Raw genomic sequence first — 72089 nt, 5'->3', positions numbered from 1 at the left:
GGGTGCGCTGCCCCCCCTCCGTACCTCACTTTGCCCCTAGTAGGCCTCCCTGCACTTACTTGGGAGCCAAAATGAGGCACATGGCAGGGGTGAAATCCAGCAGGTTCTGACAGGTTCTGGAGAACCGGCCGTGGAAAATTTGAGTAGTTTGGAGAACCGGTAGCAGAAATTTTGAGTAGTTCGGAGAACCGGCAAATACTACCTCTGGCTGGCCCCAGAGTGGGATGGGAATGGAGATTTTGCAGTATCCTTCCCCTGGAGCAGGTTGGAAATGGAGATTTTGTAGTATCCTTCCCCTGCCACGCCCACCAAGCCACACCATGCTCACCAAGCCACGCCCACATTTTTTATTGTAGTAAAAAAAATTGAATTTCACCACTGGCATGTGGGGACTCCTGGAAGGGGCAGGGCCAGCCAGCAATTTAACAACCAGTTCGCCCAAACTGGTCCGAACCGGCTGAGTCCCACTTCTTTCTGCTTATGGTTGATCCTGAGTTTGTTTCCTATATCTCCTATTACATGCCTGAGTGCTCCTTCCTTTTCACCACCACCATTAGTAAACTGAAGCTTAAACCACATATTTTTTTTCCTGAGTAGGTACTTACCAACCACTATTTTAATTCATTCATTCACTCTTGGGTCTTTAAATGGCCCAATTGCCTTTTCTATACTCTCATTTTGTTCCCACACATCTATTCATGTTTCCTATCAGAGTAAGATTTTTCTTTGATTGCATTCATTCAGAATCATGCACATTTCCCCCCCCCAAAAAAAAACTCATCTCTGATTCTTCCATTACCATCCTTCACCCTAACTACTGATTCCTACTTTCATATGCACTCACAACAACCTCCTAGACAGTATTCATACCTCTTGACACATATTTTAGGCCCTTTCATTCGTAATTATACCATCACCTTAATTTCTCTTCATGTATTATTCTACTCAATTGCACAAGATCAAATCGCCTTCTTTCGAACGTGTTACAGTGGAAACCACAGTCTTCCATGAAACACAGCTGTGCCCATATGAATGCATAAAGTGACCAATCTGCTCATCATAGCTTTGATCACTATGGAGCAGATCAGTAAAATAGAGAAGTTGTAGACTAGGTTACCAGTCCTCATCACAGGCCTGCCATTAGGCAACATTCACTGCTAAGGGACAGAACCAGCCCAAATGCCATAAACACAATCCAACCCAGTTTTATCTTGCTTCACGTTACATACACCAGCTAGGATCTCTAATGTAGAAATTACCTTGCAATCTGACGTACCACAATCCAATGCACTGTTGCCTTTCCCCCACCAATTCCAAAACATACATAGTGTACTGAACACATACTTGGGTTGTAAAAGAAGGTACCCCAGTTATAACATGAATTGATTCCCTTCTGTATACATCAATCATTCTTTTTCTCATACCCCAACTATTCTTACAAACAAAAAACACAGAAATATGCACATGTTTTCCTTCCTCTGTATTGAAACCCACTCAGGATCAGAGGCATTGCTGGCAAGAAGGGTTTGGGGAAAAAATCAAGATGGCAGCCACAGGTATGTATGTATGTATGTATGTATGTATGTATGTATATAGTTATTTATATCCCACCTTTATTATTTTTTATAAATACCTTTTTTCCTCATCCAGCTACCGAGCAACTCTGTACTTCTGTGGCCTATGAAAGAACACTTTAATATGAGCATCTTGAGCAAGAGCATCTGAGGAGGTCAAAACAGTCAAGATGGCGGCACGGACTGGGCAGTTGCCTTCCTTCTCCTATTTTCCTCAGAAGAACAAAAAAACCATGGTTTTCATTGTAAAGCAAGACTTGAACTCACAGTCTTTTAGTTTCTAGCCTGGTGCTGTACCACTAGATCAGACAGGCAATAGGAACCGGGACCATTTTTATGTGCCCAGTCCGTGCCGCCATCTTGACTGTTTTGACCTCCTCAGATGCTCTTGCTCAAGATGCTCATATTAAAGTGTTCTTTCATAGGCCACAGAAGTACAGAGTTGCTCGGTAGCTGGATGAGGAAAAAAGAATAACCCTTCATTGGGAGAGGGCAATGTTCTTTAATTCATCAAATATCTGTAGGTTGTTTTTTTTATTTGAATTTATATCCCGCCCTTCTCCGAAGACTCAGGGCGGCTTACACTGTGTTAAGCAATAGTCTTCATCCATTTGTATATTATATACAAAGTCAACTTTATTGCCCCCAACAATCTGGGTCCTCATTTTACCTACCTTATAAAGGATGGAAGGCTGAGTCAACCTTGGGCCTGATGGGACTTGAACTTGCAGTAATTGCAAGCAGCTGTGTTATCCTGATCTAAGCAACACGAAGGAACAAATATGGATTTTTCTCACGAGAACCTGTTGATTCCAGAACCTGGATGTGAGACTTCTGACTCTTAACAGTGTGATTCACACACGAGCAAAAGGTTGTGCTGAATATGCATGTGGGAATTCACTGAAACCTTTCCCATAGCGTTTTACCAGTTTTCACATACAGTAAGTGTTCCTTGGCTGATACTCGTTCATTATTGAAATCCATCAGAAAAAACATTAGGATAGTTGGCTTATTTCTTCCTTCCTCCCAGGGACATTCACTTCCCTTACTCTTTGTCTCCTTAGCTTTTGATCACTTCTAGTCCCTTTCTCCACACTTCTCTCTCCTCCCCCTCCCTTTTTTTTGATAAATGACATAATATACAAATTACATTTAGCCATGCAAATTTTCCCAGCAGTAACAGATGTTGCTGTGCATATGGAAAACAGCTATTTGTATCCATTTACTCTTAACAAAAGATTTGTAGATTGACAGAACGTGTGTCTGAAAGGAGGCCTGTTAAACTATTATACGAGCAAGGAACAGAGGCCCCGTTTGGCTTTAAATGTAATTCTAATTAGTTTTTTTTCCCTACATAGCAGCAGATAATATCTCCTAATGGGTATTTACTACAAAAGGATGAGAGAGGGGGCAGGAAGGGAGCCCAGGCAACATAGTGGTTAGCAAGAGCATATACTCTGCCAGGTACCATCACTGGGATGTATTAGGTATCTTCTGTTATATTCATATTATAGATGGATGTACCAACTGAAGCTAGGAATCGGCACCGTGCCAGGTAAAGTCACTTTATCTGATGCCTAAGTTTGGTGTCATCTCCAGTGTCGGAGACTTCCTTGTTAGGCTATACACATTGGCTTGGCATTAAATTGCAGTTGTCCAGATACTTAAAAACTCTTATTTAGAACTTGGGTTACTACATTGTAGACTTTCAGACAGAGTCTTCCCGGTAAGTTTCTTTAATGCTGACAAACAATGAAGCTGTATTCCACAGATATGTCTGACCACTGCCTTTCCCCCCTGCCTTTCCAAATCAATGGATACTTGATCAAGGGTGGGCAACTATGGCTCCTTTATGACCTGTGGACTTCAACTCCCAGAATTCTTGAGCCACCTGGCTCAGGAATTCTGGGAGTTAAAGTCCACTGGTCGTAAAGGGGCCATTAAGTTGCCTCTTCCTGCTCTTGATGGCCTTGATTGCCTTTGCTGCTGCCGATTTTTGCATCACCAGCTTCATCCCTTATGCACTTCTAGATCCTTCTTATGTCACTTTGCGGTAAGGTTTCCTCCCTTTTCTGATGTGACTCTAGGAGAGGGATAAAGGCAGTGGTGGGATTCAGCCAGTTCGCACCACTTTGGGAGAACCAGTTGTTAACTTCTGAGCAGTTTGGCAAACTGGTTGTTGGAAGAAATCATTAGGGCAGAGAACCGGTTGTTAAATTGCTTGAATCCCACCACTGGATAAAGGGTAAAGGAAACAAGTGTTACAGGAATACAATGACAGGAAGAGTTTACTCATTACAACTTGTTGCAGAGAAGGAGAAACACTTAGTTACATAGGTATCTTCGAGGAGGGGGCAAGGGGGTGTGACCAAACCTGTGTTGTGACTTCATCACACTCCCTGTAGTTTCACCTTTTTCGTTTAGGCACAGATTAGACATATATAACGGTGTTTAGTCATGTAGTCTCACATAATGTATAAAATGACACAGCTGTTGTGTCTTGCCCGCTCTCACCGCAGCCGGGGTCTTCTTATCTGCTTCCGAACGCTGAAGTATGTCCTAGTATGCCTCCCGGCCTCAGCCCTGGTTCCATGCCCAGACAGGCTGAAGAGGAAGAAATACCTCCAGCCCCCAGCTCTGGCTCCATGCCCAGGCAAACGGAGCAACTAGACCCCTCCCCCTCCTCCACAGCATGTGAGCCTGAGGAAGGTCTATTACCAACAGCTGCCGACTGGAGTGACCCTCGCGTCAGAAGACTTGATAGGCGGAGGCAACAGAAGGAAGGGAGGGGCAGGCCTGGATAAGTGCTGAGTCATGGAGCCACACCCCATGGCCTATATAAAGGATCTGCTTTCTGGCATTCTCTGAGTCAGGCAAAGTCTAAACATATCTTGCTGAAGTCACTTTCTGGTCTCCTGCCTGCCCTGAGGACTTTGCTAGGACTTTGGCAGAGCTGCAGAGGCACGCCTGATTCGGATTTCCCTGACCCGGCCGTCAGCGGAGGAGTGGGATACGACAACAGCCAAGGTTCAAATTTATTATCTTACAGCAGGGGTGTGAAACCCGATTTCATTAAGGGCCACATCAGGGTTGTGGTTGATCTCAGGCCAGGGTGGGCGTGGCCAGTTTGATGTCACTTTTCTTGGGAGTGCCTGTGGTGGCCTGAGCGCTTTGCCAGTCAAAATGGGGTCCTGAGCTCCATTTTAGGCTGCGACAGCCTCCTGCAACCCTCTGCCAGTGAAAATGGAGCTCAGAAGGGCTGCACACGGTCCTCCCAAGCTCCAGTTTCGCTGGCAGAGGCACCGCGAGCTGGTCCTTCACTGTTTCCAAGGTGGTCCCAAGAGCAACATCTAAGCACCCTGTGGACCAGATCTGGGCCCCAGACCTTGAGTTTGACACCTGTGTCTTAGAGGAAGCAGACAGAATAGTGCCATTCCTAAAAAGAGACTATAGGTAAGTTTCCAGTTACAACAAACCTCCTTGATGCTACTTAAGATATGAATTTAAAAGTTCCATCAACTATCCCACCTCCCTGCAGTCATGTGTTTGTAGTTTTGGCACTCAGCAACCAGCTTGCATTTATATTTTTTGCCAAAAAGTGCTGTTTACTTCAGTTTTCTGGCAAAAAAAATATCTCATTGTATAAAATGGACTTGCTTAACAATGGTAGTGATTCACTTAACAGCTATCGCAAAAAAGGTAGTAAAACCAGGCACAGTAATATGGTGATCTACTTAACAACCAGCACAACTTATGACCATAATTCTGGCCTTAATTATGGATGTAAATTGACAATTACTTGTACACACAAAACAGCACATGCAAATACACCATATAGAAGGACATGTTGAAAGACTAATGGTACTATAATATAAGCAGAAATACAATGTACTCTAAGTGGGTAAGATTGACTTGCTATTATAAGTTGACCTAGGTTTCTGTAGTGATCAACTCTCCTGCATTTTTCAGAAGGCCCCCAAACCTATTTCAATTAAATCCTATAAGAAGACAACATGAAGCTTCTCCATTGATTTTTTTTTTTAAATTAGGTAGCCAGAAAGAATTCAAAGGAAAGGAACAACATGCAAAGGAAAACAATAATCCCATCTTCAACCAAAAGTAAACATAGAAATATCACCAAGATATATTTCAAAGAAATTCTCAGACAACCTGAGCATGATTTTGTAGCATTCTGCTGTGGAAACAAGCATGACATGAGTATAATTCTTTTTTTTTTTTACTCACTAAGGGAAGAAAACTTTTGAAAAATTGCAAAATAGTTTTAACATAGTAGTACTTGATTTGACCTGGACAGTCTTCAGAGGACATGTTCAAAGAGAAATCTATCTTCTCTTTAGAGTGGGGAACATAGTCTGTTTGTTTGTTTACATTTATTGTTTGTTTATTTGTTTACATTTATACCCCGCCCTTCTCCGAAGACTCAGGGCGACTTACAGTGTATAAGGCAATAGTCTCATTCTATTTGTATATTTTTACAAAGTCAACTTATTGCCCCCCCAACAATCTGGGTCCTCATTTTACCTACCTTATAAAGGATGGAAGGCTGAGTCAACCTTGGGCCGGGCTCGAACCTGCAATAATTGCAGGCTTCGGTGTTCTTAATAACAGGCTATTACCAGCCTGAGCTATCCGGCCCTGTTAATCGTCCTTAAAAAGATGGTGAGGAACAATGGTGAGAGAGTGCAGGGGTGGGCTTCAAAAATTTTAGCAAGGGTTTCTCTGCCCGTTTGCTGGGTGGGTGTGGCCATGGTGGGCGTGGCATAGTTGGCCTCCTGCACCATGGCGGGAGGGGGGCATTTTTGCTCTCCCCGGGCTCCGGAGGCTTTCCTCGAGTCTCAAGAGGGCAAAACCCCAAGCTTCAGAGGCCCTCTGGAAGGCCCATTTCCGGCTTTCCCGAACATCCGGTAGGCCTGTTTTTCACCCTCCTTGAGCCTCTGTGCACACGCTGCGCTTACCTGCATCCAAAATGGGCTGCGTGGGTACTCCTGGGGTGGGGAGGGGTGGGGTGGGCAGGGCCAGCCAGGAGTGGGATTTGCGGGTTTTCCGAACTGCACAGAATCTTAGCTAGAGGTTCTCCTGAACCCTTGCGAACCCCAAGCAGCCCACCCCTGGGAGAATACAAATTTGATCAGAAAAACAAGGGAGAAAAGGATGCTTTCGAGTCACTTACCCTGATCACCTTTTTCATCTCATTGAGCAAGGCAGTTTTATATTTATATATATATATATATATATAAATATATATATTTATTTTATTTTTTTATTTGCATTTATATCCCGCCCTTCTCCGAAGACTCAGGGCGGCTTACACTATGTCAAGCAATAGTCTTCATCCTATTTGTATATTTATATACAAAGTCAACTTATTGCCCCCAACAATCTGGGTCCTCATTTTACCTACCTTATAAACGATGGAAGGCTGAGTCAACCTTGGGCCTGGTGGGACTTGAACCTGCAGTAATTGCAAGCAGCTGCTGTTAATAACAGACTGCATTAGTCTGTTGAGCCACCAGAGGCCCAACAATGGGAGCAGAGGAAGAGATTTTGAGAGACATAAAAATGTATATGAGGGGCGGGCAGAGGGGTGGGACGGACTAAGCAGTTCCCATCCCCTACAGGAAGTGTAAGTTTCATGCAACAGCACTGCTCATAATGATCATGGTATTATTATATAAACTGCATGAATCTGGTGCAATGTTGCGTAACTTTTTCGTGTGTTTTGACTGACCCATTTATATCGCTTGCTCTTCCCCTAGTTAGTATTTTGCTTTGTTTTTCTCATTGTTTTAAAATGGTCTCTGGAATTCCGCCCCACTTCCACCTCCACCTGAGAATTGAAGGAGGTCCAAGAGAGGTGGTGCCAGCAAAAAGGGTTGGATCTGCTGGATCCAATGCTCCGCTAGTCTCTGAACCCCCTTTTCTAACTGAGAAACGTCTATGCTTGGCCTGGGGCTTGCATGCATTTTTAAATTTCTTGCAGAAGGAAAGAGAGGGAGAAGACTGCCCGGTTAGGTTAAAGTTGATGAGGCTGTGTATTGCCCAAATGCACTAGCGTTCAGGCTCTTGAAAAATGTAAGCCGAGTGACCCCACTGTAATACTTCTGTTGCTGATTGTTATGTTAAGATGTTTTGTATGGAATAACAAAGCAAAAACAAAAACAAGAAAATTTTACCATGGAAAACCTATTGATAAATGCTACATAAATGGTTTTGAAAATAAATAGGTCTAGACAGGCCCCTGGGGAATTTTATAAATTTCAGAAAGCATTACTCACAAGCTCAGCCTCATGTCTCTAAAAGATAATAACTCGCTTTTTTTCTCTCCTCCCGATGAAAAACAAAGTTCTATAAAATTGAATTCTCTGCTTTCTGTCTAATTCCGAACCTACAGAGATGACCTTGCCAAAGGTTAACACTCTAAGCTTTGTGGCTTTGGGAATCTACTTGATCCGTTTGGGGTTTTTTGTAGGGGGGGAGAGAATATGACTGATTGGCCAATGTAGGTTTCAACCTCTCCCAGAAATAATTTAGTTTTAATATCCTCCCTCCCACCCTTCCTTGTCTTCTGTCTACTCTTTCCCCTGGCCTCCCTCTCCAGCTGCAATTCCTATCTCCTCCAAAAGCCAGCCCAACTGGACTGCATGACGTGTTATATAACACTTAAAGCAATGGCAACCCCAGCCAGCATTAGATAAAGCTGATCTAAGATATTAACAGAATAACAGAATCAGAAGGGACCTTGGAGGTCTTCTAGTCCAACCCCCTGCTCAAGCAGGAAACTACACCATTTCAGAAAAATGGTTGTCCAACCTTTTATAGTGTTGAAGCATCCACAACTTTTGGAGGCAAGTCGTTCCACTGATTAATTCTTCTAACTGTCAGGAAATTTCTCCTTAGTACGAGGTTGCTTCTCTCCTTGATTAGTTTCCATCCATTGCTTCTTGTCCTGCCTTCAGATGCTTTGGAGAATAGATTGACTCCCTCTTCTTTGTGGCAACCTCTTAGATATTGGAACACTGCTACCATGTCACCCCTAGTCCTTCTTTTCTCTAGACTAGCCATACCTGATTCCTGCAACTGTTCTTTGTATGTTTTAGCCTCCAGTCCCCTAATCATCTTTGTTGCTCTCTTGTGATGGGCTGTTCACACATGAAAGTAGCTAGATTACAAGCAAGCTTGTGCAAACCTTATTCTACTTTAGTCCATCCTCTTCCTCCCCGCCCCGTCTGCCCCAAATTTCAATCTTGCCTGTTATTATTCCAGCTTTTATCCCAACTATATTTACAGCTCCCAGCAATCCCACCACTTCTCCCTGCTTCCCCCGCATGAGCCATTATGCTGATGCGCCTCCAACCTGACCTCATTTCTTCCAGCAAGTCTAAAAAGGACAACAACGGGGAGAACTTCTTGGATGTGCCTGGAAATAAATAAACAAAAAACAAAACAAAACAAAAAAAACCCCTCGAATCTCAGCCAGCAGCAGCATGTAGAGTTTTTTGTTGATATAATTAGAGTTTTGAAATAGAATTGATCAAGTGCCACTCCCCAAGACAAATTGCATCCTTTCTTCCCCGCTGCAGCTCGCCCGCTGCAGAAACTCCGAGTTCAGCAATCATTGGAGTGCGGAGCAATCTTTCCCTTTACTTGAAAAAAACATGACGAGCAATATGTGGAAAAGAGGGAAGGAGGGGTGAAGTGCATATATCTTAAGTCTGGCACTCCTGGCTATCACGGACACTCGTATAACTTCTCAAGGTGCTACAAAGCTCTTCCTAATTGATTGGGCGAAAATATATACATCTTTGGGGAATCAGAGGCAGGGCAGGGGAGAGGAGAGAACATTAGCATCTCCCCTCGTTTGCTTCTCGCTTGTGTATCTGTGTGTAAGGAGCAAAACTGGTGCCAAACATGATACAGTGCTTTCTCGCCAGCCACTGTCCTCCCCTCCCAGTTTAATTTCTTATCCTGGGTATATAATATTGGGACTTTGCCCTTTAGTCTGGATCGCCCTCAGAATTAATTTTCAGTTTAATAAATTATGTGGGAAATATATCCTTGTAAATCTATTTTGATATATCTTCGGTGTCTTGGAAATTTTCCCCAAGCCAGAGAGGGACTGAATTCTGATTTACCCCTTAAGCCGGGATTAAGGCAATATATATTGGAATTCTCACAGATCAAATTCCTTAAGCAGCCTTATTTAGAAGATGCTGGATTTTTTCTGATCTGTGCGTGTGACTCCTTTGTCCGGACACAATTGAGATGTGAGTAAAAATGTAAAATTCTCCATCAGGGTGTCATTAACTGTAATGCGTGAACTGTAAATTTGGGATGACATCCTTAAGGAAGACTTCTCAGCAGCACCCTCTAGGGGCCATTTTAGGAGACACTGCTTGTTATAGAGCTAGTAGCTTCTAGTTTAGCTCCGATGGTAATTAAATGCATCGGCTTTTCTTCGTTGGAAGAAACTTTGCCCGCCTGGTGCTATCATACTCTTATGCAACTTTCTTTTGTTTCAACAGAACACGTGGGGAAAACCATACCACTGCTGGTAGGGTCCTGTGCCAGCGGTTTCAAGTGCAGAAGGTCAGATAGAGATCACAGGTCTTAATGAGAGTTATAAATCTCCTCAGAGCATAAGAATGCGAGAGACAATGAGGAAGGGGGTGGGGAACCCCAAACAAGCTTATTTCAGAAGCTGAGACTTTGTGCAGAAAAAGCCAAGCTCTCAAATCATAGCTGAAGGCAGTTGTACAGATCCAAAGGCTAATCAGAGAAAGCAGCATACATTCAAAGAATCAGGTCCAAAATTAAAAAGTTGTTTGTCAATAGAAATCTGACTCTCCAGCCTTCCTTGATAGCACTGATTCGAGCATGGCTATCTTCCCGAGTCATGCGTCTTCCTTTCAGGAACTTCATTGAATGACTCACTCACTCACTCACTCACTCTGTGTTTGTGTGTGTGTGTGTGTGTGTGTGTGTGTGTGTGTGTGTGTGTGAGAGAGAGAGAGAGAGAGAGAGAGGCATGGCATGGCATGGCATTAAATGAAGCAGGAGGGAAGCATGCTCAGACTTGTAAGATTCTGAAGCTATAGAGCCGGTAGCTCTCCAGAAAATTTTTTTGAGTAGTTCGGAGAACCAGTAGTAAAACTTCTGACTGGCCTCACCCCCATCTATTCTCTGCCTCCCAAGTCCCAGCTGATTGGGAGGAAATGGGGATTTTGCAGTAACCTTCCCCTGGATTGGGGTGGGAATGGAGATTTTGCAGTATCCTTCCCATGCCATGCCCACCAAGCCACACCTACAGAACTGGAGTAAAAAATTTTGAAACCCACCACTGATGTGGGTATGATGTTGGGAGAGAGGAGGAAGAGACACAGACTAAACCACGGTCAGATAAGAGGCTGCTGAACCCACAAAAGGAATGGGGGCATGGCGAACATCTCAGAAGGGACCCTCCCTAGTTTCTTGGTTTGAAAAATGAGAGGCGAGAAAGTACCGTCAGACTTCCAAAACTGATATCAACCTTGAAGGTAGTCCAGACAAGTACTCCCAGGAGTACTAGCTCAGATTTTATTGTAAGGTTACATTAAGGGAATCTTGCAAGTCTGAAAATATGTCTCTTCCCCCTCACCTTTATAATCTGAGAAACTAGGGAGGGTCCCTTCTGAGATATTTCTCATGTCCTCATTCCTGTTCAGCTGCCTGTTATCTGACCATTTTCTAGTCTGTGGTTATTCCTCCTTTTTCCAAAAGTTATTTCCCTCATACCATTACAACTGGTTTCTTAGTCTGGTCTACCTTATAGGGCTGACAATGTGTTAGAGTTGAGGATCTTTTCCTCTAGAGCAGGGGTGTCAAACTCGATTTCATTAAGGGCTGCATCAGGGTTGTGTTTGACCTCAGGGGGAGCAGGGTGGGTGTGGCCAGAGTGGGAATGGCCAGCTCCATGTCACTTGTATCGGGGGTGCCTATGGTGACCTGAGTGCTCTGCCAGCAAAAACGGGCTCCCGAGCTCTGTTTTCAGCTACGATGGCCTCCTGCAACCCTCTGCCAGTGAAAATGGAGTTTGGGAGAGCCTGCAGCCCTCCCAAGCTCCATTTTCCTTAGCAGAGGCATCGCGGGCCAGTCTTTTGCTGTTTCTAGGGTGGCCCTATGGGCCAGATCTAAGCAGCCTGAAGACCAGATCCGGCTTCCGGGCCTTGAGTTTGACATCCCTGCTCTAGAGTGTAGTGGCTCTGAAGGAGAACCAACCTGCAGTTAAGCTTCTGCAATAAATGGCCAATTACCTGGCTGTTCCTGACCTGCAGGCTCCTCCTCCAGCAACTCCAGTCCTTACTAAGCTTGATCTTCAGATTCAAAGAGCCTCATTGGCTCAGTAGCAAAATCAGCCTACGTCCACTCCTGCTCTTCCAGTTCAGAGTTTAACCCTTATTTAAATAAGTTCATTTAAATAAGTTTAAATAATTTAAATTTATTTAAACTTATTTAAATAAATTTAACTCTTATTTAAACCTTGGTTTCAGGAAGGTACCCAAAAGTGTCACAAGACCTGGCTATTTGAACGGGGTATGGGTGTGTGTGGTGGGGGTTAAAGTGGGGGAGATGTAGCAAAGTGAGGGCAAGCAACTTTGGGTATAAAATCTTTTTTGAAAGTATTTCTTTTTTCAGCCTCTGAAAGTCATAGGCATAGCAGTGACTCAGCAATAGTGTTGGAGAGAGCAGGGTATGTTCGTTCCTCTTTTTCTATTTTTGGGAATCTGATTTTTTTAAAATAAAAAGTGCAATGTTATTCCAGCAAAAAAAAAAAAAATGATGCCGGAATTTGGTGGAATGATGGTAAGAGGCAGGATTTCACGTAAGAGAGAAGGAGAATGAATGAATATGGGAACTTTGCATGCACATGCCCTTTGGCCCACACCAGGCTCTGTACGGTAATTTGTCTCTCAGATCCATTTTCAGAATGCTCTTTTAGTGTATAAAATGCACAAAAGCCAAAGGACTGATTTACATTGGTTTCTAAAACTTTTAGGTCCTGTAATACAGTTCTCTCTCTCTTTCTCCAAATTTAAATCAAAGGCACTTGATTTTAGCTGTGGTGGTGCAGTGATTAGAATGAAGTATTGCAGGCTAATGCTGCCGACTGCCAGCAGTTCGATCCCAATCGGCTCAAGGTTAACTTAGCCTTCTATCCTTCCAAGATCAGTAAAGTGAGGACCCAGTTTGTTGGGGGCAATATGCTGACATTGTAATCCACCCAGCATGCGCTGTAAAACATTGTGGAGCGGTATATAAGTCTAAGTGCTATTGATATCATTTCCTAAAAAGGCAGGAATAGCAATTTGCCGCTCTTCGCTTCTGTGTTAATTGCTATTCAACCAGGTTAGGTGGAAGAAATACCAATATATTTATTGAGTAATGCAGGGCACATCTCTGTTGATCTGAGTCCTTAGAAAATGTCCATCTACAGAGCACTATTTTGCTCCGTCTATCTCAAAAAGTTAAGGAAAATCAGACCCGGTCGCTATTTGTACAAGAGACCCTCAACAACTCCAAGAGTGATAACTTAGAATGGGAAGCACTCAGGGGTGAAATCTACTTACCATCCCTACTGGTTCGGAAGTGTGTGCTCCGCCGCTACTGGTTCTCCGAACCATCCGCAGCCGCCACTACCTATTCAGCCGAACCGGTAGCATTTCACCCCTGGAAGCACCCCAGCTTTTCCCAACCTGGTGTTCTCCAGTTGCATTAAGCTTCAGTTGGCATTATCTGAGAAATCATATCTAATGGGCTGAAGGTTCTACTTGCTGGAAGTATGGAAGTTGGAATCCAACCTACCTGAAGGGCATGAGATTGGAGAAATCCTGCCTTCTAGTCTTCTCTGACTGATCCATAGCAGTTTTCTAAGATTTTAGACAAGTTTTCCCCAGGGCTTCTTGGAATATAGTATATGGGGTTATTTCTGTAAAAATTCTATAGATAATCCATAGCTCACTAAACTGAGGCTCATCTTTAAATTAGAAGGGATTGCAGGACTCAATGAGATGACTTACTCATCGTTAACCCAGACTGATTGGAAGAAGGCAAATCAAGAGCACCGTCATTACAGAAATCACTTTATGGATATTTTGGGTGCACAAGAGCTTAACCTGGTTTGATTAATTTATTTCTCAGAGCACACTAATAGTGACCCCCAGAACGCCTAGTTTACAAACAGTTTTTCTTTTCATTTTTGAAAAACGTGATCCTTTCACGGGAGAATATAACCCAAAACTAGATGTTAATTCTGATTTCCATCTATCTAATCAATTAGTTTATGAATAGAATAGAATATAATTTTTTATTGGCCAAGTGTGATTGGACACACAAGGAATTTGTCTTGGTGCATACGCTCTCAGTGTCCATAAAAGAAAAGATACTTCATCAAGGTATAACATTTACAACACAATTGATGATCAATATATCAATATAAATCATAAGGATTGCCAGCAACAAGTTACAGTCATACAGTCATAAGTGGAAAGAGATTGGTGATGGGAACGATGAGAAGATTAATAGTAGTGCAGATTTAGTGAATAGTTTGACAGTGTTGATGGAATTATTTGTTTAGCAGAGTGATGGCCTTTGGGAAAAAACTGTTCTTGTGTCTAGTTGTTCTGGTGTGCAGTGCTCTATAGCGTCGTTTAGAAGGTAGGAGTTGAAACAGTTTATGTCCTGGATGTGAGGGATCTGTAAATATTTTCACGGCCCTCTTCTTGATTCATGCTGTATACAGGTCCTCAATGGAAGGCAGGTTGGTAGCAATTATTTTTCCTGCAGTTCTAATTATCCTCTGAAGTCTGTGTCTTTCTTGTTGGGTTGCAGAACCAAACCAGACAGTTATAGAGGTGCAAATGACAGACTCAATAATTCCTCTGTAGAACTGAATCAGCAGCTCCTTGGGCAGTTTGAGCTTACTGAGTTGGCGCAGAAAGAACATTCTTTGTTGTCCTTTTTTGGTGATGTTTTTGATGTTAGCTGTCCATTTTAGATCTTGTGATATGATAGAACCTAGAAATTTAAAGGTTTCTACTGTTGATACTGTGTTGTCTAGTATTATGAGAGGTGGAAGTATGGAAGGGTTTCTCCTAAAATCTACCACCATTTCTACGGTTTTGAGTATGTTCAGTTCCAGATTGATGAGACCCATTTGTATCTGGCCTGCTTGTTATCGGCCATATTTTTTTACTTAGGTGTCCCCAAAATGGCAGCCTACACACCACACAGTCTGCTTCCTCCAAGCATAAGCTTATCACTAGTTGTCTCTTTAATATAATAATTTACCCATCAATGTCTATTATGCTGAAGACTTATTTTCTTACATGTAGGCTGGGGTAAAAGAGATTTCAGCCCATCTGTGTCTGGTAATAGATAGAGGACCCAAAAATAACATTTTTTTACTGCTCACAGCCCCCTCCCACAAGCATTTTATTCAGGCTGATAATATAGTTTGCACGCCCTTTGTCAGACACTGGATTTTCCCCATACTTAGCTACCCTTCCAGATGAATTGACTTGAATCAATCCTCACTCCTTGACATCTGGCAAAATCTAGCCTTTCACCCTATCATATACACCTCGCTGGGAATTCCTAGTGAGCAAGAAAAGCAAGAAGAAAGTTAACAATGGAGTTTTGTTGTACTATGCAAATGAACTACCTTGATAGATTGGCACTGCTAGATTTCTGGCTGATTTTGCCACTAGAGTTCTGGTTCTAAATTGCTTAACGACAGCAACAATTGCATGGGGGAATCCTACTTGACAGGCAGCATGCTGTGGGTTAGAGGCTCCAATATTTTGAAAGCTCCTCCTGGAGGGGAAAATCTGACATCAGAACAACCTTTCTGTAGCATCACCAACTTCCAAAGCTGATCTTTGCATCTCGTTTGGAAATCCAAAAGAACAAAAGAAAGTGTGCCAGGAAAACTCATTGATCTGCCACCTGTCCTACCAGCATGTTCTCCATGGTTAGGGAATCTACCTATTCAGCAGCTGAGGTAAATTGATTCTTAACATTCACTACAGCCATGAAACAGAACCAAGGTCCAGGCTATGAAAGAAACAGTATTGGGTATAAATTGTTATGAGCTGGTTATAGCCAGGAACAGAATCTGCCCCCAGAATCTGAAGCGTCAGATCAAGCATAATGTTTAGGGATGGTGCTATAAATTATTTTTATGGTTAGTCTTACAGTCAGCCTGATATTCAGATTAGACTTGGCATTTTTATCCACCTGTCGGGTCCTTCCGAAGGACCTGGGATAGGCAGATGTTGTTGTTGTCAGCTTTGAAAGCCCTACTAGGCCGGAAGCTTCTGCGCTGCCATTTTCTCATGTGTGGGAAAGTAGGAGGGGGGGATTTAGTAGAGGGGTTGCCATTAGACATAATAACATTCTTCCTGTTGGTCAAGGTCAGGCTGATCCTGCATCTGGAGAAGGAGTGGTTGAGATGTCTCAAGACATCTTGAGATGTCTCAAGACGGGATGATTGGCGATTGGAGCATGAGATCGACTGCAGAGTCAGGGGATGGTTTTGGGGTTTTTTGATTTATTGAGGGAAAACCCGGATCTCTCAGATTCGGATTTTCCCAGATGTGCCAGTTTTTTTGAGGGGTTTTTTTGTGGAACGCTGACAGTTGTTGTTATATCGTCACAAGATGTAAGCTGTTCCAAGTAAAGCTGCCCTTTGCAATTGACTGATGGTGATGGTGATGATGTTTTCCAGTTATTCGGAGACCGCCCCTAAGGTGCCTATCACTATTGGTACCACCCTTGCTTTCTTTTGCCACAGTCATTTTATTTCTATTTGCAGGGTTTTGTGTTATTATTTAATGTTCATTACAAAAACAGCCAGGTGTTCAGAGTAGACTTAGCATGTTTGTCCACCTATCGAGACCTTCCCAAGGACCTGGAATAGGCAGATGTGGCTGTTTGATGGTGTTTAAAGGTATCATCACAGCATGTAAGCTTTTCCGAGTAAAGCTGTCTTTTGCAATTGACCGGAGGTGATTTTGTCAATGCCAATATTATCAAATTTATTTGCTGCCCATCTCATGGTTCAAGCTGACTAGCAATGGAGGAAAGGGGCAGAGATTAAAAACTGCCTACTTTCTCCATCACTGCCTGGGTGATATGACAGTTCTTTTATTTATCTAAGATAGGTTGCTGGGGACATTTCGATGAAGTTAAAGAGAGTTATGTTGCCTTCTTCATTCATTGAGGTTTCCAGTCCACATATGAATGAGCTCTTCCAGATGAAGCATCTTGATCATAGGACAAATTCACATGATGCAGTTGCATCTGGTCCTAGATACTTCAACACCCCTGTTCTCCTCATAGGCATCAGCCTCCTCAACCCTTCAGAAGAATTGAGCTTCAACTTTCGACAAATCAACATGCAATTTTGATTTAAAAAAAAATATATATTTCTGATGACCAGTGGGGGAAAAACATCAGATAGTGATTCCTACCCGCTATGTTAGGAAACAAAAAAGTGTTGGAAAACGCTAGAAACTCTTTCATTGAATTTCCTTGCTTTCTGACTGAACTAGAACATACATTTTTTCAAAGGGGTTCCCTGCTGAGTTTAGGCAGATGGTGCTCCCAAATAAGTCATGAGAAAGTGAATGATTAAAACAAATGTGGGGGGTGGGTGGGGGTGGGGAGGAACATCACTGTGGTCAGAAAGAGACGTCAGTCAAGTCATCCTTTTTCTCAATTTATGCTTGTCATTTGACATTAAATTTGGCAATATGGCTGGGTTTTTTGTAGCCTTAGGATTTGACTGGTTGTTCTGTTGCTATCCTGACTGTTACATTTAGACAGACAATCAGAAACACACATACATACAAACACACACACACAAACACACACACACACACAAATGTGTTATTCTGAATATAATAGTCATGATATAGGAAGTTTTGAGAAAAAGAAGAGGGATAAAATGGAATATGAATGAATATTGATTGAAAAATACATTTGCTCCATACTGATTGAGAAATGCATCAACAGACAGGTAGACCTATACAATACATACTGATAGACAATTATGATATTCTATTGTACCTTATGATTCTTGATGAACGTATCTTTTCTTTTATGTACACTGAGAGCATATGCACCAAGACAAATTCCTTGTGTGTCCAATCACATTTGGGCAATAAAAAAATTCTATTCTATTCTATTCTGGAAAATATTTTTCTTTGCTGCTATAAGCCATGCTTTTGTATAATTCTGAATATAATTCAGTCAAAGTACAGGAGTTTTTGAGAAGAAGTGGGATATAAAATGTGTGCGAATGAATGCTGATTGAGAGATGCCTTTAAAAAATACGTACAAAAGAAAAAGAAAAATGAGAGAAAAGGAAGTCTGTCCATTTAAGAAATATATTACACGTAATCCTCGACTTAATGACCACAATTAAACTCAGAATTTTAATTGCACTTTGTTGCAGTCATTAAGCAGGTCACCATGGGGCCTTACTTAATTTTATAACAGTTTTTACCACAGTTGTAAAATGAATCATTAGTATTATTAAGCAAATCATGCAACTGGTAAGCGAACCACATGGTTGTTAAGCGAATCTAGCATATCCAATGCAAAGATATTTTTTTTGCCGTTTTCTAACAGAAAATGGCAAAAAAGCTGCAAATTGTGGTCAAGTTACCGGAGGATGCTGCAATCAGTTGTAAATGCAAGCTAAGCAACTAAAATGTGATCATGTGATCGCAATGGAGTGTCAGATGTAACTTACAGGTTGTCTACTTACAGGTTGTAAGTAGATTTGTTAAGCAACCAGTTGTAAGTTGAGCACTACTTGTAATCAAAACAAATCTTGTGCATATATTAACCACATGTAAGAGAATTATTTGCATTTAAGCCACTTTACCTAACAATAAGAAAAATGGGAATATAATCACAAAAGCTAATATATGCAGGTAATCAGCTAATATATTCTAATATAGAGCCATTTAACTACTCTAATTCACCAGTTGGTGCTGGCATCCTTTCCTGAGATTTAATTTGTTTAAATCTGAATTGATGCCTCTGAAGGCCACTAAGTTGTCAAAATTGGTTTTCTTTAGATAATTGGTATGATCTGGAAATAAATTTATTTATTTATGTAAATTTATTGGCTCTCTCTCTCTCCAGGGGACTCTGGGTGGCGCACAAAAACTAAAAGAGACATAAAGACAGCTAAAAATATGAAATCAACGAACAGAGTGGACTCACATGCTCTCATGACAAAATCCACCAAACAAAACAAGGGCCATTCAACAAATAACAAATGGCCATCCCAGGCTTGGGCCAAATCTAAATTTTTAAAGCGTTCCTGAATCCCAGGAGAGAGAGAACCATCCTTAACTCTGAGGGGATGTAGTTCCAGAGGCTGGGGACCACAACAGAGAAGTTACCCTTCCTAGGTCCCACAAGATGACAAAAATTAATGGAAGGGATAAGAAGTCCAGCCATTCTGCTGGAATACACTGGACAGGCAGAAACAATTGGACACAAGCTATCTCCTAGGTATCCAGTCCTTATTCCATATAGAGCAGGGGTGTCAAACTGGATTTCTTCAAGGGTCAGATCAGCATTGTAGTGGTGCCCCTCCCCATATTTTTGCGGCCCCTTTTTGGCGGTGTGTGTGTTTTTGCAGCCCGTTTTCATCCTGGACTGCCTCCTGAAGCACTTTGCCAGCCAAATCGGGGCATGGGGCCCCTACATGGACTGTTTTGGCCAGCAAAGTGCTTCAGGAGTCTGTCCAGACCAAAAACGGTCTATGTGGCCTTCTCATGCCCCATTTTGGCTGCCAGAGGCACCGCGGGCTGGTCCTATTTCCAGGCCAGACCCACTGGCCGGATTTAAGCACCCCATGGGCTGGATCTGGCCCGCGGGCCTTGAGTTTGACACCCCTGATATAGAGCTTTATAAGTAATAACCAATACCTTGAATTGCATTTGGAAACCAACTGGCAGCCAATGCAGCTCGTGTAGCAGTGGTGACACATGGCGCACTGAGAGGTGCCCATTACTGCTCATGCAACTGCATTTTCAATCAGCTATAGCTTCTGGGTATAGTTTCAAGGGCAACTCCGTGTAGAACACATTGCAATAATTTCATTGTGAGATGACCAGGTCAGGAATAACTGTCTGATGGAGGAAAGCTTGCAACTGGTGCATAATAACCATTTTACTTGGCTTGAGAATATAGAAAGACACTTCTCCATTCATTAAGTTTAATTTAAATAAATAGCCATGAGAAATGCCAACAGGTTTGGGCATGGACAATCATCAGCATGATTTAGCCCTCAACACACAGAAACTCTCCACTGCTCACCACTTACTTGTCCCCATTTGCTTTTTGTAACAAAGGAAGAACAAATTTGTAGCTGGTTTAATATCAAGGATGACCAGGTATCTGTGGAAGCTGGAAGCTGATTGGGTTTCCTGGATTTCTTTCTCTCTCTCTCTCTCATATTCTGTTGTTGTTTCCAATGTGGGCTTAGAGCCAGGAGGCAGTGAAGATGGCAGGTAGTGAATGGAAGGAGCTCCCTAGCAGATGAGTTTCTGCAGAATGAATTATTCAGACCAGTACAATATGCGCAAAATTGTTTATTTCACACAAATGCCTTTCATTTGTATGCAGTATTCCAAGCCCAGTATTTGAAGCTGGATGTCCCCCCTCCCCCCTCCCCACTTCTCTTTTATTATTTTAGTCTGCTTTCAAGTGATGCTGTAAGACTGTGGAGAGGTGTGGATAAATGATAGGCAATCAAGGTGCAAGTATGATTAAGATAAAATGATTGGAGGTCATAAGCAAAGGTCTTGTAATCATACAGGGCAAAAAATGGTGACCTCAAAAACACTGAGAACATTTTTCACAGCTTCTGCTTGAACATCTTGACAGTGATCTCTGAACCCATTGGGAAGAATTTGTATGAAGTGCTATATTTTCTCTGTGTAAAATAACAGATATTATAACTAACAAATAGACAGAACTATAACTGTGATGGCTTGTTTGTGGAAGACCGGTGTAGTTGCCAATCCTCTAAATTTCCCTTCTGTCAGTCGCTGCCGTGAGATGAGCGATGATTACGACGACTAGAATAATTAACAACTAAAAGTCTCCAGTTAGATGGGAGAAGATGGGAGCAAGGTGCACCTGTTTCAGGTATTCCCTTTCCTGGAACCGATGAGGATATCCAGTATGCAAAAATAGGATTTGCAAAGGACCAGGTCTGCCTAAACAGCCCCAAGCTTAGGAAGCAACCTAAAACAAAATGCGTTATTCTGCAATACAAGACCTGAGACTTAAAATGCTTGCTGGCAGAAGTAAACATTTGAATTTGATTTGTGGATCTGAAAGAGCGCTATTCATTTTCTACTAAACATAATACTAACCAAAAACTTGTGTGTGAGAAGATTAACATCGCTTGCAACAATAAAGCTTCTACCTAAGATGGCGCCGACGAAGGCTGCCTCGGTGAAATGCTCTCTAATTGTTTCTTTATTTCTAATTGTTCTCTGTGACTCACTACGGATTTCCTACTCACGAGACCATCTGCTAAAAATTAAGGAACATTTCTTTAAGGAGCAGCTTTCTTTAATCTCACCCCCGCCTGTCTTTACAAACACGGAGGAGATTCTAACACAGGAGAGGCAATTCCCACGGAGCCATGGATTACTAAAAAAACCAAATGACGGAAACGAAGGAAAAGAGGTAAACGATCTGGGATCTTAAACAGATTAAGAAGTCGCATTAAAACTCCTCTGCCTTCAATTTTCCTAACAAATATACGCTCACTTGCAAATAAGATGGATGAAATACTCCTCTTAAACAAATACTATTCTGATTTTCGCAATTCAGCAGTCCTATGCTTCTCTGAAACCTGGTTAAATGAATCAATTGAAAATAGCAGCCTGAACATTCCAGGATTTCAAATTGAACGATCAGACAGGATTCCAGAAAAATCTGGTAAAAAGAAAGGAGGAGGCTTATGCCTATATATTAATACAACCTGGTGTCAAGATTTTAACATAATTTACAAATTCTGTGACAACAATTTAGAGACTCTAATTATCAACTGCAAACCTTACTATTCGCCTCGTGAATTTTCCTCATTTCTTCTAATTGCTGTTTATGTCCCACCACAAGCCTGTGTAAACAAGGCATTACGAACTCTAGCTGACCAAATCATGGAGGCTGAAGCCAAACACCATGATTCACTGGCCATTGTTTTGGGAGATCTAAACAAGGCAAACTTAAGGAAAGAACTACCAAAATACTTTCAGCATGTCAATTGTCCCACCAGAGGCAAGAATACTCTAGACCACTGCTACACAACACTAAAAGATGCCTATCGGTCTTTACCACGTGCAGCTGTAGGACACTCTGATCATTGCATGATTCATCTTGTACCTGCTTACAGGCAAAGACTTAAAGCCATAAAACCAATAATTAAATCAGTGAAAACCTGGACGGAGGAATCAGAATTAAAGCTACAGGCATGTTTTGACTGCACTGATTGGAATATTTTTAAAGATACCTCTGCAGACCTGGATGAACTCACAGATACTGTAACATCATATGTCAGCTTCTGTGAAGACCTATGTGTACCTACAAGGAACTTGCGAATACACAGTAACAACAAACCTTGGTTTACACCTAAACTTAAGCAGCTACGACATTCCAAAGAGGAAGCCTACAGAAAAGGTGATAAAATGCTGTACAATCAGGCCAGAAATGCACTAACAAGTGAGGTAAGAGCAGCAAAAGAAGCTACTCTGAAAAGCTAAAGAATCAGTTTTCAGCAAATGAACCAGCAAACATGTGGAAAACTCTTAAAAATATCACCGCTATCGCAAACCTCCCTCCCAGGCTGAAGGTAACCAACAACTGGCAGATGACCTGAATGAGTTTTACTGCAGGTTTGAAAGGAAACTACAGCCACCTATCTCCACAACCCCCATCTCAGACACACCAACAACAGCCAAGCCTCCTACAACTGACCCCATTTCATTGGGTTCACAACCCCCAATGATCACAGAAAAGGAAGTGCAGGACCTATTTCACAGACAAAAGCCAGGAAAAGCTCCAGGCCCAGACAAGATAACTCCTTCTTGCTTAAAAGTCTGGGCTGACCAATTGGCCCCCATCTTCACCCATATTTTCAATAAATCACTAGAGATTTGTTATGTTCTTTCTTGCTTCAAACGCTCTACCATCATCCCAGTGCCGAAGAAGCCCACCATCAAGGAACTGAATGACTACAGACCAGTTGCTTTAACATCTGTAATCATGAAAACCTTTGAAAGGCTAGTGCTTTCCTACCTGAAAACCATCACGGATCCGCTGTTAGACCCCTTGCAATTTGCATACCGAGCAAATAGATCAACAGATGATGCTGTTAATATGGCTCTGCACTACATCCTACAACATCTTGAGTCTCCAAAGACCTATGCAAGGGTCCTTTTTGTAGACTTTAGTTCAGCATTCAATACCATCATTCCAGACATTCTTCTAACTAAGCTAAACCAGCTACAGGTACCGGAACAGACTTGTAAGTGGATCACAAGCTTCCTAACAAACAGGAAGCAGCAGGTGAAGCTAAGCAAGATCACATCAAATACCTGTACAATTAGCACAGGGGGTCCCCAAGGCTGTGTGCTCTCCCCACTTCTCTTCTCTCTGTATACCAATGACTGCATCTCCAATGATCCATCTGTTAAGCTACTGAAGTTCGCAGATGACACAACAGTGATTGGTCTCATTCGAGACAATGACGAATCCGCATATAGACGAGAGGTCAAACGACTAGCCTTGTGGTGCAACCAAAACAATCTGGAACTGAACACACTCAAAACCGTAGAAATGGTGGTAGACTTTAGGAAAAACCCTTCCATACTTCCACCTCTCACAATACTTGACAACACAGTATCAACAGTAGAAACCTTCAAATTTCTGGGTTCTATCATATCGCAAGATCTCAAATGGACAGCTAACATCAAAAACATCATTAAAAAAGACAACAAAGAATGTTCTTTCTGCGCCAACTCAGTAAGCTCAAACTGCCCAAGGAGCTGCTGATCCAATTCTACAGAGGAATTATTGAGTCTGTCATTTGCACCTCTATAACTGTCTGGTTCGGTTCTGCAACCCAACAAGAAAAACACAGACTTCAGAGGATAATTAGAACTGCAGGAAAAATAATTGCTACCAACCTGCCTTCCATTGAGGACCTGTATACTGCATGAATCAAGAAGAGGGCCGTGAAAATATTTGCAGATCCCTCGCATCCTGGACATAAACTGTTTCAACTCCTACCCTCAAAAGCAGCTATAGAGCACTGCACACCAGAACAACTAGACACAAGAACAGTTTTTTCCCGAAGGCCATCACTCTGCTAAACAAATAATTCCCTCAACACTGTCAGACTATTTACTGAATCTGCACTACTATTAATCGTTTCATAGTTCCCATCGCCAATCTCTTTCCACTTATGACTGTATGACTATAACTTGTTGCTGGCAATCCTTATGATTTATATTGATATATTGATCATCAATTGTGTTGTAAATGTTGTACCTTGATGAAGTATCTTTTCTTTTATGTACACTGAGAGCATATGCACCAAGACAAATTCCTTGTGTGTCCAATCACACTTGGCCAATAAAAAATTCTATTCTATTCTATTCTATTCTAAAACTAAGGCCGCATCCTCACTATGCGACCACGTTTTGCCTCATTTTAACCATGTCGACATGCTCACCTTCTCCAGGAGCACATGAGGCAATCTCTGGTCCACAAATGACTTGAGGGTCTTTTTAAACCTGGAGGAAAGATTGCCACAGAATTGAGAAATTGTGTGGAAGATCATATGCTCCCACTCCTGATACCTAAGTATTTTTTTTTTATTAAAGTGGTTCTACTATTTTTTGTTGTTGATTGCTTTACATTGTCATGAAGTACAGATGAAGACCCGTGTTCATCTAGAAACAAGTATTGCGTATGAATCAATGCTTGTTTAGCATCGATACAAGTGGAACTAATGACCATAGTGGCATACAATTCTGGAGAGTTCTGCCTTAGAAAGGCTGATCTTCTTTATCTCCTGTGTAATAATTTCTATACAAAATTAGAGAAATGGATGTGAGGAGGACTATGGTTGTGCAGTGTGTTTTTCTCCAGGATTATGTGATTATTGTTTGTAGTTGTCATATGATCCAGGGGAAAAACATGTTGCAAGCACATGCTGCCTAAAAGTGCCATGAAATACCTTTTGGCTTTATATCTAAAATGCTATACGTGAGTCCTGATGGACACTTTTTCTAAAGGTGTAAGGCAGAGTGGAACCAGATTGTTACTTAAGTCCTTGTGGAAACCATTATTGGCTGCCATTTTTATTTTTGGGCGAGACTTGTGGGCCATTAAACATAGCTAGCAGAAATTCAACAGGAAAGATCACAACCTGTGCATCACAACACCTTTTTTTTTTTGCACCTTTTAAATAGCTGCCTTTCTATATATTTATAGTCTTTTTTTATGGATTCTTTCTTGTAAGGCCAATAACAGTGTAGATAAGTACACATCACCTTCATATGCTGTTACATTCATGAGCATTATAACAGATACTTTCTTCTCCAGAAAAGTGTCCCTGCAAGAAAATAAATCAGAGATAAATCGGTGCAACTTTAGATCACTTTATATACAAGATAACTTCATATAGAACATGATATTTTTTTAAAAAAAAAAGTCTACTGCAGCACAGTGAACACCAGTTTAGAATGTGGCCATGCATACATTGGATGATTATCACCCTAACCTTGATGTAAAGATAGATGGCTCCTGTGATTAATTTCCAGGGGGAAAATGTCCAGGCTCAAATCTGTTTGAAAACAAACATTCTTTCACCTGAAATCCTTTCCTTTAAGTATTGATGTGCGGGGGCAACATGTAAGGATGTGTCAGTTTGTTTTCTGCTTTCTGTCAAAGAAAAGGCATCTTAGAGTACATTAAAGGCTAACACATTTATTATAGTGCTCAATTCAGGGATAGAATCTCCTTCAAAAGATTATGTGTCAGAGTTTGTAGCTTGGGAGTGAGGAATCTCCACGTGTGGTTGCAATGCATGTATTCCCGTAATTCCTATTTATTGGACATTGCTGTCTATTGGACATATTGCATCATGGCTAACCGAATTGGATACCTCCAACATCTGACATACCACAAATTCTCTACCCATCCTGTAGTTAATAATGAACAAAATGATCTCTAAGTACATGCCGAAAAGGTGCAGTGCTGTCTATTGTTCCTAGTTCTTATACTCCAAACTTAACCAAAGGGGGATTAAATTATTAATCAATTATTATGGTCCGCCCTCAGGCATGTAGTGAGAGGAAGTTTCATAATTTGATATTATGCTGTCTTAAACAATCTTTCCTTTAAAACATCCTTGTTAACCAGTTTGTGGATGAACCTATATTCTAACAAAGAGCTGGCTTTCTGTAATCATTCAAGCTGCATCTCGGAAGTAGGCCATGAGTATGTCTATATTGTTTTCAGGAAAACTGCATGGAGTATGTAGTTGCCAGGTGTTGAACTTCATTTGAAGAATAAAGACTTGACTTTTGATATACCTAAACTACAAGAATGGCAGAGTCCCACCAGAATAATCTAGACATGACTCCCACATCTTTCTCCCCACAGGTAACAATTTTCTTTATAGAATGTTTATGTGGGGATAAGGAAATTTTAAGATAGCATAAGATTTCAGATGATAGAAGTGAGAAATAGTTCAACACAGCCAACTAACTAGCTGGGGGTTGATATTTTAATTTTCTACAGTGAACCTTAGTATGATTTTAGGACAGGGATTGGTGTTGCTAAACCACAATTCCCAGCATTTCTCACCACTAACAATTGTGGGATATTAAAATCATTGGCCTTAAGTGGCCAAGGACATTGATTGGAGTACCTATTGTTTTATTTTTGAGGAAATTGGATGCCCCAAGGCCTTGCATGCATTGGATAGTTCTCAGTTAGTGAAGTCACGTCAGCTTTCTAAAGATCTCTCATCCTGACCCAAAGTTTAATTCTGTTTCTAGTTTCTCTGCACTAACTGCACTAACAGTCAAGTAACAGTTACTGAGTTTGAAAAAAGAGAAAGAGAAGTGATTAGGTGTCAAGCAGAAAGACCAGGAAAATAATTTATATAATCTTTTTTTTTAATAGGTAAAAGATTTTTTGGTTGGCAGCTCATCTGCCTTTCAACCTTTCTATGGATTGAAATTTAAATACACTTGCATGCCAGCCTAGCCTTGATGTATTTAAGCTATTTCACATTTCCTTCAATATCACCAAATTGCATCTGTATCCAATATAGCATTTTCTGAGATACTGGAGAAAGTTTGAGATAACTTAATAAACAAAAGCTACTGCTCAATATTAAAAGGTGAGGCCGTCTTTGATATATTTTTTCATTCCCTATGTTAGTCACATAGGGGGTGATCCAAATTACTTCTGAAAAAGCTAATATGGATACTTTTAACTTACAGCTCATTCAAGCCGCCCCTCAATTCATTAATTACATCTTTAGCTGATTAATCTATTGATTAAACTATCATGAAATTGACCTCTCACTGAAGTATCAGACAAGCTAGTAGCACAGCTGTTCTAGCTCCCCTCCACCTAATGCTAACTCTGCTTGTTTGCTCTGCATGGCCTCATCTGAAAGGTGGCTCAGTTACAGTACCATCGAGAAAATGACAATAGTTATTATAATGGAGGCAGCCTCTCTTGTATGTCCTTGGATTTAGGTTTTCTCTCTGAAGATTGGATGAGTGTTCTGTATTGTCCACCGTCTTCCTGTGTTGAGCACAATTCCCAGGATGCTGTAGCTGAGTCAGGTGAATATCTGAATATATTAAGATAAGGATGCCTGCCTCATGCTAAAAGTGTTCTTCACCACACTTCATGTCAAGATGGCAAGCGGAAGGACTGTGTTTGTAGAAATCTGGAACTGAGTGGAGTTGTGTGGGTGAACTGTTTGGAGTTGTGTGAGTTTTTGGAATGGAGATGTGATCATGGTTTGGGTTGTCCACCAAAAACGCTCCCACCGCTCCTCGTTTCTCCCACTTTCAGAGGGAGTTCTGGTGGCAGTGGCAGCAACAGGTGAATGGTGGCTGAAAATTGGGGAGCCAAGGCAGAGGCAAAGTCATGAATGAAGTAAAGTAAAGTACTAATGAAGTAAAGTCTGAGAGTGATTAGCACAGGTTTGGGAAGTGATTTCACCAGCTGCTTCACTCAAATGTAATTGGCCCCACTGATTCTTCAAGTCGCCTCTGGAATGGAGCAAAAGTTAGACTTAGAATAACTTTATTGTCACTTTGAATGTGCACTAATTGGCATACATTAGAATGAAATGTTGTTGCATACAGCTCTCAAAGGGTCACCACTTCCAATATACACTACATAAACATGACAAAATAAATAGATAAATACAAAATTATGCATATACCCACATATATTATATGACACAGAGAAACAACACGGTCTAGTTCGGATGTATGCATATACATGGCGAGAAAACTAATCTTGAAAGTTTACCAGATGGATAGCATAGGGAACAAAGCTGTTACAGAATCTGTTAGTCCAGCTAGAAATACTTCAAAACCTCCTCCCAGAGGGGAGCAACAGAAACAGACCGTAAAGTAACTGTGTAAGATCTCTGACAATGCTTTGAGCTCTAAGTACATAACACTTATAAGCAGCGTCCTGAATAAGGAGAAGCAAGCTTCCTATAATCTTCTTGCCTGTCCTTACCATTCTGTTTATGGACTTTCTATCTGAGGCACTGCTGCCACCAAACCAAGCAATGATGCAGTTTGTTAAAATGCTCTCAATCGTGCCTCTATAAAAAGTGGCCAGGACAGAAGGAGAAAGATCATCTGATGCAGGAAATGCAGAAGTTTGCTGTCTACATAATTGTCAGCATCTGTGAGGTAATGGGACTGCAGTCTTCTTCCCAAGAGAAAATTTTGGGCCCTGGGAAGTGTGGTATGACAATGGTATGGCAGCATTGTATTGTTTTCCTCAGAACTGAATTTGTATGGTTTGAATTGTTTTATATTAAATGATGGATATTATATGCTTCTCAGAATCATAGTGGATTAAGCAAGTTACAAATGTCAAAATAAAAAAAAAATCAAATAAATGAATGCTTGCTTTTTGGCTTTCAGAAAAAAATGGCCTTTGACTCCATAATTTCTTTTCCCAAGTCCCCAATTTGACATTCAATATGTCAGACAAAGAGAACTGCTGGTTCTCCAGATGTGACTGAAGTATCAAGCCTGTTTGTCAATAGTGATGGAAACTGGAAGTTATAGTTCAGCTGCACCTAGAAGGCTAAACTATATTTACATAAAAGGAAGAGGCTCTGAATTTATGTTGTTCCCTGCCATTAAAGGAAATTTTGACAGACCAAAAAACTCTCATTGGCATCTATTACAATATTTTAGTGATTTTAAGCTCACCCTCCTATTTTAAAGATGAATGACTGTTGTAAAAAAAAAAATCAATTGCTGAGCTAAAGAACGTTGTTTAAATGTGTTTCCCAGCACCATCCACACAAAAGAAGAAGGCATCCCTAGATCCAGGGGTGAAATCCAGCAGGTTCTGACAGGTTCTGGAGAACCGGTAGCGGACATTTTGAGCAGTTTGGAGAACCGGCAAATACCACCTCTGGCTGGCCCCAGAGTAGGGTGGGAATGGAGATTTTGCAATGTCCTTCCCCCAGGAGTGGGGAGGGAATGGGGATTTTGCAGTATTCTTCCCCTGCCACGCCCACAAAGCCACGCCCACAAAGCCATACCACACCCACTAAGCCATGCCCACAGAACCGGTAGTAAACAAATTGGATTTCACCACTGCCTATATCTGAGGAAAACCCAGATATTGACAGAAGTTCAAAAACATTTTTAGGAAAGAGTAGGGGAAAGATTAGAGCGGCTCTTCCATCTGAGCCAATTGAGAACTGCTCAAGGTGAGTGGCATTGAATGCTTGCTGATTGCTGAAGGAGAAGACACCTTTATAAGTTGCCATTTTTATTTTTGAGTGGAGGAGTGGATAGAAGGAGTGGATAGAAGGAGTGAACATTCTAGCAAAGACGCTGACTAGCCATCTGGCATCGTGAATGGGTGCTTTACAGGTGGCCACATTTTGCTGCACTTTCCCCTTGAATCAGAAATGGGGAAAATGGCAGCAAATGAATATAAGTGAATCTTGCTAAGAAATGCCTGGCGTTGAATGCGCTTAGATGGAATATTTCTTCCCAGGAGAATGTATTGCAAGGGTTTGAAAGGCAGGGCTGTTTTCTCTACAGTCTGGCAGCCTAGTTACTCTACAACAATATGCTCAGATAGAGGTGGACTGTGAGGGAGACAATAACGGAGAAGATGGACACTGTTTAGGCATACATAGTCCCTTTAGACCCACCCCTCTGTTATACTTGGAATTTTTAAGAAGAATAAAAGCAGATTGTCAGATGCTGGGCAGTTCAGAACAGGCCTTTGAAACTTTTTAATGTCCTTGGAAATCCAGCTTGAGGTCATGTGCTCTGCACGCCAATGGCAGATCTTGGAGCCGAGCCCAGATCTTCTTGACTTGCGGCCCACTGCCCAAACCGGCTGGCCCTCTCATAACAAGGCTGCAGATCACACATGACAGATGTTAGTTGTGTTGCTTAATGTACCCTCAGAAGATGATCGGACACAGGAGGGGGTGGACACTGGGTGGTAGTAATGAGAAAGAACCAAATCAGTTACGTAGTCGCTAAAAAAATAATCCCACTGCAGGCATATGGAAATCTTTAATTCCTAGTTGCTACTCACAACCTCAAGCAGCTGTAACCTCCATTGTTAATTATTATAATTAAGATCTGCTTCAGTTTAGCCTAGTCACTTCCTCCTTTTTTCTTAATTACAGGTGGGAAACCAGGTTGTTTCTTCTGTTTCTTGGAAGGGAAATATTTTCAAGAGCAACTTTTACAGTTCAACTTTGAAATGGCTGAATGGGAAAATAAGCAAACACACGCAAACCTCCCCCGCCTTTCTCTTCTCCCCCACCTCAATATGGAGCGCAATAAATATCAGGCAAAATGGAATTGTTTGAATTTCCTATTCTTTTATGGATTTCTTTCTCTGCTCCGACTTACCTTTGAGATCTGATGGCTCAGCAGTTTGAAGAGGAAAAAAAAAAAGGCAAGAGACACATTGAGAATCTTTCTCCAGAGATGAAAGAATTATTGTGCCTGACCTCAGCAGCACACATCTGCACACACAAATAAAAATACAGAAGCTGGAGGAAAAAAAATAAATTGGGTTGGGTTTTTTTTTCTGTTTTGATACTGAACCAATGAGCCAAAAAAACAAAAACAAAACAACTCTCCTGCAATAATAGCACTGAACAATGGGATTTCAATTGTGAGCCACTTGGCTATGATGTTTAATTTTACTTCTGCCATCAGTTGTGTTGAAACACTTATTCCTCCCCTTCCTTTCTTTCTAATGTCTTTCTTTGATAAGAACAATGGTAATCATAATGCTTTCCTTCAACTTGTAAGGAGAAAGCAAGTTGAAAAGGAAGTATCATCTTTAATACATTTCCATAAACCTTGGTTGGCTCACACTGCAGTTTGTGGGCAAGCAAACTAGGGAGACAGGCCAATTTGGTTATTCAAAATAAGTCTTCTGGGACAAAAGAACTAATAGAGTCAATATAGTCTGCTCAGTAAATATAAATACATGAAGAACACACATATTAGAAGATAAAAGGTATCCCTGTCAGTCATGTTTGACTCTAGGGCATGGTGCTCATCTCCGTTTCTTGGCCAAAGGAGTCAGCATTGTCCAAAGACATTTTCTGAGGTCATCTGGACAGCATTGCTATATGCAAAAGGTGCATGGGATGTTGCAACCTTCCCACTGAAGTAGTACCTATTTGTCTACTCACATTTACATGCTTTCAAACTGCTAGGTGGGCAGGACCTGGGGGCAAAAATGGGAGCTCACCCTGTCATGCGGCGTTCAGGTCTGAAACCTGGGCTGTCAACGCTCCAGATAACAAGCTCAGCATCTTGAACCACTGGGACATCACACTCCTCTCATATCTTATTATTTACTACACATTTTAAACCCAATCATGACCCAGAATTTGCATGGGTAGCCTTGGGCAAGTTGGTCTCTTTCCATTCAAAAGGGAAACATAACAGAGAACGCCGTTTATTTACACATGGTGCAGGTATATTTGGGAATGTTTTTATTCCAATTAAAAGGCATCTTTCATTTTGACAGTTGTGATGAGACCTATTGCGAAGGCAATAAAAATATCTGCGTTTCTGCATGTACTTTCAGAGTTTACAACTTTTTTTCCAGCTACCAGGCACATCTGGAATGTTGAGAACATGTAGGGTCATTCTTTTAAAGGTGTTGCTTTGCTGGGAGCATCCGGGAATAAAACACCTGGCTGACAGAAGCCACTATCCTGGGCTCCAATCATCCACCATGTTATCTTCTAAGAAGGGCTCTGAATAGAGAGAGGTATGTAGTGTTCTGACCTCTACTGGGCAGGGGTACTGCATCCTTTCTTAGGCAGTTGATGGGTATATAAAAAGTGCCTTCAACCAGATCTGTTTCATCTGCTGTTTCAGATTCCAATCCTGTGTACTCCATCTCTGAGGTCATTGTAAGGCCCAAAAACATTGCTGGAAATGCAAGTGATGCCAGAAGTGATGCTTTGCTTCGCAGCAAATTAGCTTTTCATTTGTTTTGCTTCAGAGCAAAAGAATCTAAAAAAGTAAAATTTGATGGGCAGTGAGCAAGATGTAGAATAGATCATCAACCTAAGAAGAGATATCCTTCAACTAATGTTCCCCTCCATTTATCCTCCTCCTCCTGTTGTGTCTTGCCTGCTCTCACCGCAGCCAGGGTCTTCTTATTTGCTTCCGAACGCTGAGGAATGTCCTAGTATGCCTCCCGGCCCCAGCCCTGGCTTCATGCCCAGACAGGCTGCGGAGGAGGGAGCACCTCCCGGCCCCAGCCCTGGCTCCATGCCCAGGCAATGGAGCAACTAGACCCCTCCCCCTCCCCCACAGCATGTGAGCCTGAGGGAGGTCTATTACCAACAGCTGCCGACTGGAGTGACCCTCGCTTCAGAAGAATTGATAGGTGGGGCGTCAGAAGGAAGGGAGGGGCAGGCCTGGATAAGTGCTGAGTCATGGAGCCACACCCCATGGCCTATATAAAGGATCTGCTTTCTGGCAGTCTCTGAGTCAGGCAAAGTCGAACATATCTTGCTGAAGTCACTTTCTGGTCTCCTGCCTCGTTATTGCCCGAATCTAACACTGGCGGCGAAGGTGGGATCTCGAGGCTAAGGCGCCAGGAAAGAGCTGAACTCACCAGGAAGACGCGAACCCAGCAAACAAGGCGGAAAGCAGCGATGTCCGCTACACCGCCAGCGCCATTCGACCCAGCTAAGGAAAAATGGGGTCATACATGGCTCGCTTCGAGTGTTTCCTCGAGGCAACGAACTTCAAGGAGTTTCAGACAACAGGAAACGAGCGTATTTCCTGAGCCACTGCGGTCCAGAAGTTTTCGACACCGCAGAATCCTGGCGGAGCCAACGCCGTACAGTCGGTGCCGTGGCAAACTCTGCAGACTTTATTGAAAGCCCATTATGCACCAACGCGTCCAAGTATGTGCAACGGTTCGAATTCGGGGAGCGAGACAGCAGAGAGGCGAGTCCATCAGCGCATACATGGCAGCCCTGAGGAAAGCCTCAAAACATTGCGAGTACCGAGACTTGGATGAGGCATTGCTGGAGCAACTCATCCGTGGGTCAGGGACATCCGTTTGCGGGCGGCTGCTGTCTAAAAGCAACCTAACGCTGGCAAACGCCTTGGACGGCCAGGGCTCACGAGATGTCTACCCAAGCGGCGGAAACCCTACAAAAAGCAGGTCGCACCAACGGCTGGTCAAATCAACCCCGTCCACAATGAAGAGGTCCAGGCTGAGTCGGACGGTGAGGAGGAGGAAGGAGTCTTCCACACCGGGAGGCCGGAGAAAGAAGACCGGGTGACTGCGCGAGGCGGAGGGCAACACCAAGCGACAACAATGCAAATTTAAGGATGCGACTTGTCGGCGTGAAAGGAAGGCACATAGCACAGGCCTGTCGAGCACCCCAACCTTCCGCCAAAATTCAAACCGACCAATCAGAGCGCTGGAACGGCAAGCGGCCCGTGATTGGTCAATTCAAAAAGGCGCAGTTGAATCAGACTGTCGTGAGAGTGGTCACGCATCAACACGCCTAGAGAAAAAATCTTTACAAAGCAAAGATTGAGGGGTGCCGTGCCGATTGAGGTGGACACTGCTCATCGATCACGATCATGTCCTGGGACACTCGTGAAAGCCTTACCCGCCATCGCAAAGCGCAAGCTGCAACCACAGAAATTAAAGGTACAAGACTACCAAGGGAATCGCATCCCTGTTCAAGGGGTAACGTCCGTCCACGCCGAGTATGGACAATACAAGAAAACTCTGCCCATCACCATAGTCGATGGGACCCTGCCAAGCTTGTTGGGACTGGACTGGTATCCGCTGAGAATCTAGAGGAATTAGGGGTAAGGCTGCGAAAAGTTTTGGGCATTTTCCGGTCTGCCGGTCTCAAAGTTAAACTGAACAAATGCCAGATCGGGGTTGAATCTGTGGAATTCCTGGGCTACCGGATAGACAGGGAAGGGATTCACCCCACTGAAAGCAAGGTACGGGCCATCAGGAAGGCCCCGGTTCCAAAGAACAAAACGGAGTTACAGGCATTCTTAGGTCTGGTCAACTTCTACGGGGTATTTTTAAAATAAGGCAACAGTAGCCGAGCCGCTGCATAAATTACTAGCAAAGACGGCTGCATGGTCTTGGGGAAAGGCGGAAGCTAGGGCATTCGAGGGTAAAGAATCTCCTATCGGTGATAGCCTCCTTATCCAATACAATGGCACGCTGCCATTAGTGTTAAGCTGCGATGCATCTCCCTATGGGGTGGGGGCTGTGCTCAGCCACAGGTTGCCAAATGGCACAGAAGCCCCTATTGCATATTACTCCCGAACCATGTCATCAACCAAAAGGAATTATAGCCAGCTTGATAAGGAAGCCTTGGCTATAGTCTCCGGAGTAAAGAAATTCCATGAATATGTATTTGGTCGTGATTTTGAAATCATCACGGACCATAGACCTTGCTAGGCCTGTTGGCAGGCGACCGCCAAACACCGTGGCACTTTCGCCCAGACTGACCCGATGGACTATCTTCCTGGCAGCGTATTCTTACAAACTACTACACCGGCCAGGAAGGAATTAGGGCATGCGGGCGCCTGAGCAGATGCCCGTTACCAGAGACTATCGAAGACCCCACTCCGGGACCACCAGTTCTGCTAATTGACTCTTTGGACTCTGGCCCAGTCACATCCAAAGAGGTGGCTCGGGCTTCGTACAAGGACATTACAATAAGGACTGTAATTGGTTGGGTACAAAGAGGTTGGCCCGCTGCGCCGGGTGAGCGTTTAAAGAATTTGTAAAGAAACGTGGTGGACTCTCAGCTCAAGGGGGGTGCCTGCTATGGGGGATCGGTGATCCCGGAGAAATTGAGGAAAAAGGTATTGGATCTCCTTCACGAAGGCCACCCAGGGATCGTGAGAATGAAGGGTCTAGCAAGAAGCTATGTGTGGTGGCCCTTAATGGACACGGAAATTGCTGAAAGGGTAGGGAAATGCCAGGCCTGCCAGGAGTCCAGACCGCTACCCCCAACGGCCCCGGTTCGGGAATGGGAGAGACCCCAGGGCCCTGGTCTAGGATCCATATGGTTTTTGCCGGCACCTTCCACGGCCAAACCTTTCTGGAAGTAGTCGTTGCCTACTCCAAATGGCTGGAAATCATTCTCATGAGATCCATGACAGCCGAGGCCGTGATTTCAGTCCTACGGCACCTATTTGTAACCCACGGGTTGCCCGACACGTTAGTCTCTGATAATGGCCCGCAATTCACGGCAACCCAGTTTGAAGGATATTTGGCAGGAGGGCATCCGCATGTCCTCTCGGCGCCTTTCCACCCTGCGGCAATGGCCTTGCAGAACGTTCCGTTGAGCGCAAAAGCATTGTCCAGAATCAGGCCAGGCGACTGGCAAACAAAAATCGATACCTTCCTGGCCGTCCAACACAGAACCCCTGTGTCACAACTGGCAGAAGCCCGGCAGAGCTATTAATGGGTCGGAGTTTAGCCTAGTCACTTCCTCCTTTTTTCTTAATTACAGGTGGGAAACCAGGTTGTTTCTTCTGTTTCTTGGAAGGGAAATATTTTCAAGAGCAACTTTTACAGTTCAACTTTGAAATGGCTGAATGGGAAAATAAGCAAACACACGCAAACCTCCCCCGCCTTTCTCTTCTCCCCCACCTCAATATGGAGCGCAATAAATATCAGGCAAAATGGAATTGTTTGAATTTCCTATTCTTTTATGGATTTCTTTCTCTGCTCCGACTTACCTTTGAGATCTGATGGCTCAGCAGTTTGAAGAAAAAAAAAAAAGGCAAGAGACACATTGAGAATCTTTCTCCAGAGATGAAAGAATTATTGTGCCTGACCTCAGCAGCACACATCTGCACACACAAATAAAAATACAGAAGCTGGAGGAAAAAAAATAAATTGGGTTGGTTTTTTTTTCCTGTTTTGAACCAATGAGCCAAAAAAACAAAAACAAAACAACTCTCCTGCAATAATAGCACTGAACAATGGGATTTCAATTGTGAGCCACTTGGCTATGATGTTTAATTTTACTTCTGCCATCAGTTGTGTTGAAACACTTATTCCTCCCCTTCCTTTCTTTCTAATGTCTTTCTTTGATAAGAACAATGGTAATCATAATGCTTTCCTTCAACTTGTAAGGAGAAAGCAAGTTGAAAAGGAAGTATCATCTTTACATTTCCATAAACCTTGGTTGGCTCACACTGCAGTTTGTGGGCAAGCAAACTAGGGAGACAGGCCAATTTGGTTATTCAAAATAAGTCTTCTGGGACAAAAGAACTAATAGAGTCAATATAGTCTGCTCAGTAAATATAAATACATGAAGAACACACATATTAGAAGGTAAAAGGTATCCCTGTCAGTCATGTTTGACTCTAGGGCATGGTGCTCATCTCCGTTTCTTGGCCAAAGGAGTCAGCATTGTCCAAAGACATTTTCTGAGGTCATCTGGACAGCATTGCTATATGCAAAAGGTGCATGGGATGTTGCAACCTTCCCACTGAAGTAGTACCTATTTGTCTACTCACATTTACATGCTTTCAAACTGCTAGGTGGGGAGGACCTGGGGGCAAAAATGGGAGCTCACCCTGTCATGCGGCGTTCAGGTCTGAAACCTGGGCTGTCAACGCTCCAGATAACAAGCTCAGCATCTTGAACCACTTGGACATCACACTCCTCTCATATCTTATTATTTACTACACATTTTAAACCCAACCATGACCCAGAATTTGCATGGGTAGCCTTGGGCAAGTTGGTCTCTTTCCATTCAAAAGGGAAACATAACAGAGAACGCCGTTTATTTACACATGGTGCAGGTATATTTGGGAATGTTTTTATTCCAATTAAAAGGCATCTTTCATTTTGACAGTTGTGATGAGACCTATTGCGAAGGCAATAAAAATATCTGCGTTTCTGCATGTCCTTTCAGAGTTTACAACTTTTTTTTCCAGCTACCAGGCACATCTGGAATGTTGAGAACATGTAGGGTCATTCTTTTAAAGGTGTTGCTTTGCTGGGAGCATCCGGGAATAAAACACCTGGCTGACAGAAGCCACTATCCTGGGCTCCAATCATTCACCATGTTATCTTCTAAGAAGGGCTCTGAATAGAGAGGTATGTAGTGTTCTGACCTCTACTGGGCAGGGTTACTGCATCCTTTCTTAGGCAGTTGATGGGTATATAAAAAGTGCCTTCAACCAGATCTGTTTCATCTGCTGTTTCAGATTCCAATCCTGTGTACTCCATCTCTGAGGTCATTGTAAGGCCCAAAAACATTGCTGGAAATGCAAGTGATGCCAGAAGTGATGCTTTGCTTCGCAGCAAATTAGCTTTTCATTTGTTTTGCTTCAGAGCAAAAGAATCTAAAAAAGTAAAATTTGATGGGCAGTGAGCAAGATGTAGAATAGATCATCAACCTAAGAAGAGATATCCTTCAACTAATGTCCCCCTCCATTTATCCTCCTCCTCCTGTTGTGTCTTGCCCGCTCTCACCGCAGCCGGGGTCTTCTTATCTGCTTCTGAACGCTGAGGAATGTCCTAGTATGCCTCCCGGCCCCAGCCCTGGCTTCATGCCCAGACAGGCTGCGGAGGAGGGAGCACCTCCCAGCCCCAGCCCTGGCTCCATGCCCAGGCAAACGGAGCAACTAGACCCCTCCCCCTCCCCCACAGCATGTGAGCCTGAGGGAGGTCTATTACCAACAGCTGCCGACTGGAGTGACCCTCGCTTCAGAAGAATTGATAGGTGGGGCGTCAGAAGGAAGGGAGGGGCAGGCCTGGATAAGTGCTGAGTCATGGAGCCACACCCCATGGCCTATATAAAGGATCTGCTTTCTGGCAGTCTCTGAGTCAGGCAAAGTCGAACATATCTTGCTGAAGTCACTTTCTGGTCTCCTGCCTGCCTTGAGGACTTTGCTAGGACTTTGGCAGAGCTGCAGAGGCACGCCTGATTCGGATTTCCCTGACCCGGCCGTCAGCGGAGGAGTGGGACACGACACCTCCTCCTGCTGCTGCTGCTGCTGAGAAATGAGTCTGCAGAGTAAAAAAAATTACAAGGAATATTATTTTTTCCTCTTGTGAATAGAAAAGAGTCGAAACATAATCAAAGGGAAGAATTTAAGCATCTCTCTTTATTATGACTGGGAAATTTTGGCTTTTGTTGTTGTTGTTGTTAAACCAGAAGATCAGAGCTTTTTGTAACATCAAGTTTCTACCTTAATTAAATGTGCTTGTTCTCGGTTAGCTATAAGGATGTAATCAAATCTGATTGTCTATGTAGTGTTGGTGTAACGTCACTTTCACTAAACGATTGCTAGTTGCCTCAGATTACTGTGTGAAAGACAAACAAGCTGTAAACAAAGATAACAGTAAAATATGTCTGTCTGTGTCTATATTTTGGTGTGTGCTATTGTTAGCTGTTATTTCAGTTGTTATTTTATTATTCAGCTATGCTTATTTTTATACAGTAAGTCCTGAGATTTGTGACTTTTACTAATTTCAAGTTGCTCTTTTGTGAAAAGTACAATACAAGCATAAATCAAGAAATATAGGCATTGTGCATACATGTCTATATCTTGCTAATAGAAATGGCCTAACAGTCTCTGATCAATTTTCCTTTTCCCCCAGTAGCTGTGCAAGCATGTGGAGCAGTGGTGGGATTCAGCCAGTTCACACCACTTCGGGAGAACCGGTTGTTAACTTTCTGAGCAGTTTGATGAACTGGTTGTTGAAAGAAACCATTAGGGCAGAGAACCGGTTGTTAAATTACTTGAATCCCACCACTGATGTGGAAGCAACCAGGAATGGCTTATAAAACAGCTATGTCAGCTTAGAAAAAGAGGTAGTTTCTTCATTGATTTAAAGAGAGGTGCTTTTTATATGTTCCCATACTTTGCAAAGCATTCCTTCTGAAGCAGGGGTCTCCAACCTTGGCAACTTTAAGACTTGTGGACTTCAACTCCCAGAGTTCCTTAGCCAGCAAAGCTGGCTGGGGAATTCTGGAAGTTGAAGTCCACCAGGCTTAAAGTTGCCAAGGTTGGAGACCCCTGTTCTGAAGGATTTATATAGCCCTACAAGTCAGTTCTGTATGGAAAAGAGAGCAATGGAGAAATAGGATGGAGCCAGGAGGGCACACCCAGCCTGCCAATTTTTTGTTTCATAAAAAAGTAGCACATTCATAATATATTATTATTATTATTATTGTATTATTTTTATTGCCAAGATTATGAGGTTTTTCTCCTTTTGGCAGCCAAAGAATTTAGTTGACATGACAAACTAGACTGCTTCAAGTGGTGTTTACCACCATTTATGAAACAGGTGGGGTAGCTATAAAATACAGGTCCTCTGTTTGAATTAAGTGCTTGCAACCTTCAGCTATCTTTGAATTCCTGAGCTGAATCTCTTCCCGGTAGATAATTTTCTTTAGCCTGTGCCATGGGACTCTCCTGATTGGTTACCCTGACTCAAAATATGGGGTTGAAAGTGGCATATACAAGCGCAGATTCTTCTAAATAACAATGCAGATAGTCATCAATTTACGACCATAATTGAGCCCAAAATTTCTGTGGTTAAGTGAGACATTTGTTAAGTGACTTTTGCCCCATTTTACAACTTTTCTTGCCACAGTGGTTAAGTGATTCACTGCAGTTGTTAAGTGAATAACCCGGTTGTTAAGTGAACCTGGCTTCCCCATTGACTTTGCTTTTGTGAGAAGGTCACAAAAGGGGATCACATGACTTTGGGACACAGCAACGGTCATAAATATCAATCAATTGCCAAGCATCTGAATTTTCATCACATGATTATGAGGATGCTGCAAAGGTGGTAACTATGAAAACAAAACTATGAAACAATAAAGGACAATTTTGGAAATGTGGCAGATGAGGGCCAGATGTATATTTTTCAGTGCTGTTGCAATTTTGAATGGTCACTAAACAAACTGTTGTAAGTCGAGGACTAAAACATATGAAGAACGGTTGCAAGAAGTGGGTATATCTAGTTTAATGAAAAGAAGGACTAGGGGAGACATGATAGCAGTGTTCCAATATCTCAGGGGTTGCCACAAAGAAGAGGGAGTCGAACTATTCTCCAAAGCACCTGAGGGCAGGACAAGAAGCAGTGGGTGGAAACTAATCAAGGAGAGAAGCAACTTAGAACTAAGGAGAAATTTCCTGACAGTTAAAACAACTAATCAGTGGAACAACTTGCCTGCAGAAGTTATGAATGCTCCAACATTGGAAATTTTAAAGAAAATGTTGGATAACCATTTGTCTGAAATGGTGTAGGATTTCCTGCCTGGGCAGGGGGTTGGACTAGAAGACCTCCAAGGTCCCTTTCAACTCTGTTGTTGTTGTTGTTGTTGTTGTTATTGTTATTATTATTATTCTTTTGAGTAGTTCAGAGAACCGGTAGTAAAAATTCTGACTGCCCCCCCCCCCATTTATTCTCTGCCTGAGTCCCAGATGATTGGGAGGAAATGGGGATTTTGCAGTAACCTTCCCCTGGAGTGGGGTGGGAATGGAGATTTTACCTTCCCATGCCACGCCCACCAAGCCACGCCCACAGAACTGGTAGTAAAAAATTTTGAATCCCACCACTGACCCAGAGTTGCCAAAAGTGTAAATTCCCACAATCCCTTTGATTTCTATAGGCATGTGTTATCGCGTTATATTTAACCAAGCTGCCCATCTATTGTATCAACTACTTTGTTGAGCATTTATTCCCTACATGGAACAAACATGGAATGATGCGCGTGGCTCTCTGACCTGCAAATTTACACCAAAGCGCACACTTCAAGGAAATTTCTCCAAGTTGCATTCCTTTGTTTCGGTCCTCTCCTCGGCTCTGGAATGGAAGCTTGCACGAACAGTTTGTTTTTATGTTAATTTTACCATTCAAAATAAGATTCAATCCTTCCTTTCCCCCTCCCCTCCTCAAGTGCCCAAGCAGATGTGGATGAAAAAAGAGAGAAGAAAAAGAGGGGAGAGGAGGGGGAAACTGCGTTTGCTTTCTCTCCATTCTCCTGATCCGTACACGGCCAAGGGATGTTATTACTACCACCAGCCGCAGGCTAATAAATAAAAAAGTGGTGTCAAGGTAAAATATACACTTCCCAGGGAAATGCTTCGGAGGGGTGAGAGTAGTGAGGGAACTGACATAGAAAATAATGACATGAAACAGGTGCATGTACCTCCTTCTCCTCTACCTCTCTCTCTCTCCCCCCCCCCTCTCTCACACACACACATCCAAACAAACCGGTGATGGAGAGGTGTTGGGGCTGAGGCAATGTGAGCTGACTTCATGATATTTCCATCATTCTGCACCCAGAGGTTTCCCTTATGGCCCTTTTCAGGGAAAGAGAGCAGGGTTCCTTTTCTCTCATGGTCTCTTTTTTTTCACATACGGCCATTTGTCAAGCGAGGAAAATGAACGGGCGGGGTTGGGGGACTACAAAATTAGAATTACAAAACTGGTTGTGTGATCATCGCCCCACTTCCTTGCTGAAGGCCATCATTTGTACATAAAACATGAAATGGTGCATGAGGAATTCCTAAAAATAGAGAGCCAAAAAAAAAAAATGGTCTGCCATTCTGAAGTAAAAGCATCAGTTGTTTCAAATAGCCTCCTCAACATTTGGCAAACCACACAAAACTGAATACCTATTTCAGATCCCAAAGTTCTTGGAATATTGGAACCAACCTGGTTCCCTCCAGATCTGTCCAGCTGAACCACCTATAATTTTGCATCCTTCATAGTAATAATACAGTACATATAGATGTCCATGGAGATTCTCAATCATCCAGGTCATGGTTATCCCAAAGGTGCTTTTTCAAGAGGCAATTGGACTTTCTGGTTTTTCTTTGAAGATGTTTCGCTTCTCATCCAAGAAGCGTCTGGTCTTCAAAGAAAAACCAGAAAGTCCAGTTGCCCCTTGAAAAGCACCTTTGGGAAGTTAATAAGTGGAACGACTTGCCTTCAGAAGTTGTGAATGCTCCAACACTGGAAATTTTTAAGAAAATGTTGGATAACCATCTGACTGAGATGGTGTAGGGTTTCCTGCCTGGGCAGGGGGTTGGACTAGAAGGCCTCCAAGGTCCCTTCCAACTCTGTTGTTATGTTATGTTAAGTCCATATAGAGTTGGATGATATGTATGTAGCATGTAATGGGGCATTGAAGGCACTGTTGTATTCATTCAGCATCCTGCCTTTCTTCAAAAGCCAGATTTCAAAGACACCTTCTGATTACTATGTAGTGAGTTACAATATTAGCATTTTCATTTCATATGCGCTTATATCTAGGCATAGTACAAGGCAGATTCACACACACATTCTCATAGCAACAAACTAAAAAAAAACTTTTGCTGTACTCAGTGATACTGAATTACTTTTGCCCAATCTTCAATTTTATTTATTTATTTATTTAGTTTTTTGTTAGTTTTTTAGTTATTTAGTAAATTTATATGGCTGCCTACTTGCTCACAGCATCTCTAGGTGGCTTACGAGCAATATAAAAAAATAGTCCCAAAGGTGCTTTTTCAGGAGGCAACTGGACTTTCTTTCTTTATTTATTTTTTTGAAGATGTTTTGCTTCTCATTCAAGAATCATCCAGTTCAGTTCTGACTGGATGGTGGGGAATGGAAGGATTTATACTCCTTGCAGACAAGTTGGTCATTTGCATTCTTTTAGAGAGTCACTGAGGCCACTTGGAGGTTTATCTGTGTCCTCAGGGTCACCTTAATGGTGCAGATGAGTGTGGAGTCTTCTTGGCTGCAGGATGTTTTCTGTCCTGTGCAGGGGTGAAATCTACGTACCTTCCTTACCGGTTCAGAAGTACACGCGTTCAGTGGTTTGAATCCCTAGCGCCGCGTAACGGAGTAAGCTTACTTGCCCCAGCTTCTTCCAAGCTAGCAGTTCGAAAGCATGTAAAAATGCAAGTAGAAAAATAGGGACCACCTTGGTGGGAAGGTAACAGTGTTCTGTGTACCTTCAGCGTTTAGTCATGCCAACCACATGACCACGGAATCGTCATCAGACGGTGCCGGCTCTTTGGCTTAGAAATGGAGATAAGCACCACCCCCTGGAGTTGGGAACGACTAGCACATATGTGTGAGGGGAACCTTTACATTTAACTTAAGATAGAACCAGGGGTGAAATCCAGCAGATTCTGACAGGTTCTGGAGAACCAGTAACAGAAATTCTGAGCAGTTCAGAGAACTGGTAGTAGAAATTTTGAGTAGTTTGGAGAACTGTCAAATACCACCTCTGGCTGGTCCCAGAGTGGGGTGGGAATGGAGATTTTACAATATATTTCCCCTGGAGTGGGGTGGGAATGGAAATTTTGCAGTATCCTTCCCCTGCCACGCCCACCAAACCACGCCCACCAAACCGCACCACACCCACCAAGCCGCACCACACCCACCAAGCCATGCCAACAGAAATGGTAGTAAAAAAAAATTGGATTTCACTGGATAGAACTCTCTGCTGGCAAAGTGATTGTTCTGCTATTGTTCCACGTGTCCTTTGCTATATTTCTCCTGCAAAATCCCCAGTATGGGTTTTTAATAAGAGGAGTTCTAATAGGATTATCTGGGGGGGGGGGAAAGGAAATTTTGGAAATGTAGCAAATGAGGGACAGATGGACATTCCAATTTTATATATTATGTAAGTAGTTAGTCCAGCCCTTAAAAGAGTCTGTGAAAAAGAAGATCAAAGGAGTCATAGAAACACCATCTTAATATATTCACTAATAAATAAGGCCTGGATATAACTTCTCTGATTTCTAAGATTCTGCAACCCAACTATTTCTTCTTCACATTAAACCTGCTTCAGGAGACTATGTGAATCCAGCTTGCTTGATCATTCACTGCTGTTAATGGCTGAATTGCCAAGCTCCTAGACTAGCTTCAATGTTGGATTCCTAAAACGGGGAATAATTGGAGGAATTAAACCAGTTAAATGGACATCAAAGCTGCTTGGGTCACATATTCTATTTTCTATAAGAGGATTTGTGTCATTTTGGCTTAGTGTAATCTATGAATCAGGCTTAATATATTATCTGGAGCTGGCCAGTTGTAATTTATAGGTAAACAAACTGTAGATTAGCATAATCTGTAAACTTTTCAGTAATGGATTTGAAAATTCTATTTGGTGAATTGCAGGTCAATTGCAAACACCCCAGGATGAAATGAAGACCTTATATATTATTCTAGGAACAGACCTTAGCAAAATGTTCTGCATGAGAGTTTGGGCTTATTATAAGTGTAACTGTTCCCTTCAACGATACCCTTCCAACAAACGCTTGAGTACTTTGCTGGCTAAGCCCCACCATTAAGGCTGCTAAGTCTAAGAGTGCTGGTCTTCTCCACTGAACCACTTCTGAATGGCATGTTTTATGGCCTCTCCAAAAATATTATTCAAGTTGAAGGAGAATCATAGCTTGTGGAGGCAGCTAGCCATCGCTGGGCATATATCATCCCGAATTGGGATTCCTCTCTCTGCACTGTGATAAAATGCTTCATTAATGGGAGATGCAACAGCTCAGATGCTGCCTGATTCAACAGCTTCTATGACACCTGACATGCCCATACATTCATTTTTCCCCCCAAACCCACTTCCTCCATATCCTTATAGGGGCTCCCATCTGCCTCTCATTCCCGAGAGGCTATTAAACTGAATTCATATAGCATAGTGATTTGCTAGTAGGGAAGAGTTATACAGCAAGATTGTAGTACTAGGGGCTCATTCCTAAGGAAAAAAAAGCTTAGAATCATACTATCCAGGCTCAGAAAAATGGTACAGCCGGAGGCGGCAGAAATGGGTACTCCTGGGTAGTAGCAGGCAGCAAATAGAAGGGACATAACAATTTCCTTCTAGGTTTCTGGGAAAAACCTCATTAGTTAGGGGAATGTTATCTGACAGTATTGCTAAGAGGTTTCGGAAGATGCACTATTTAAGGAAAAAAATCTAGGATACTAAATGCTGCTTAGCGACTAGAACAGCCTGCTGTGTGTTTGCTTTTTCTGTAGCTGCCCATAATCCTTGTTCAAACAATACATTTGTAAATCCATCGCTACCATCTAGAGGACGTCTATGGACCGTCTATGGGGGCTTTTTTGAATCCTTTGCCCCCCCCCCGGATTTGGAGAGAGATGCCTCGTCGGTAGGGGATCTTTTGAAGACCTTTGGTCCCCAACAGGGGGAATTGAGGATTGTCCTGGACAATCCTAGCCTGTCTATTGTAGGACTATATCCTCTCTCTCCCCCCCCGCGCCCATAGACCACCCCTCGGGACTGGAGATGAGGGGTTGGAGCTCTGACTGAATCATGGCGGTTTGTTCATCTACCGCCCAAGACCTATATCCCGGCTGTCTTCTACTCGGAACTACTGGCGCGTCAATTTCCATCTTGACAGGTCCAGGATGGGTCTGTTCGCGGACTTTTATCATGCGGACATTTACAGCGGCTGACCTTCTTGCCCTCGAGACTCCCTCTCTCATGGTCTGGCCCCCACATTATCGAGGCCCATCTTGAGGGCGGGTTTTGGAACCCGAGATGGCATGCCAAAATAGGAGACTCAGGGATTTTAATTAATTATTTTAATAGGGTTTTAAGGGAATTTTAATGGGACTTTTAAGGGAGGTGGGAACTGACGGGTCTGGGTTGGAGGGGGAGGTAGTGTTGGGTGGGGTGGAGGTTAGGGTGGGTGAGGGGTAGCCGTCGGGAGAAACCAGTTCCAGCGCATGCTCGTGGCGACTATCAATTGGGTTCGGAGGTTATGAAGTGTGTTCCTTTGTGTGAGGTGAGTCTATTTGCACGGTAAGTGGGAGGGGCAGATATGGCGGAAGGGGGATCGTGTCGACATAGGGGTCACGCGTTCGATGTTTGCAGGCGATCGCGTGCCCGATCTGACTTCTCCCGTTCCCGGATGGCCAAGACCCTCAGAGCCTGGGCCTTCGTCTGATGTTATGCAACGCACGGTCCGTGGCCAATAAGGCCCCTAATACATGATCTGATTCAGGGGTGCAGCGGATATTATAGGCGTTACGGAGACCTGGTTGGGCACTGAAGGGTGTGCCCTGGTCGAGATGTGCCCACGGGTTTCCGTGCATTCCATCAGCCGAGGCCCAGGGTAGGGGTGGAGGGTGGCGGTTGCTATTAAAGAGAGTCTAGAGCCGAGGAGACCACTGTACCTCAGATTGCCGGGTGTGAATCCCTCTTTGTGAGGTGGGGTCATAGATGTCAGATGGGCTTGCTGGTCGCGTACCTGGCTCCTTGCTGCGTGACAGCTGCCCTGCCCGAGCTCCTGGAGGTGCTTGCCGGGGTGGCAGTGGAGGCCCCCAGACTTTTAGTCATGGGAGACTTTAACTGCCATCTGCCGGCTCGTCATCGACAGTAGCTCGGGAGTTCCTGGCCTCCATGACGGCCTTGGACCTGACTCAAGTAGTGCATGGTCCCACTCACATCTGTTGAGTCACACTGGACCTGATTTTTGTCTCTGGTCAGTGGTTGAGAGATCTGGACTTAAAAGAAATAGTCATTGAACCTTTGTCATGGTCAGATCACTCTCTCCTTCGCCTGGACTTTCTGACCGCTACCCAACACCGCAGGGAGACGGAACCATTACGGTGGTACCTTCCCAGGCGCCTGATGGACCCAGAGGTTTCGGACGGAGCTTGGGCCACTTCCTGAGGGCCTGGCTCACGGCACGGCAGAGGAACTAGCTGCAGCCTGGGAGCGGGCTGCGGCTGGGGCTTTAGACCGTGTCGTGCCTTTGCGACCTCTGACCCGGCGCAGATCCCAACCGGCTCCTTGGTTCTCCGAGGAGCTGAGGGGATGAAACGCGGAGAAGGCGCCTAGAGAGTTCCTGGAGGTCCAGCCGTTCAGAGGCTGATCGGACACTAGTTAGATCCTATACCAGGACCTACCTAGTGGCACTGAGGGAAGCGGCGTTCTCGCCTCCTCCCTCATTGCGTCGACAGATAACCGCCCAGCTGCCCTGTTTGGGTGACCCGCTCCCTCCTTCACCAGGGGAGGCGGGATGACCCGTGCGAGGGGCGTGCTGAGGAGTTTAACGGTTATCTATCGATAAAATCGTTCAGCTTAGGGACGGTCTGGACCAAAATTGTGGCGATTCAGGCGAGGTATCTGAGGCGGTCTTGGTGATGTTGTGTGGGATGAGTTTGACCCTGTGACTCCGAGGACATGGACAGGTTGCTGGGTAGATTGAATGCCACCACGTGTTTACTGGACCCGTGCCCCTCCTGGCTGGTGCTGGCCACTCAGGAGGTGACACGAGGCTGGCTCCAGGGATTACGAGCGCTTCCTTGTTGGAGGAGTCTTTCCGGCCGCCTTGAAAGAGGCGGTGGTGAGGCCCTCCTCAAAAGCCTTCCCTGGACCCGGCTGTTTTAGGTAATTATCGTCCGGTCTCCAACCTTCGCGGCGAAGGTTGTAGAAATATGGTGGCATATCAGTTTCCCCTGCACCTGGAGGAAACTGTCTATCTGGACCCGTTCAGTCCGGCTTCCGACCGGTTACAGCACTGAGACGGCTTTGGTCGCGTTGGTGGATGATCTCTGGAGGGCCAGGGATGAGGGTTATTCCTCTGCCCTGGTCCTATTAGACCTCTCAGCGGCTTTTGATACCATCGACCATGGTATCCTGCTGCGGTTGGGGGTTGGGAGTGGGAGGCACCGTTTATCGGTGGTTCTCCTCCTATCTCTCCGACCGGTCGCAGACGGTGTTGACGGGGGCAGAGGTCGACCCGCGGCGCCTCACTTGTGGGGTGCCGCGGGGTCGATTCTCTCGCCCTTCTGTTCAACATCTATATGAAGCCGCTGGGTGAGATCATCAGTGGCTTTGGTGTGAGGTACCAGCTGTGCGCTGATGACACCCAGCTGTACTTTTCCACACGGGCCACCCCAATGAAGCTATCGAAGTGCTGTAAGAAGCCTGTTATTAAAACACAGCAGCCTGCAATTACTGCAGGTTCAAGCCCGGCCCAAGGTTGACTCAGCCTTCCATCCTTTATAAGGTAGGTAAAATGAGGACCCAGATTGTTGGGGGGGCAATAAGTTGACTTTGTAAATATACAAATAGAATGAGACTATTGCCTTATACACTGTAAGCCACCCTGAGTCTTCGGAGAAGGGCGGGATATAAATGTAAATAAAAAAAAAATAGAAGTAAAAGATGCCTTTAAACCTCCCCTTTGGAATAAGGCAAGTATGCTTATAGTTTTTGCATACGGCATGCTAAGTAACCCTTTTGCTGTTGAATATAGTGCGGATAGATCTTCTTTCATTGGGTTCCCAGGGTTTTTTGATTTTTTTTAAATTTTTATTTCTTACACACATATTGTAAATGTACATTCTCTTATCCATAATTGACCATACATATACATATTTTTTCTGAAGAAAGTATAAAGATAACACATTTTGATTACATTCGGGGTTACTCTTCTACCCTTTCTTTTCCCTCATTTTACAACAAACCTTCTTCTCCTTCCTCTTTCTTTCCCTTCCCTCCCTCCTCTCCTCTCCTCCTTCCTTCCTTCCTTCCTCCTCTCCTTCCTCTTCCCTACTTCCCCTTCCTTTCCCCCACTCCTCCCCTCTTTCCCCCCTTTCTCACTTTCTGTCGTGTCCCACTCCTCCGCTGACGGCCGGGTCAGGGAAATCCGAATCAGGCTTGCCTCTGCAGCTCTGCCCAAAGTCCTAGCAAAGTCCTCAGAGCAGGCAGGAGACCAGAAAGTGACTTCAGCAAGATAAGTTCGACTTTGCCTGACTCAGAGACTGCCAGAAAGCAGATCCTTTATATAGGCCATGGGGTGTGGCTCCATGACTCAGCACTCATTAAGGCCTGCCCCTCCCTTCCTTCTGTTGCCTCCGCCTATCCAGTCTTCTGATGCGAGGGTCACTCCAATCAGCAGCTGTTGGAAATAAACTTTCCTCAGGCTCACATGCTGTGGAGGAGGGGGAGGGGTCTAGCTGCTCCATTTGCCTGGGCATGGAGCCAGGGCTGGGGCCAGGAGGTGCTCCTTCCTCTGCAGCCTGCTTGGGCATGGAGCCAGGGCTGGGACCGGGAGGTGCCCCCTCCTCTTCAGCTTGTCTGAGCATGGAGCCAGGACTGGGGCCGGGAGGCATACATTCCTCTGTGTTCGGGAGCAGATAAGAAGGCCCCGGCTGCTGTGAGAGCGGGCAAGACACAACACTTTCTCTCCTACTCTTGTCCCCTATCCAGGTTCCCAGTTTATGGAATACCCTTAATGCTGTATCCTTGCAAGCTCCTGATCACCATCATTTTGCCAAACTCAAAAGTTTCATTTTCGTTACAGGGTCTTTCTTTTGAATGAGTTTTCTCTGTTGCTTTGCTGCATAGCTCTGATTCGTGCCACTCTCTGCACTTATTTTAATTTTGATTCTGGAATCATAACATTGTTTTTAACTTTGTCTTTTACTATCTCGGGGGATCGCCAATGGTCTGGACATAAATAGTTTACAAATATTTTAATCAAATGTTAAATGCTAAACAGTACCTCCATCTTCAGAAATACCAGAAGACAAGAGTCAGATCACAGGGGGAAGGTAATGGCTTCTACTATAAAATGCTTACCAGCATTTACAACATCATTTCCGAATAGGACTGTGCTGGCTGAAGGCAATGGGTTTTGTAGTCCAACAGACGACAAAGCTGGGGTAAAAAACGGTTATGCTAAGAACAAGCATGTTTATGGATTGATCTAGGTTTTGGGATGTGGTCACAGGAGCAACAGGCTTGGTCAAAGGCTGCTCAGTGGCATTTCTGATTGATCCTCAAGAGATAAAGATTCTGTTTTAAGATGTTCTCACCCGCAGGCAGCGTACATCTAGGGCAGATCTTGAACCCAGGCTCACCGCATAAGTAAGAATCAAGCCCCTTATTCAGACACCCATAGGTTCAATGGCAAATACGTTCCTGTCCCTTGACAGACCATTCAGTGTATAAAGAACAGTCAGAAACAGCAGTCAGGAGCCACCATGAGATTTAGGGCGTTCTGACTTGAATGAATCAAAACCGAGAATGTGATGGAGTTTGCTGTAACTCTATAAACAATGTCCTGGCATTTCAGAGTTTCCATTTATATATTTCAGAGAGGGTGCCATCAGCTTCTGTTTCATGATTATTTATTTCTTTCTCCCTCTGTGTAACAAATCACCTGTTGTCTCTTCCGTTATTTAGTTCGGCTTGCTCCAGAATGGGATCCCTTGCACTGTAAATCTTAGCGGCTTATTTTCTGTCTCGCGATAATAAAAAATTCATATGAACTAATACAAACAAACAATAAAGCAGCGGGCAATAATTAAACAGTGAATTAACAGGATTTATTTCCATTGATGAGAGATGGGATGAGTGGAGAGAAAATCTGTCTTTTCGTACCCGAATGCCTAGTAGCTGAAGGCTGGAGGAAGCACACAACCTATCATACCTACAGAAGCAATGTTTTAGTGAGTATATAGGAACTCCATGGCAGAATTGTTCCTTACAGCCTCACAGTTTGGCTGATATCTGCACACAGCAATGTTTTTTTTAGTTGGTGAGATCTTTCAGACGCTTCCAAGAAGCAGCCAGATGCATTTCTCTTGTTGTCACCGGGAAGTAGAAATAGCAAAACAATTCTTTTTTTTCATACTACTTTTCTATTGCATTCAACCTTTATATGCAGACCCGTTCCGCCCCATTTCAGAATTAAGCTTCTTTAAAAATCATAATAAAATCCCATAAAAAAACATTTTTAAACATATACATATTTGGAAATCTATAAACCAGTTTGGTACAATACCAGATGCTGACTAGAAATTATAAATATGTGTGTGTGTATTGTATATATACATACTGTATAGAATAAATTCTAGTCCTTCCATAGGCTAACTGGATAACTTTGGGCCTGTCATTCTCTCTGAGTTCAACCCACCACACAGGGTCGCTGCTGTGAGGAAAATAGGAAAGAAGCATGTAAAACATCTATGCCAGGTATGCATGTTGTCTTGAGTTGTCTGAAAACAAAGGCAAAATAAAAATCAAGGAAATGAAAACCTAACTAACCAACCAACTGGTAAAAAAGTATATTTTGCTCAGCTGGTTAGCCTAGCAGACTTGAAACACCCCATTTTAACTTCTATTAAAAAACAAAAACCTTTGGATGAGAACTTTGAAGCCTTCCAGGAGCATTACAGGTAGTCCTTGAGTTACAACCACAACTGAGCCCAAAATGTATGTTGTTAAGTGAAACATTTGTTAAGTGGGTTTGCCCCATTTTACCACTTTTCTTGCCACAGTTGTTAAGTGAATCATCGCATTTGTTAAGTTAGTAATATGGTGGAAGTATCTCCAGCCCCCAGCTCTGGCTCCATGCCCAGGCAAACGGAGCAACTAGACCCCTCCTCCTCCTCCACAGCATGTGAGCCTGAGGGAGGTCAATTGCCAACAGCTGCAGACTGGAATGACCCACACGTCAGAAGACTTGATAGACGGAGACAACAGAAGGAAGGGAGGGGCAGGCCTGGATAAGTGCTGAGTCATGGAGCCACACCCCATGGCCTATATAAAGGACCTGCTTTCTGGCATTCTCTGAGTCAGGCAAAGTCTAAACATATCTTGCTGAAGTCACTTTCTGGTATCCTGCCTGCCCTGAGGGCTTTGCTAGGACTTTGGCAGAGCTGCAGAGGCACGCCTGATTCGGATTTCCCTGACCCAGCCGTCAGCGGAGGAGTGGGACACGACATTCCTTGCACATATATGTCCTAGTCATTCCTGACTCTAGGGGGCGGTGCTCATCTCCGTTTCAAAGCCAAAGAGGCAGTGCTGTCTGAAGACGTCTCCATGGTCATGTGGCCGGCATGACTAAACACCAAAGGCGCACAGAACACTGTTGCCTTCCCACCAAAGGTGGTCCCTATTTTTCCTATTTGCATTTTTTACATGCTTTCAAACTGCTAGGTTGGCAGAAGCTGGGACAAGTAACGGGAGCTCATCCCGTTACTCAGTACCAGGAATTCTAACTGCTGAAGTGTTGACCTTTCGATCGACAAGCTCAGCGTCTTAGCCTCTGAGCCACCGCGTCCCTTGTTATCTTATTATCTCGCTAAGGAACCTCCAAATTAGTATCCTGGAATCATTATCAAACTTTCCTTACATTCACTTCTATTGGAATGTCAGCAGGGAACCAAGAGATTGTGGCTACTCAACAGCAACATTTGCAATCATACTGGTAGTTTTTCCCAGCCTCAGAGAGGCTATGGGACTTGCTGCTAAGATCAAGCTGCTCTCTGACTTTTCATTTCTGGATAACATGGTTGAGTATAGAAGCAAGATAAAGGGGGAGTCCTGTATGCTGCATGACTCCAAAGTCACATATTTCTTAGCCATGTGACCTGGATTTGATGTCAGGGAGAGACACACGTGTGTGTCCCAAAGAGATGACCTTGCTGTCAATGAAATGAACACCTGCATTGTTATTCTGAGGTGTTCCTCAAGTTGGGAGGTGGTTAGAGCTTCTAGGGAGATCAAAACCACATTCCATAGATTTGTAGTATAATTTAGCATGTAAGCTGTTTTCATAAGCAGTTGTGGGGAAAGTAAAAATGAATTAATGAGTTGAACTTAAATTCCAGAGAAATGTCCATGGTTTCTATTTGCCCAATGCAAATTTACAAAGAATTACCATAAGTTGAAGTGTCTTTTCCTAGATGGTAACCAGATAATGGGCATGTTTCTATTTTAACCTGTTTCCCAGTGCCAAGTCTTGATTGACAACGTCAAGGCCTTCCATGGTCTTCAATTTTTATCATTCTTCTGTAGTCTTTTGGCTGTGAATTGTCCTGATGTAAACATGAGGCTAGGAAAATAGAAGTAAAAGATGCTTTTAAACCTCCCCTTTGGAATAAGGCCAGTATGCTTATGGTTTTGCATACGGCATGCTAAGTAACCCTTTTGCTGTTGGATATAGTGCGGATAGATCTTCTTTCATTGGGTTCCCAGGGTTTTTTGAATTTTTTAAAATTTTTATTTCTTATACACATATTGTAAATGTACATTCTCTTATCCATAATTGACCATACATATACATATTTTTTCTGAAGAAAGTATAAAGATAACACATTTTGATTACATTTGGGGTTACTCTTCTACCCTTTCTTTTCCCTCATTTTACAACAAACCTTCTTCTCCTTCCTCTTTCTTTCCCTTCCCTCCCTCCTCTCCTCTCCTCCTTCCTTCCTTCCTTCCTCCTCTCCTTCCTCTTCCCTACTTCCCCTTCCTTTCCCCCACTCCTCCCCTCTTTCCCCCCTTTCTCACTTTCTCTCCTACTCTTGTCCCCTATCCAGGTTCCCAGTTTATGGAATACCCTTAATGCTGTATCCTTGCAAGCTCCTGATCATCATCATTTTGCCAAACTCAAAAGTTTCATTTTCCTTACAGGGACTTTCTTTTGAATGAGTTTTCTCTGTTGCTTTGCTGCATAGCTCTGATTTGTGCCACTCTCTGCACTTATTTTAATTTTGATTCTGGAATCATAACATTGTTTTTAACTTTGTCTTTTACTATCTCGGGGGATCGCCGATGGTCTGGACATAAATAGTTTACAAATATTTTAATCAAATGTTAAATGCTAAACAGTACCTCCATCTTCAGAAATACCAGAAGACAAGAGTCAGATCACAGGGGGAAGGTAATGGCTTCTACTATAAAATGCTTACCAGCATTTACAACATCATTTCTGAACAGGACTGTGCTGGCTGAAGGCAATGGGTTTTGTAGTCCAACAGACGACAAAGCTGGGGTAAAAAACGGTTATGCTAGGAACAAGCATGTTTATGGATTGATCTAGGTTTCGGGATGTGGTCACAGGAGCAACAGGCTTGGTCAAAGGCTGCTCAGTGGCATTTCTGATTGATGCTCAAGAGATAAAGATTCTGTTTTAAGATGTTCTCACCTGCAGGCAGCGTACATCTAGGGCAGATCTTGAACCCAGGCTCACCGCATAAGTAAGAATCAAGCCCCTTATTCAGACACCCATAGGTTCAATGGCAAATACGTTCCTGTCCCTTGACAGACCATTCAGTGTATAAAGAACAGTCAGAAACAGCAGTCAGGAGCCACCACGAGATTTAGGGCGTTCTGACTTGAATGAATCAAAACCCACAATGTGATGGAGTTTGCTGTAACTCTATAAACAATGTCCTGGCATTTCAGAGTTTCCATTTATATATTTCAGAGAGGGTGCCATCAGCTTCTGTTTCATGATTATTTATTTCTTTCTCCCTCTGTGTAACAAATCACCTGTTGTCTCTTCCGTTATTTAGTTCGGCTTGCTCCAGAATGGGATCCCTTGCGCTGTAAATCTTAGCGGCTTATTTTCTGTCTCGCGATAATAAAAAATTCATATGAACTAATACAAACAAACAATAAAGTATACAAAGTTAAAATATCAATTTAAAATACATATTCAATAATGGCCGAATTAAAACCGTCAATTGACCCAACCTAAAATATTGGGGAGGGAATGGAGATTTTACAGTATCCTTCCCCTGCCATGCCCACCAAGCCACGCCCACAGAACCAGTAGTAAAACATTTTGAAACCCACCTCTGCTTTCAACATCTTTATTCCAACGCAGGCCGATCTGTCGGGTGTAGCCCAGTTGTCTTATCGCAAGCCGTGAACCAAATACCGTATATACTCGAATATAAGCCGATCCGAGTATAAGCCGAGGTCCCCAATTTTACCCCAAAAACTGGGGTAAACTGGGGACTCGAGTATAAACGAGGTGGAAATGAGGCACCACGGTTCTCCTGCTCTCATCTTCCTGATCCCACTGCAAAGGAGAGAAACTCAAGAGTCTGTAATTCTTCCTCCACTTGCCCTGGTTATATTCATGCTATTAACTGCTCTGACTTTTGCAATAAGAACAAGAACGTCTCTGATGCTTCTGATTAATGGGAGGCCGGGTTTCCTGTCTCATCTAGAAGATGGAGATGTGGCATTCCTTTTGCACACCTGCCTTAAGTTGCTTTTTTCTTTCTTTCTTTTTCTTTTTTATTTCTCATCGCAGCCAAGAGCTCATAAAGCCACCCTTCCCGGTGCCCATTTCACATTGTGTATTGGCTATTACGTTGCACTAATATTTCTTTGATTTTTCTTCCCTCTTCCCCGTCTTTCTTTCTCACTTCCCCCTGTCTGTATTATGGTCCTTTTGATGAGTCTGTCCTTGCTTGGCGATTGCGCTTCATTCCTAAGCTGCCATCAGCTCTCGGAGAGAGAAATGAGCTTGTGTTGGAGGCAGATTCATTCAGCAAAGCTTCCCAAAGGACTTGGAGGAAGAGGGAGAGGGAGAGGGAAGGAGGCCGTAAGATATTGAGAAGGTATGGATAGGCCTGGCGGGCAGGCAACCTCATGCGGAATTGATTTTCCACCCTATCAGCAATTTGAAAAAGATTTCGAGAAATGCACCAGGAAATTATGCCTGTTAGCCTGAAAAATCAGAGACCAAACAGGGAGAAAACGCTTGCTAGGTTGGGCATGTAATCCAGGTTTAGAAGCTCGTTATGAGAATTCCCACCAATTCTTGACCGTTGGCCAAGCTGATTGGAGCAGATGGGAGAGAGATTCTTAACGCCTGGAGGGCTACAAATTCCCCATCCTGGGAGTAATCCCTTTCATTAAGACCAATTAAAGTGAGCAAGCTTTTTGAATTGCTTCAAATATTTCTTCAGGCTAATTGTTTAGGAAAGGAATAGGCGGGTGGGGAGAGAGAATAAAGAAAGATATTTATTGGCATGCTAGCCAAGGGAGCATCTGAGTCAGTAGTTTATTTATTTTAAGACAGATACAAAAGATGCTTCAGCATGCAAACTAATATAGCTGAAGCCGGGCAGGAAATAGATTTCAGATTATACCAAGTCCCAATGGAGTGGTGGGGGGAAGAGAAGAAATGTGGCAGTTCCTCCTTGGAGAACAGTAACAGTAACAGAATTGGAAGGGACCTTGGAGGTCATCTAGTCCAACCCCCTGCTCACACAGGTACTACATATAAAAGCCAGCAACCCCGCTTCAGTATGAGTATGAGTATGCCAAGGTTGGAGACCCCTGTTCTAGAGCAGGCGTCTCCAACCTTAGTAACTTTAAGGCTTTGCTGGCTGAGGAACTCTGGGAGTTGAAGTCCACAAACCTTAAAGTTACTAAGGTTGGAGACCCCCTGTTCTAGAGGATTATAGATTAAGGGAACACTTTGTGATGGAATGTGCATCTGGAGGACCATGAGGGAGGTTGGTTTTTTTTTTTTTTTTTTGGCAACACAGAACTTTTTCAGAGAGAGGCCCAGAGTCCAAGGTTAGATGAGGGAGGGGGAAGAGGTTCAGAGTAGCCCTCTAGTATTTCTCAATATATCTCTGATAGGTAAAAAGCCAACACAGTTCTGGGCTGCATAAACAGAGGGATAGAATCAAGATCACGTGAAGTGTTAATACCACTTTATAATGCCTTGGTAAGGCCACACTTGGAATATTGCATCCAGTTTTGGTCGCCACGATGTAAAAAAGATGTTGAGACTCTAGAAAGAGTGCAGAGAAGAGCAACAAAGATGATTAGGGGACTGGAGGCTAAAACATATGAAGAATGGTTGCAGGAACTGGGTATGTCTAGTTTAACAAAAAGAAGGACTAGGGGAGACATGATAGCTGTGTTCCAATATCTCAGGGGCTGCCACAAAGAAGAGGGAGTCGGGCTGTTCTCCAAAGCACCTGAGGGTAGAACAAGAAGCAATGGGTGGAAACTGATCAAAGAAAGAAGCAACTTAGAACTAAGGAGAAATTTCCTGACAGTTAGAACAATTAATAAGTGGAACGACTTGCCTGCAGAAGTTGTGAATGCTCCAACACTGGAAATTTTAAAGAAAATGTTGGATAACCATCTGACTGAGATGGTGTAGGGTTTCTTGCCTGGGCAGGGGGTTGGACTAGAAGGCCTCCAAGGTCCCTTCCAACTCTGATGTTATGTTATGTTAGGTTAGAAGGTTACTGTAAGCTTTAGCTTGGCAAAGTTCTTTAATTCTGTTAGATGTAAGCAAACAAAGGATCATTTGGATTTCTTTGTGTCATCGCTGGGCTTGAGCCTGACATACTTGGATCTTTTTGCTCACCTATGCTCATAAGAAGCAGCACCAGATCCCATTTGGTCAAGAAGTGAATTCTGACTTTGATCTTCCTTCCTTCCTTCCTTCCTTCCTTCCTTCCTTCCTTCCTTCCTTCCTTCCTTCCTTCCTTCCTTCCTTCTTTTCTCTCTCTCTCTCTCTCTCTTCTCTTTTCTTTCTTTTCTCTCTCTTTCTTTTCTCTTTTCTTTTCTTTCTCTCTTTTCTCTCTCTCCCTTTCTTTTCTTTCTCTCTTTTCTCTCTCTCTCTTTCTTTTCTCTCTCTCTTTTTCTTTCTTTTCTCTCCCCCCCTCTCTCCCCCCGCCTTGCAGGCTGAAGGTGTAGAGATGGAAGGTCTCTAATACTAATCTGGAGAAGGCACTTTTTAAAAATTCAAATTATAACTTATGATTATTGCTGGTAGCATTATTATGATGACGTACTGCACTCTGACTTTATTTTGTATGTTGCCTAGAGCCTTGGGAGTGGGGGATGTTGAGAAATCTCATATTAAAACAGAATAAAAGAAACCAAATCGCAAGGAGAGCGATCAGCACTGAGAACTGTCCCTATGTTGGCATCTCAGTAACGCCACATTGGGAGTGATTTTTTTTCACCAAACTCTGTTCAGTCCAACTTTAGTAATTCAAAAAGTTTGATATTTTCCATTCATTAGCTCAGGGAGTATATTCATCAGTGACATTTGTTTAATTAATTTGATTCATTATAGATTTGAGTGATTTATTTTATATCAGCCATCGCTTTAGTGGAGTAGTCATTTCTACGGTAGGCTTAAATATTCAATATTTGCCTATTCAGACTCTTCAATTTTCTACAATCATTTGTTTGACTAGTTTGTCCAAGGGTAGTCATTTAGTTTTGACTTCTTCAGAATGAACACGACTAAAGACAACATTAAGGAAGATTAGTGCTTGTTCTCATCCTAGAGAGGGTCTATCTTCGTGGCTGCTGAGTTGACTCTGACGATGTCACATAATCAAAAATTCTATTGTACAGTCAAGTGCACTCACTGAATCTCACTGAGAGATTCAGATCCTTAAAGGGACTTAATCAGTGCGTTTTACTGCAGAATTTAAACTTTAATTAGCATGGGTGTCTGTGGGCAGGTCAGGGGGAGGGGCATAGGACAACACGCTTGTGATGATATCATCCCCCTGATCTACTTGCATCTATCATTAATTGCAAACAAGTAACTTTGTTGTTCATTGAATGATGCCATCACACACGATAATGTGATTATGGTTTGTTGCAGACACTGGAGTCTCTAATCTGTCTGTCCTAGTGCTGGAACGAACATTTCCCCCCCTTACCAGCCCTAGAGGTGGCCTAGAGGTGGAGCTCTCGCCTCACAATCAGGAGGCTGTGAGTTCGATCCTAGGTAGAGGCAGACATTTCTCTCTCTGGGCACACTGAGAATATGTCTGCATTGGTGACAGGAAGGGCAGCTGGCCATTAAAACACTCTGCTAGCTCCATTCAGTTGTCCAGACTCCACCCCACAAGGGATTGGTATAGTTTGGTTTTGTATGATTGTTTGGACTGTTTCGTCCATAGGCTACCTATATCATCATTGTGTTTTAATGACCCCATAATTTCTTGCAGGGTGGAGTCTGGGTAACTGAATGGAGCTGAGTGTTTACTGGCTGGATGCCCTTCTTGTTGCCAGTGTGGAGTTCTTTTCAGCAGACATATTCCCATTGTGCTGAAATATCTGCCTCTACCTAGGGTCAAACTCACAGCCTCCTGATTGTGAGGTGAGAGCTCCACCTCTAGGCCACCGCACCACTCCTCCATAGGCTACTTATATGTATTGCCTAATTTTTTCAGTGATAGTGGCATGTATTTTATATCCAGACAGTTCAAATATTTCTCTGAGCATCACCATTTGCTTCCAATGAGATAGCTATTTTGCTATGGGCTTTTCAGAGTCAATTATTGAGATTTGTATCTCATGCCCTATTTTTGCTCCAAATTTATTATTAGGGGAGGGATAATTTATTCGCTGCATAGAGCTATTCTCCACTTGTACCTAACTGTGGCCAAAGCTTGCCCTGGCAATCTCTTTTTTCTAATGTATTTCCATGAGGCCTTCTTCATCTCAACCCCAGTCCATACGTGAGGCAGACTTAAGTCATCCTTAACAATGCGAAAGCTGAAGTCATGTTGTCCCCTTAGTTTAACAATCCCCAAGGACAGCCTTAAAGTGGGTAAATTTCTGTTAAACTTGGTCAGCCATGGGAGGAAGGCAGGTAAAAGCAATGAAGGCCATTTTTATGGCGACACTGCTTTATGCCTAATCCTAATTCCTTAATAATAATAATAACAGAGTCAGAAGGGACCTTGGAGGTCTTCTAGTCCAACCCCCTGCCCAGGCAAGAAACCCTACATCATTTCAGACAAATGGTTATCCAACATTTTCTTAAAAATTTCCAGTGTTGGAGCATTCACAACTTCTGCAGGCAAGTCGTTCCACTGATTAATTGTTCTAACTATCAGGAAATTTCTCCTCAGTTCTAAGTTGCTTCTCTTCTTGATTAGTTTCCACCCATTGCTTCTTGTTCTACCCTCAGGTGCTTTGGAGAATAGTTTGACTCCCTTTTCTTTGTGGCAACCCCTGAGATATTGGAACACTGCTATCATGTCTCCCCTAGTCCTTTTTTTCATTAAACTAGACATACCCAGTTCCTGCAACCGTTCTTCATATGTTTTAGCCTCCAGTCCCCTAATCATCTTTGTTGCTCTTATCTGCACTCTTTCTAGAGTCTCAACATCTTTTTTACATTGTGGCGACCAAAACTGAATGCAGTATTCCAAGTGTGGCCTTACCAAGGCATTATAAAGTGGTATTAACACTTCACGTGTTCTTGATTCTATCCCTCTGTTTATGCAAAGTGTTTATTTAAAGTAGCAATAATTTGCCACCATCCTATCCTTTAATCCAAAAAATAATTAGAATTTGGTTAAAAGACACCCTAAAAAGAAAAATGCTTTCAATGCAAGCCCCTTAAAACAAACATGTGACATAAAAATACCAAATGACAAATGTAAAGGCATTTATTTATTTAATAATATGAATTTATTTACATCCCACAGAGCGGCATAGTGACCTAGTGGTGAAGACACTCGCCTCCCACTTGGAAGGTTAAGAGTTCAATCCTAGGTAGAGGCAGATGTTTCTCTCTCAGGGCACAAAGAGAAAACACATGCTATGAACTCCACATAGGCGTCAGGAAGAGCATCCGGCCAGTAAATGCTCAGCTCCATTCAGTCCCCCCCAACTCTACCTCAAATTAAGGGATTACAGGCAGGGTGAAATCCAGCAAGTTCTGACAGGTTCTGGAGAACTAGTAGCGGCAAATACCACCTCTGGCTGGCCCCAGAGTGGGGTGGAAATGGGTATTTTGCAATATCCTTCCCCCAGGAGTGGGGTGGGAATGGAGATTTTGCAGTATTCTTCCCCTGGAGTGGGGTGGAAATGGAGATTTTGCAGTATCCTTCCCCTGCCACGCTCACCAAGCCATGCCCACCAAGCCAGACCACGCTCACCAAGCCACGCCCATAGAATTGGTAGTAAAAAAATTGAATTTCACCACTGATTATAGGGTCGTAAAAAGAAAAAGAAATTATAGCCCACCTTTAGTATTTTAATAAATAACTGGAGGTGATGAACATACCAAAAACTCCTTCCTCCTTTTATTCTACCTGGAATAACAACATTCTGAGCTGGATTGGACCAAGAGAGAATGACTAGCCCGAGGTCATCTAGTCAGCTTTCATGTTTAAAACAGGATTAGAACTCACAGTCTCCTGGTTTCTAGGCCAGGACTTTACCTTTTAGTCCAAACTGATCTATTTATGAAAGTTGATGCTGACATCAAAGTTATCCAGCAGATGGACTGTCCTGACTAGGTGGCTCAGTGGCTAAGACACTGAGCTTGTCGATCAGAAAGGTCGGCAGTTCGGCGGTTTGAATCCCTAGTACAGGTCTCCTGCGTGAGCAGGGGGTTGGACTAGATGACCTCCAAGGTCCCTTCCAACTCTGTTACTGTTACTTTGGAATGAATTTGTTCATGTATGAATATGATGTAGTCAATGGCTATCTGAATCATTCCATATCATTATTTTAAGAATGGTGGTTTCTCTCTGCATCATCAGAATTAGACAGATCTTGGTATACATTCCCAAATAATGGAATCTCTTGTTTCTAATGATCCCCAAAGTCAGATCTGAGAATTTTTCTCTCCTAGTGCTCTTTTCATTCAGCTACAGTAGAGATCTGTGATGACAGTGCGTGTGAAAAACATTTAGCACCTGTTTCATTCTTTTAATTTTTGAGCCTCAGGCTTACTTTTTTAAACCTGCACTTTGTTTCAAGAGTTTTGCTTGGGCAAGATGAAGGGGGGGAAAACCAGGGAAGAAGAAAGAGAATTATACATAGGCAGAAGAGCCTGTCTTTTTAAAACTCTGCCTTACTCAGACTAAGTACCCCCGTTATTTATTTATTTAAAATATTTATATAGCCACTCATTTTATACTGAGCTCTGAGCAGCTCCTCACCAGCAATTAAAACAACACCAATAATAAAAGAACATGATTCATAAATCTATTAAAATTATAAACATTAAAAACCTGACACCAAAGCTTTCACATGCAGTCCATCATTAAATCCCTCTCACCTTATCGCAACACTTGGGGGGAAATTCAGATCTTAAATAATATTTTTTTTTTGACAGCTAAGGGGGTAGATGCCTGCTGAACTTCAAGGGGAAGGATGTCCCATAGGGGCAGGTTCTGCCATAAAAAGGCATGCTTCCTAGATCCCATCAGATGGTATTGTTTAAGGGAAGAGACTCGGAACATTTCTACCCTTTCTGATCTGGTAGAACAGATAGTTGTTCTTTGGGAAAGGCAGTCCTGCATATAACCTGTATACGAATTTATGAACTGGAATAACCATAACAAGTCAGCCAATGGGACCTGTTTGGTGACTGAGACACAGGATTTGTTGTGAGCCATGTCAGACAGCTCGGAGCCTGGGCGTGGCTTAGCTTAATGGTTCTGTATATATAAGAGTTTGCTTTTTTTTACTCCTTGCTTACTTCTACTTCTTGTCCTTGTCCTTGCAAGTTCTGCATGGGTATTGTATACATGCATCGTTTTATATTATTGTATATAAAGAAGTTTCTTCTATGAATGAATCCTGCTGAATTATTTACTTGTGTGCTGGCTGGATAGCTGCAGACTCTGACATAACCTGCTCCTGTCCATCCATCCATTCATGCATGCGTATAAATACAATAGATCAAAGACGGTGTTTTTTTATCCCTGGAGGAATTGTACAGAGGGACAGGATCAAGATCACGTGAAGTGTTAATACCACTTTATAATGCCTTGGTAAGACCACACTTGGAATACTGCAGCCAGTTTTGGTCACCACAATTCTTCAAAGCACCTGAAGGCAGAACAACAAGCAATGGATGGAAACTAATCAAGGAGAGAAGCAACCTAGGACTAAGGAGAAATTTCCTGACAGAACAATTAATCAGTGGAACAACTTGCCTCCAGAAGTTGTGGATTCTCTAATACTGGATGTTTTTAAAAAGAGATTGGACAACCCATTGCTGTGAAATGGTATAGGGTTTTCTAGCTGAGTGGGAGGTTGGACTAGAAGACCTTCAAGGTCCCTTCCAACTCTGTTATTCTATTATCTTTAAATTTAAAGCCTGGCCTGATAGTCACAATAGCCAGAAAGAAATGGCTCCTCCAGCTTATTTTGCCCTTCCCTATTGCACCCCCCTTCATTTCTGTCTTGATGTACCCCAAGCCCTCCCGCCTTCATGCCCGTTGCTATCTAGAATCCAAATTGACTGTTGTTTGTTCTGCACGTAGGTCTATTTTTCTTTCTCTCTCCCTTTTTTGCTTTGCGCTTTGTTATTTTAATGGATTCTTTATTCCAATCCTGGCAACACGGCAAGCAGAGGCTAAGATACTGCATCAAATTGCATTCCTCTTCAGTAAATCTCTCTCTCTGCCTCCCTCCTTTCCTCCCCTTTCTTTGGGAAGGAGGAGAGAGCATAACAGGAAGCAGAACATTAAACTAACAAACAAACCCAAAACTTGGAATAAAAAAATATACACAGTCTGCAGTCGTGCGGAGGCTTAATGGAAACTCAGTGTCCCTTTTGGATGGGTGCGGGTACACAGCTCTTAGAGCAATTCAGAGGATCAGAATGGTCACTTAGATCTCCTATGTCTGCCATGAAGTGGATTGCTGCCTTGGTAACTTTTCCCCACATCCTCCTATGAATTGTTTAGGATTGGTTGCTTAGCCTAGCACCCTGAATTCAATTGTCAACTTTCATATTCTCCATAGTCGTCTCTTTTTGCAACAACTGAATGAATTTCCGGCCCCTTTAGTATTTTAGTTCACACATGGCTGCCATTGGGAAAAGGATGTGTGTATGTGCACGCGCGTGTGTGTGTGTAAGAGAGAGAGAGAGAGATAGAATATGAGAAAGAGAGAATGAGAATATGAAAGAGTGGGGATCAACAGAGAGTGCAAGAGCTCAATAGAGAGAGAGAGAGAATGAGCGAGAGAGGGAGACAGAGAAAGACAGAGAGAGGGACAGAGAAAGTTAGTTTACATTGGACCCAGATTGGTAAATCCAAACCTGCAATCTACATGGATGGGTCCACACATTACACCTGTCCATCCTAGATGAGTTCAAATCACCAGGAGCAGATGGATTACATTCCAGCGTTCTGAAGGAGCTGATAGACAGATCTTGGAACTATGGAATCGTATCTTTCAAAGATCCTGGAGCACCAGGGAACTACCAGAGGACTGGAAAAGAGCTGACATGGTTCCCATCCAAAAAAGGGGAAGAAATGGATCCATGAAACTACAGACCAATCAGCCTGCCATCAATACCTGGAAAATCCTGGAAAAGATAATCGAGTAACAGTTCCGTGAATACCTAGAAGCAAGCAAATTATAACCAGAAGTCAACACGAGTTTGTCAAAAACAGATCACACCAAACAAATCTCATTTCATTCTTTGACAAAGTGACTCAATTAGTGGACCAGCGAAATGCTTGTGGACATAGTATACTTGGATTTCAGGAAGGCATTTGTCAAAGTAGATCGTAGAAACTACTTCTTGGTGAGTTAGTTTGAAAAATGTAGGATAGACAGCATCACCACCAGATGGATTTCTAGCTATAAAATGGCACTCAACATGTAATCCTTAATGGAACTACATCTACATGGAGGGAAGTAAGCAGTGGGGTACTTAGAGATTCTGCCTTAGGCCCAGTACTCATCAATATCTTCATTAATGATTTGGATGAGGAAATAGAAGGGGAACACATCAAATTTGCAAACAACACCAAGCTGGCAGGAATAGCCAACACCCCAAAAGACAGAATCAAGATCCAGCAGGATCTCGACAGGCTTAAACACTGGGCCCCATCTAACAAAATGAAATTCAATGTAGAGAAAAGTAAGGTTTCTTGCTTAGCAAAGAAAAACCAAATGTATAGATATAGAATAGGTAGAATCTGGCTATCAATAGCAGTAACTGCAAGAGAGGTCTAAGATTTCTAGTAGACAACCACTTAAATATGAGCCAGCAGTGTGCTGCAGCCACCAAACAGTCAATGCAGTCCTAGTCTGCATTAACAGAGGGATAGAATCAAGATCACATGAAGTATTAGTACTATTTTATATACCCCTCGCATCCTGGACATAAACTGTTTCAACTCCTACCCTCAAAACGACGCTATAGAGCACTGCACACCAGAACAACTAGACACAAGAACAGTTTTTTCCCCGAAGGCCATCACTCTGCTAAACAAATAATTCCATCAACACTGTCAAACTATTTACTGAATCTGCACTACTATTAATCTTCTCATAGTTCCCATCACCAATCTCTTTCCATTTATGACTATATGACTATAACTTGTTGCTGGCAATCCTTATGATTTATATTGATATATTGACCATCAATTGTGTTGTAAATGTTGTACCTTGATGAACGTATCTTTTCTTTTATGTACACTGAGAGCATATGCACCAAGACAAATTCCTTGTGTGTCCAATCACACTTGGCCAATAAAAATTCTATTCTATTCTATTCTATTCTATTCTATTCTATTCTATTCTATTCTATTCTATTCTATTCTATTTATAATGCCTTGGTAAGGTAAGGTAATGCCCTTGGAATACAGCATCCAGTTTTGGTTGCTACAATATAAAAAAAGATGTTGAGAAAGAGTGCAGAGAAGACCAAGAAAGATGATTAGGGGAATGGTGGCTAAAACACATGAAGAATGGTTACAGGAATTAGGTATGTTTAATCTAGTGAAAATAACTACTAGGAGTGACATGATTGCAGTGTTCCAATATTTGAAGGCTGCCACAAAAAAGAGGACAAAGAAGCAGTGGATGAAAACTCATCAAGGAGAGAAACAACATAGAACTAAGGAGAAATTTCCTGACAGTGAAAACCTTTCGCCGGCGGAACAGTTTGTCTTCAGAAGTTGTGGACACTCCATCTTTGGAGGTTTTTAAGAAGAGATTGGACAGCCATTTGTCTGAAATGGTCTCCTGCTCAAGGGAGGGTTAACTAGAAGACCTCCAATGTCTCTTCCAACTCTGTTACTCCTTTATTCTGTTATTTCAATGATCCCGGAGCTTAATTTAAAAAAAAATGCTATATCCTGATATAATTACTCTTCAGAGGACTTGACTATACTTGACTAAGTATTGTTATTGCCCTCCTTTCTCTGTATGTGGTACCAGCTTTACCAGTTGTGTTAGGTTCATTGGTCAGCAGAAAGGTCAGAAAATAGACCCCAAAGATTTGTCTCTCACCCATTTGTACACAGGGACAAAATGGATACAGAATACAGGATTAAAGATGCAGTTTAGATAAAACTAGTCCAATTGCTACCAACTTGCCTTCCATTGAGGATCTGTATACTGCACGAATCAAGAAGAGAGCCGTGAAAATATTTGCAGATCCCTCGCATCCTGGACATAAACTGTTTCAACTCCTACCCTCAAAATGACGCTATAGAGCACTGCACACCAGAACAACTAGACACAAGAACAGTTTTTTCCCGAAGGCCATCACTCTGCTAAACAAATAATTCCCTCAACACTGTCAGACTATTTACTGAATCTGCACTACTATTAATCGTTTCATAGTTCCCACCACCAATCTCTTTCCACTTATGACTGTATGACTATAACTTGTTGCTGGCAATCCTTATGATTTATATTGATATATTGATCATCAATTGTGTTGTAAATGTTGTACCTCAATGAACGTATCTTTTCTTTTATGTACACTGAGAGCATATGCACCAAGACAAATTCCTTGTGTGTCCAATCACACTTGGCCAATAAAAATTCTATTCTATTCTATTCTAGAAAGTTGGTACAGTTGTAATGGAAATACAGAAAGTTGTAAATTGACTGTCAACCCTGAAGCGAACTTGGCTGGGGCCATCTTTGAGGCTTCAGGGTTGCCACTAGAGGGGAGGGGGAGGGAAATAGTTAACTGGCGTTTTGCAGTCAAAACAAAAGATTTTCCTGTGGGAACCAAGGTCATTCCAACAGGTGGCTGGGAAAGGAGGATCGAAGTAACCAAGCAACTGGCCAGCACTGCTGTTGAACTATGTGATGATGACTTGGGGAAAGGGGAAAAACCTTTTCTTTAATTAGGTGAAAACTGGGAACTTTCAGAGTCGGTTTTCACCAGTTGTGCCAATATAATATATCCAATAAAATTGTTCTTTGAGGAACTTACTTGCCCTGGAGTTCTGCTTTCTATGGGTACATTACTTGGCACACTGGCATTGTTCTTTTAAAGCTTTTAATTTCTTTTAAAAGATACAAAAATATAATCATTTTTAATATTGTGTCTCTAGTCTTCACACAAACCCATAGCGACAAGAAAGATGCTCAAAATTAGGTGATCAAGAGCAGCCAAACATTTTCCAGTGCCACTTACAGTATATAAACTTCAAGCTTTTGTTTCTGCTTATCTGTGTCATATAACTTCCTGGCTGCTTTTGCTGGCTTGATTCTTTATAGTCTTAAGTGTCTGCTTGAATCCTGTGAATGGATATCCATCCATCCTACAAGGAAGTCCGTACCATTTTACTAATCACCTACAAAATCACGATGCAACCTGAAGCTTGTAATAATATAAATAAGTGGGTGGTGAAACTAGTTTTGTGTTGTAGATGAGCCGTGGTGGCACAGTGGTTAGAACGCAGTATTGTAGGCTAACTCTGCCGACTGCCAGCTGTTCGATCCTGACCAGCTTAAGGTTGACTCAGCCTTCCATCTTTCTGAGATCAGTAAAATGAGGATCCAGATTGTTGGAAGCAATTTACTGACTCTGCAAACTGCTTAGAGAGGGCTGTAAAGCACCGTGAAGCGGTATATAAATCCAAGTGCTATTACTATTGCTTGTAGATGCTGCTTAATGTCTACACTCTATAGCCAGGATGATCTTGGATTAAACACATATAAACCATGTCACCCTTGAACCTTCAGAAAGCCCTTTCTGATCCTATAATGTCTCGTATTACAGAGTATTACATATTTTTGGCTGGGAAATTCTGGATTCTAGATGCCATCAGTGGTAGCAAGTCCAGACTTAAGGGATCCTAGGAGGTCCATCTCCCATCATGCATCTAATACCCTCTGTATTGTTCACCCTCTCCCAGTTCCACTGTTAACTTGTTTCCAAGCACAAACTGCCTCTGGCAACAAGGAATAGAATCTGCCTGCATCCATCATCTCTACACAGAAATACATCATCTCCAAGTGGCACCTTCATTTAAAGGGCTATTATCAGAGTAATTCCATCCATTCATCATTTGGGGCTTAACGTGGCACTGTGCTATTTCTTGGGACATCCCCCTCCTGGCTTTAGGACAATAACAGAAAGCAAACTACAAACAATGAGGCCAGCAGGGCATGGAATCTACCCATCAGCCTTGGGATGGCCCACTTTCCCATGAAAGTAATCCCACACCTCATCATATGTATAATTCCTTTCAGCTAGGTTGCCATAACCATTGGTCTGGTTGCATCATCACATGGCTGTAAACTGATGTTAAAGTGAGGACAGTCTTTCATCCAGGGAGCCAAATTGCATTTATTTGATAAACCTATTTGATAAAGACTCATCCAGCTCTCTGTCTTCCCATAATTAAAAAGGGGCTATGAGAGAGAGAGAGAGAGAGAGAGAGAGAGAGAGAGAGAGAGAGAGTCTACAATTTGTGAAGTTCTATAAAGTCCCAGAGCTTCATGGATGCCTAATCCAAAGCAGAGATAAGAGACAGCCAGAGGCTGAATAAGGCTGGAAAAGGGAATGGACGAAATGGGAACTGCGAGAAGCAGTAGATGGAAAGGCAAGACAGCAGTTTGGTCAACTCTCCTCTTTCCTGGGCATATACAAAGAGGCCAGTCTAATGTCTATGGCTGTGATGGTGAACCTATGGCATGTGTGCCAGAGGTGGCATGCAGCACCCTCTCTGATGGCACATGAGCCACCGCCCCAGTTCAGCTCCGCTGTGCATGTCTGCATATCAGCTAGTCAGACGAGGGTTTCAGCAGGTTCTGACCAGTTCTGGAGAACCGGTAGCGGAAATTTTGAGTAGTTCGGAGAACCAGTAGTAAAAATTCTGACTGCCCCCACATCTATTCTCTGCCTCCCGAATCCCAGCTGATCGGGAGGAAATGGGGATTTTACAGTATCCTTCCCCAGCCACGCCCACCAAGCCATGCCACACCCCACCAAGCCACACCCACAGAACTGGTAGTAAAAAAAATTGAAACACACTACTGCAGCTAGTCTTTGGCTCTCTGCTTTGGGGAGGCAGGGCGCGTGTGAGGGGCCACGCGGGCATACACGAGGTGGCAGGGCAAATGCATGCATTGCATTTTGGGGGTTCGGGTGTGCACATGTGCTTTAGGCACTTGGTCCGGAAAAGGTTAGCCATCACTGTGGAGATTCTCAATCATCCAAGTCATAGTTATCCCAAGAGTGCTTTTCAAAACACAGCTGGACTTCAATGTTGTTGTTGTTTTCTTCTTGAAAATGTTTCTCTTCCCATCCAAGAAGAAGAATTGAGGAAGCTTCTTGGATGAGAAGCGAAATATTTTCAAGGAAAAACCCCCCTAAGAAAGGCCAGCTGCATTTTGAAAAGCATCTTTGGGACAGACTGGTAGAATGTTTCAGAATGTGATCTACAATAAATGTAAATATGTGTCAAGCCCTCGAAACCAGCACATGATCAAGGAAGCATGATTGACACAGAGTTTTCATAATCCATTTTGATACGAGGAAGAAAGAACTACTGGTAGATTACAGAATCATGGAAACTAAATAAGCATTCTCCATTTATTAGTAAATACATTAAAGTGTGAGTTTCTGTGAGCTCTTATGAACTTCTTTCTCATAAAATCCCTAATTGACTATCTAACACTTCACTTGTGATACTTTTCCCCCACTTTATATCTAAGTCACAAATGATATCATACTAATGCAACATTCCGTGGTAATCTGTCTGAATTTTTTTAGTTCTTAAAATCTTGACTCTTTTTTGCCATCCGACAGCCTTCCTTCCTTCCTTCCTTCCTTCCTTCCTTCCTTCCTTCCTTCCTTCCTTCCTTCCTTCCTTTCTTCCTCCCTCCCTCCCTCCCTCTTTTCCTTTGAGCTGTATGCAATTAAATTTGATTTTAATGCATGCTGATTAGTGTACATTCAAAGTGACAATATCTAACTCTTTTTTAATTGACTTGCACTATTCTTCATTATGCCAACTTCCTCATTCTGGCTAAACTTAATTGGATACCAAAGAATGGCAGATATTGCTATTGGTTTGATCATGATGTATGGTACGGTGATATTCACAAATCTTTCAGTAAGCTATATATTTTAAAATTGCAAGAGACCTCTATTGGTAGGTATGTGTATCAGAATTTCTCACACTTGGAAGTTCGTATTTATACAAATGTACTTGTACACTTCATATATTATTGTAGACAGTAACTAGAAACAAGATCTACTTAAGGCCATTTTATGGGTCCACATATATCACAAATATCATCTATAGCTCTTCACAAACAAAGGACAGACCAATGCATCCACTCTACCATGTCTGATTTCTCTCAGAGGTTATTGGTTCCTAGTATTGACCAGGCTAGCTTAAGCCTGTGTTGATTGACTGAGAGAATGGGCACTGTTCCTCACCTTTTAATGAGATGGCACTACCATTTTATAAGCTGCGGGCATTTTAAAGGAGCTGTAGGCAGCACAGGAAGATGGACAGATGGATTTGTATAAGAGAATTGACACAATTTGGGTGCAGCCAAAAGGGAAGGGAATGTAGCTTTGTAATAGAACATGTGTTTCCTCTCACAGTTGTCCCAAATGTAATTCCTAATTACATTTAAATGGGTTTGGAAAAATTTCAGATGTGGGATTTCTATTTAGCCAGAATTGGCAATTGTTGGCAGGTGATGATCTTAGGAATTTTTGGATTCTGGGTGAGAGATTAGTTAGACCACCACCCCCCGCTCCCCCGGTAATGGAAGACTGATTTTTAAACCATTCAATCAGGATGATAAATCTGGTTTTTCTTTAATATTTTCACCTTTTGATCTAATCATGGAAGTCTGTTACTGTAATTCTTATAGTTTGCTTTTGTTTATGAGTTACAGTAAATTAAATCATCTAATTCTGGTGTTCATATCATTAATGTTGAAGACTTCTTCCTATTTTTATGCAAGTTTCCTTTTTTATTTACAGAAATTATGACAAAACTGGAGGATTCAAAAATGTGGCCCCAGGCAATTGTTTGATCTGCCTACTCCTAAAGCTATCATTGTTTATACTTCCTTTAGAACCATGATGGCTAACCTATGGCACACGGAGCCCTCTCTGCGGGCACACGAGCCGTTGCCCAGCTCAGCTCCACTGCGTATGATTGAGAGCTTCCTGCCGGCCAGCTGATTTTAGGGTCTCTGCCTTGCAAGCGGGGGACAAGCGTGCATGGGGGGGGGGCTACCTTTTTCTTTGCTTTCTGCTGCCTGTGCCTTCCCAGATCTCCGGAGATTCCCCTCCCAGCCCTGTTTTGGGAAGTGAGGCTTTTTTCCTCCTCCCAGCCGTTTTGGGAAGCAAGGCTTCTCCCCAGGTGCTGTTTTGGGATGTGAGGCCAAAAGGGGGCGTTGCGTACATATGCGTGGCAGGGGAGCTGGGGGGGGGGGGTTGCACGCACATGTGCAGGGGGCGTGGCATGCGGGAGGGGCATTGCATTATGGGTGTGGCACGCACGCTTTTGGCACCCGAGGAAAAAAAGATTAGCCATCACTGCTTTAGAAACTGCATATTTATATAGGGGTGGTGGTGAAACTTAGGT

The sequence above is a fragment of the Ahaetulla prasina genome, chromosome 2 (genome assembly GCF_028640845.1).
Source record: "Ahaetulla prasina isolate Xishuangbanna chromosome 2, ASM2864084v1, whole genome shotgun sequence".
NCBI classification, from domain to species: Eukaryota; Metazoa; Chordata; class Lepidosauria; order Squamata; family Colubridae; genus Ahaetulla; species Ahaetulla prasina.
This window is presented reverse-complemented; position numbering follows the sequence as displayed.